The 72,089-nt window shown below is 41.1% G+C and overlaps 1 protein-coding gene across 4 annotated transcripts; it reads right to left on the reverse strand.

Annotated features, from left to right (window-relative positions):
- Positions 1 to 879: 879 nt before the first annotated feature.
- Hs3st1 (heparan sulfate-glucosamine 3-sulfotransferase 1) lies at positions 880 to 30,945 on the reverse strand. Of its 4 annotated transcripts, XM_076938429.1 has the most exons (3): positions 30,592 to 30,945; positions 8,781 to 8,874; positions 880 to 2,223 (listed from the first exon to the last, which is right to left on the reverse strand). In XM_076938429.1, exon 3 carries the CDS (start codon positions 2,115 to 2,117, stop codon positions 1,182 to 1,184), a length of 936 nt encoding a protein of 311 aa, XP_076794544.1. In that variant the 5' UTR covers positions 2,118 to 2,223; positions 8,781 to 8,874; positions 30,592 to 30,945; the 3' UTR covers positions 880 to 1,181. The 4 variants fall into 4 exon arrangements, with proteins under 4 accessions (XP_076794544.1, XP_076794545.1, XP_034364750.1 ...); XM_076938430.1 differs by lacking the exon at positions 8,781 to 8,874 and having other exon boundaries at positions 30,605 to 30,945; XM_034508859.2 differs by lacking the exon at positions 8,781 to 8,874 and having other exon boundaries at positions 30,592 to 30,941.
- Between the last annotated feature and the right edge of the window lie 41,144 nt (positions 30,946 to 72,089).

Here is a 72,089-nt window from a genome sequence, read left to right on the forward strand (position 1 = left end):
TGCACAGGTGCACAGAATTAGGTTGTGGGTTTTTTTTTTTTTTTTTTTTTTTTTCACATCTTAACTTCAGTCCTTGGGAGTTTTAATTTTCTTTCCTATTCAAGACTGTAAAGTTGGATTTTGAAGTTATATCTCTGTGGATATGAAATAGAAGATCACAAGTGCATGTCGATCTTTCAAGATCAAATTCTAGAGTGAGCAAAGGCTACTCCTTACTCTGTTCCTCATGAGAGATTCAGGATTGACAGACACACACAAAGAGAACTTGCATATTTCTTGCTCTCTCTTAAGTAGCTTTGCAGAGGCCTGTTACCCCAAAAGGCGAAGTTTACAGCCCCAAGATCATTCTGAAATCCAAGGGTGTAAGCTTGTTTATTATGGGTTTTGCCCATCTCCTCTGAGACTAATTTGGATCAACTCTTGCCAGTTGTCATCTGTTTTTCAGTCTCAGTACCATTTTCTTCATTTAAAACTCCTATGAGTTAAATCTACACGCAAGCTGGCAGAGGTTAAACCCACATGAAGACTGGCAGAGGTTAAGCCCATATGCAAGCTGGCAGTGGTTAAACTCATATTCAGGTTTCAGGGGTTAAACCCACATGTGGGCTAACTTGAACATGGATAAAACTGACAATTCCAAAAATAATACTCTCTCGTTGAGGAGGAAATCCAAAGTGAAAGTAAAAACTAAATTTGATGACCACCATGAGACCGTAAAATCTAAAAGAACAAATTCAGAAAAGAGAGGAGAGAGGATCATAATACCAATATTTTTTTTTAAGCAGAAAAAGATTATAGATTTGACAACGAGGGTGCAAATAAAGACCTATTTTGAATTGGAGGCAAGAAAATTATATTTAAAAAAAAAAAAAAGACGTCTCCAGGAAAAAAAAAAATCTCTTATTTTTTTTCAGTGCAATAGTTAGGTTCCTTCATATTATAGAGACATATACACAATGTTAACAACCATGAAAAACAATACAAAACGCCCTCCATTTAACAAGTAGAAAAATATAACTACTATATATGGCAACTGTGAATCTAATACTGTACAGAAGTCATTTGTGGGTTTTACAAATAAATTATAGCTTAAATGCCTTCTTAAAATTTTTTTTCCTCCCCCCTTCAGATGTACACCAGAAGTTACAACAGGAAAAGTCCCGAGCCTAACAGAAGGCAAATTAGTGCCAGTCGAATGTTCTGCCCACGAGCTTGAAAAATTTCTTATTTGGCTCATGAAAATATTCGTGCAGTTTATCAAGTAGTTTGGGATCCACTTGGGGATGTGCCCGGCCTTTGGACTCGTGTAAGCAGCGGTCCTTGCCACTGTCTCGCAGGCAGTAGAAGCCCTTGGTTTTGTTAAAGTAGAAGTTCGAGGCGTTGATCTGTGGAGACAGTTTCAGGAACCTTTCGACCTTCTGGATCTCAGGGAAAGGGTCTCTGATGAGGCGGTCACCATCTACAATGTGGATGTGGCCCAGCGGGAAAAAACGCAGCCAGTTCAGCATATGTGCATGGTACAGGCTGCGGTTGAGAGCCTTGTAGTCCACATTGAGCCGTCCACCCCGCATCAGGAGGTCCTCGATGGGTGGGTAGGGCTTGTGTTTCTGAAGGTGGTTGTACAACACCTGGGTGTAGTCGGACAGCACACGCTCGGATGGGTCCCTCAGGATGAGCAACAGGCGGATGGTGGGGTTCATGCTGTGGATTCTCTCAGGCACTTTGGGCGAAGTGAAGTAGGCAGGTGTCTTCTCCACCGTAAGCTGGTGCGGAGAGGAGAAGGGCATCTGGGTGAGGTACCAGCCCAGGCCTTGGCTGTAATGTTCCTCCCAATCGAAGAAATGGACCTCGTTTTCAGCTGCGGCAACATCAGGATGCAGGCTAAGCATCTCCAGCAGGGCTCGGGTACCACCCTTGCGCACCCCAATGATGATGGTCTGTGGCAGCTGCTGTGTGGAACCATTGGATGCTGGACCTTCTCCAGTGTCCTCTGGGCGAATAATCACCTTCCTCAGAAGCTCTTGCTGTTTGAGCCCCGGGCCAGGAGCAGCCGGGTGGGAAGGCACAAGCTGGGGCTGGGCCACCAGCAGCACTGCACCCAGAAGCAGCAAGGTCATGCTGTACAGCTCAGGAACTTCACTGGGCCACACGCCCCTGGATCAGGAAGCGGCAGGAAGAATCCCTCTTAATTACTGGAACATGAGTGTCTCCAGTTTCCGATTACTAGGAAGGAAAAGAAGAAACTTTTAATCTCAAGCAGGCATGGAAATAATCCAACAAACATCTATAGTCGTGCACGCCGTCCTCACCTCCCTCAAACTCTCTATTCTATAAAGGAAGGATAACAGACAAGGACTAGAGAGCAAATATTTTTGGGTTTTGGGACAATATAGTTTCCATGGCAACTCCAATTTCAACTGTACTTTTCTGGATCTGAAGCAGCCACAGACAATAGATAGAGGCACGGGTATGGCTGTGTTTCCATAAAACTTTTGTTTGTGGACACCAAAATTTGAATGTCAATTAATTCTCATGTGGTATTAAATATTACACGTGATTTTAAGATTTAGTTCGATGGTGTGTGTATGTGTGTGTGTTTGCAAATATCTGCTCATGAGTGCGGGTGGCATCAGAGGCAGGAAGCCTGGGATTCCCTCCATGTTGGAGTTATAGGCTTTTGTGAGCCCTCCTGTAGTAGGTGTGTAGAAGTGAATTCTGGTCCTCTGCAAGAACATTATGTGCTCTTAACTTCTGGGCCATCTTTCTAAGTCTTTTCCATATTGATTGCTGTTTTTAAAATAATCTATGTACTTAGCTGTGCAGTTGTATAAAAGGGGGCTTTCCCAGTTAACCATAGTTTGCCAATCCCTGGTATAAAGAAAAGGACTAGAAACAGCCTTTCAATCATAGAAAGCATCTAAGAAATATCTCTCTCCTATCAGCCTCTAGCAGAGGCTCAGGTAATATGGAAGCAGGCTTGTTTCTCTATCCCATTTCTCCCACCAGGGGTTTCTATTCCAGTGGGGCGAATAAGCCCATATGGAGGAATGAATGAATAGTCCATTGCTTCCCCCAGCATCAGACTCTGGTTGCTGCCTCATCATAGACACTGTGTTTCTCAGTTTTGGGTCTGGTTAATGTATACAGACAGATGTGACAGTATGCTGAAGCCATCTCTGTCGCATGTACTTTACAACTGCAGCTATAGCCTTGCAATAAGAACAGCTCTGGTCAGCCACAGGTATGGGTAGGAGGACAATGACCCTAGCTCATGAGTAAGAACCAACGGCTACAGTTCAATCACTGGGTTTGGGGATAGTTTGTTGAATTTGGCCAAGGGAAATGTGTATGCACTGACTGCAGGCAACAGGCAGCAGCATGATTGACACAGACTGGAGCTGTATGTTAGGTTGATACTATATGAAGAGATGTTGACTCATTTGCCTAAAACCACTGAAAAGTCTTCATAACAGAAGACACTGAAGTGCATCTAATGGGATTAAAAAGGCAATATTATCAGAAGAGCACAAAGCTTCCTCGAGCACAAAGTTTTACTATTTATAAAGTGGCTCACAACTGGCAGAGTTCCGTGTCATCACAACCACACAGTGTGGCATAGCAAATCAAGGTTAAGATCCTCACGAATTTATAGGTGATAGTCCTAAAATGTAAGGACACAAAAATGTCATAATTCATTTTGAAACTCAGGGCCCAAATTAAAAGCTGTAAATGGAGAGTTTTCGTGCTCACAAACTTCCTCCCTTCTTTCCTCCACTATTTTGAACTGTATCACCTGTTGTGATAAAGTCCTTGCAGGACATCGACTGTTGGCCTAGATTTAGGAATTCACATAGATAACAAGCCATAGTTGCCACTTTGAAAAATGGAACTACGTTTTACCATTCTCACACAAAGAAGTAGAGACACTGGCTTGCTTTGGTCATTCACAAAGGGTTGGGAAGGTCCCAGCCAGGGGACTGTAGGATTTCTCCAGTCAGTGAAATGTTTGCTTTTTTCTTCATATAAGCTTATCATTTACTTGGCCATAGTGCATTGATAAAGAGAAAATTCAATTCGGGGCTCCCAAATTTGGGGTCCTCAGACACAAGGTTATGTTATTTTAAAAGTGGTTAAAAACATGAGCCCTAGGCTGGAGGGTGGCCCAGCTGTTAAAAATGCTCGCTGCTCTTCCAGAGGACCTGATTTTAATTCTAGCTCAACGTGGTGGCTCATAGTTGTAATTCCACTTTCAGGGGATCTGACCTCAGCAGTCACCAGACACACATGTGGTCACCAGACACACAGACATACATACATGAAGACAATCAAATAAAATAATACGAAAGCTAAAATCTTGAGCACTGAACCAGACAGAAGCTTTTGGAGAGTGGCGAGCACAAAGAAAAATGGACAGATGAGCTAAGAAACTTGAGGTCAGTGAGGACACCCTTGGGGGAAGGTGTTTATGGAGGGTGTGGCTAAGCAATGTGGGTTGGGTTGGTTTGGCAAAGGGTGTGGTCAGTGTGATAAGATTGCTTTCCTCAAAGAAAGGATTCAGGAAGATTTACCAAAAATTTTTTCCCTCTGCACTGTTCAAGTGGGTGGAGCCAATGAGCCAGTTGTGCCTGCTTCGTACACATTTGAGGGTGGTTTGTCCAGAAAGGTCAAGGGGAAAGAATGAACCACAAGTGAGACATGGGTAGCCCTACCTCTGACATGCTAGAGTGCCTCACAGTGTGTGGTGGCCACAGCTGTCACTTTCTTAGAATTCTGCCTTTGGACTCAGGACCCAAGAACCACTAACAATTCACAGAATTCAACACTCATATGGCCAACATACAGGTACAACTGAAATCTGTATTATCTGGCTGCTCATGATTTCTCTGCTTTATTCTGAAGCAAATTGGTCACCACAGAATACACCTGAGACTCTTCCTAACAGAGAATTACCAGCAAACAGCAAAGAAGATACTAATATTGTTTGTCTGGAATGTTGAGAGAGAAAAATAGTCCAATTGTTTTTTTCAGTAACAAATGCTCAGTCTTGCAAACATACAAGCAACATACATACTGAACAGGTTATATTTATAGATACATAAATATAGATAAGTATATAAATATTAGATATCATTATATATGTCTGCATATGCATATACACATATGCATGCAACAACAATTAATAGAAAAAGAGACCATGAACTTGAAAAACAGTAAGGTGGGGGATATGGAGGGTTTTGGAGGGAGGAAATGCAATGGAAAAAGATGTAATTATATAATAATATCAAAAATAAGATAAAAGTTTAAAACTGGACAGTTGAGCATTCAAAAAACTGTTTATTTCTGCTTTCTAATACATTTATTTATGTCTAGATCTTTTTCATTATAAAGATATTGGTGTTATACAGGTAATGCTTACTAGCCCTGCACACACACACACACACACACACACACACACACACACACGCACGTGTGTGTATGACAAAATACAAACTATAATTACACATAAGAAGAATGAAAAGCATTTTAAACAAGAAACTATAAATAATAGATGTACTGCGTAGGATTTTTATCTCATTTCTTTTTGGGAACTATTTTAAGCAAGAAAAATAAAACATTGTAGCATGGACGTTATCATTTGTGTGTGTGTGTGTGTGTGTGTGTGTGTATACATACACACATATATATGTATGTATATACATATATGTATATATATACACACATATATATTTGTATCTTATTTTTGATATATATGTACACACATATATATTTGTATATATATATATGTGTATATATATATATACACAAAATCATGTATGTATATGCACACATAAAATCATGTAGTATATGCATACATACACATGTGGACACATATAGAGAGTCCATATATTTATAGTTAGATATGCTATACAAATGTCATGCATATCTAAAATGTATACATATGTATATGTGTGCATATCACATGTGTAAATGTATAGAATATATATGATAACATAGTAACTCATTTATGTGAAGAACATATATGCATACAATAACTGTATGTTTCAGTGCTTTGATAACTCAAGCTCCTATTGACACAATCAGAATTATTTGGTCTTTTACTCACAGGAAAGAATAACATCTGTAAGTTCACATGAACCCAAAAAACAGTCTCTGGGTTTCCTGACCTTGACAATGAGTTTTCAAACAACAAGGAAGAGAGTCCTTTTATCTTTGCCTTTCATTTCACACATGAGGAAACCCTCGGGTGACTTGGCTATAGCCACATTAAAACTCTGGGCCCGTAACTTTTGGCCAGTGAGTTCCAGACTAGTGAGCTGAGTGCAATTATTATACTTCCAAGCATATGATCTGGATATAGAGCAATGATAGTGAGGGGTGGGTGTTATCCAAAAAAAAAAAAAAAAAAAAAAAAAAAAAAAGACCCATGTAATACACTCAGCTACAATTCCTCAGTTTCCCATTCTAGAAGTCAAATATACACAGAGGACATTGGGCACAGTATTAAACTCATTTATTGCTTTTAAGCAGTAGATGGGAAAGAAGATCTATACAGCCTGTGGGGTCAGACAAGGTGTCCTGCCTCTGGTTTTGAGTTTAGATGAACTGACTTTGATTCTTGGCCTCAGTCGGATCATCTGTGAAATAAGAGTCTACCCCAAATGATACCTTTGAACCTTCAATGAAGAAGTATGTGCCAGAAAGAGAAATGAGTCACATTTGCACTTTAAATTTTCTTAGAAGCCATATGAGAGAAATCCAATTTTATATGACTCAACGTATGCAAAATGTCATTGTTCCAGAAAAAAATCATAATATATAATTAATAAGCAATTTTTTAGTATTTTACAGTAAGTCTTGATTAGCCTGTGTGTGTCTTTTTAACAATAGCAGTTCACTTCCTGGCTCTGTGAAGCCTGGGGCAACGGTAGTGGGTAAAGACAGAGGGCTCAGGAAGCTGTAATTCTTCACTTGACACCTTCATAGAGAGGTCCCCTCCCAACTCACAGAGAGTCCCTGTGCAGGAAAAGGACAAGGAAGGCAAGCCTGAACTTGCAGGTGACATAAATACATTCATATTCTTTCTGTTGATAACTTCATTATTCTCTCACAGGAAATAAACCAGGTGACCTTGAACACAGAAGGCTATCTGAAAGCTTGGAGCTGTCAAGGGCACAGACACAGATTATTCCAAGCACCTGGAGCTGAGGCCAAGCACCCTGGCAAGAACATAGACAGCAGCTCCAGCTTCTGTTGGCACCAGGCTCTGGGCTGGCAGCTTCACACATAGCATGCCCCGCAGTCTTGACAAGGAGTCCTCAGGACAGCTACCATTACTATGGAAAAGAGGGACTCAAAGGAATCAGAGATTTATCAGGAAGGAGTGAGCAGAGCAAGCACTCAAGTGGAGTCTGAGCAGGTAGACCCAGAGCCTGGATGTGCCTCTCATATCTTCTCCTCCCCACCTCCCTGCACCCACCCCATGACAATACTGAATACCAAGTATGGAAAATCATGTGTCTGCAGGCTCTCCCAGAAGATGGTCTCCATTGTCCTTTGAATGCAGTCTAAATAGCTCAGGCTGGGAACCCTTATTGTGAGACCTGCATGCCTCTTGGGCTTCAGTTTCTTTCTTTGCCAAGCTCTGGCCATACTAGCTTCTCTATGCCTCATACTTCAGCAAGTTCATCCCAGGTTTGGACTCGGCATTTATAGATCCTTGTTTCCAGAATTCTGTATGCCAGGCTTTGTGAAGCTGTCTCTTTCCTGCTATTTAGATTTTATTTCACCTATGAGCTTTTTCTCAATGGTTTTTACATTGTCCAGTTTTAAAGGCCCCATCCATTGTACCAAATCACATCTGTGCTCCACCTCTCCACCCAGTCCTGCACACCACTGAGTCTCTTGGCAGTGACCAGTCTTCCTCAGATGTTCACTCCAGAGAATGGCATTATACCTGGCTCACTGTAGGGGGCAAAGACTTATTTTCTCTATGAACTTGTCAATGCAGGGGCCAGTAAGGCCAACGGCTATAAGTTACAGGGAACAGATTTTAATTTAGCAAAAAGCAAAACATAACAGCCTATTCATTGGAAAGACTGCCAAATCATAATGTTTCTCCTATTCCTAGAGAGTCAAGAAGAAGCCAGATGTTGAAGAGTGTGTGTGGGGGGTATGGGGGGCTTCATATTGCTCAATGATTGGACAAGCTCACCCAGGAGTCTAGAAAATATCTTAATTAAAAAGGAGGGGTAGCTATGAAATAACCCTTCAAAAATATTTTAATTTTCTCCTTAAGTCTTTTTGTTACATAATTCACATTATGACTCAGACTCCAAATGTAATTAACTCTAATATACCCTTATAGTCTCACCAGTAGAATGTATTCACTATCAGGGAACATAAGCAGAATATTTCATGAGACAGTGGCGTTCATGTTAATCTGTCTTCAAGATACCTTCACCATCCTGGCATCCAACAGGAGCACACAACTGACTCAAGCATGCATCTCCTCTAGAGTAAAAGGCTTTGCGATTTAAGAGATGGAAAGAAAGAGGTTATTTGATGAGCGGTCACTGTGTCAGAGAGTAACTATGAGAGCAAATGGCTTCTCTAGAACCTCTAACATGACTACCAATGAGAGGCATTGTTCTCTTTCTTTATTTCGTATTTTTAAGCACTGAAAGGGTGTTAGAGAATAGTGAAGATGCAAGAGAGCTCTGGTAATTGGACAGACCCAAATGGGAACTCTTGTTGGAAATAATCTCAGATAAGTATATTACCTCTTAGGTAGTCAATGTATCACACCCTTGTCGTCCAGGAAGATATATGAGACCACAGGTGTCAGGGGTAGATATTATGGCAGGAGAGTGGGACCTGGAGACAGCAACACTAAGATTAACATGTGAACAAAAAAACACGTGGCAGAGAAGGGCTGGAAATACTTCTTGACTGGTGGCAGAGGCAATAAGCAGAACACATCTAAGAGAAGCCAGACACACACACACACACACACACACACACGACAGAGGTGGGTACAACATAGAAGAACTGATGAAAAGCCACGATCCTCATGTCCCATGTTCAATTCTTTATTCTTCAACACAGGACCTGGAAAGCTTCAGGGAGTGGCCTAAGCCTCGGAGCCATTTTTATACAAATTCTATAAAAATAGGCCTAAGTCCACCACATATGTGGGCAATCAGTTTTAGGTCATTATCTTCGCTAAGTATGCAACACAGTGAGTGTCTAGCACACAGTAGGTTCTCAACAAATGTCACTGTCCTAGTGGTTTTGCCCATGAGAGTTAAGGAAGTAACTTATTAAGGTTAAGTAGCCACCTCAAGGTCACAGGATCAGGAAGCATCAAAACTATACTGCAGGGTCCCTCTCCAAAGCTCTTGCTTTGCCTTCTCCCATCTTGGAAGGGAAACTTCTCTGTGGACAGTACAAATATACTCTGGGCAAAGGCAGACATTCCTGAAGAAGCCAGAGAAGATGGCAGAAGGCACCAGCTCTAATAAACTGCTGTGCAAAAACTGCTTCTTTTAAGTCTCCCATGGTGATGAGTGATTTAATTTTCTGGAATGTACTGAAACCTGAGTAGAGACAGTTTGAACAACAGTACTGTCTTTTTTCTTTTTTTTTTTTTTTTTTTTTTTTTAATGCAACTAAACTGGGCAATTGAAAGCATCAGGTTATTTGTTCATCCTGAAAAGTCAAAAATGTCTTCACTTTGATCCTCTCACAGTGATTTAAGAGTGTTGCCACGGTGTCAGATTTCCATCCTTGGCAGGGCATCTTGGAAGGCAAGGAATAGGAAACAGATTCAGTCTGTGCCTGTCAGTCTGTGAAAGGACACGGATATTTCAAGACCTCCATAAATATTTATTGTCTTGAAATTGCCTCTACATGACACTCCTCAGCCAACGCTGACATTCAGTTTTGTTTGGAGATATGATAATTGCTGGGAGGTAGGATGAGGTAGAAAGAGTTCAGGGTAGGAAAGACTGAAGGACAGCTCACATAACATTAATAAGTGTTCTTAAAGTACATTTGCTGTCTGAGCTAAACAAGTCAAATTGGACCCAAGTTCCCTTCGGAGTGATTCATACTCTTGGAATGCGGATCCTCCAAGCTCTCTGAGTTCCCTGGAGTCCTCCATAATAAGGGAAGGTTCCAAATCTATGAAAGATTACCTGGATAATGAACACTGCCCGACAGGATCGAGATGAGGGTGGGAGTGGGGGAGCATATCTTGGCAAGGACTGGAAGGGCACCATGTTGCCCTTGCAACATGAATCAGAGAATCCCATCTCCTGCCACAGGGTAGCTGGAGGTCAAGCAACACAACAGCATCCTTCCCTCCAGGTACAAGATTAGACCCAAGGACCCTGAGGAGGAGTTAGAAGGAAGTGGCTCCAGCTTTGCCTCCAGCAGTCCAGGATGTTCACCACATTCCATCAGAAGTACTGCAGCTATTCAAGTGGGAGAGGAAATGCCAGTCTTACAGGGTCTAGTTAAAGAGGAAAACGGTACTCTAAAAGTTCGGGGAAAGGTGTGAATCTTTGTGTCTGTAAGTTCGCAGGGACACTGAGGAGTCCATGGAACAGGCCTGGAATCTTGATGCCCACTACGATTCTCAGGGCTGTGGCCTGCGGAGGGGCTGTCCTTTGATTCCCTGTTTGGTTTTCACTGGGGTGGACATGGCTTGTTTTTAAACCCAGGATTAACAACAATCCGACACACAACAAAGAGAGAGATCAGTCTGGCCACAGAGGTGGAGTTCTTCCAGGAAGATGATAGATAACAAGAATTTGGAATTAACAAGAGGGTTTCCAGCCAAAGCTTAGGGTCCTCCCTCTACTCTGTAATTCAAAACCTTCAGGAAAGCTCTGAAACTCTCAAGAGCACTGGCTCTATATTTTTTTATTGTAAGGATTAAATAAAATAGTATGTATGGGGCGTTTAGGACACTGTTCATATGGCATGCCTTCAAATCATGGTATCTAATTTTATCCCTAAAAATGCTTCGCAGTATAAATAGGATCTAGGGGGTGATAATTAGTCAAATGCATTTGTTAGGGAGCCAAACTGCTGCGGTGACTCAACCAGACAGAAGCTGAAGAAAGAAAGGACAGTGGCACAAAGACAGGATTAGGCTCTCTGTTTGAGGACAGCACAGAACAGGGTCTTGCTAAGACACCCCCACCCCCACCCCCACCCCCAACAAAAGTAGAACAGCAGATGCTAGTTGCTGCAACTCTGGAGAAGGGAGGGAGACAGAATTCCTTCTCAGTGTGCTTCATGTTGGGCACAGAAGGCAGCAATGACCTAAATAAATCCGTCATTAGACACAGAAACACAGCGGCAGAGGCAGCACACGGCAAAGCCATGTGACAGGAGAGCGGACAGGACCTCTCGTATTACCATGTAGCTGAGTGGAAATAGAGCCTGCCAGCAGATTGGAGGCTGGAGCTGGGTGCTGCAGCAAGAGTGCTCCAGCCGCAACTCAACCGTTGGCAGATGTTTTCTTAGCTGCAGGAAAGTTCCTTCCTAGGGCAGAGGGTCATCCTTCATGCCACATGTGGTGAACACTGATGGGTTCTGTATATTTTCCCAGAAATGCCTAGACACAAGTGGTGTGATAGGCACAAAATCCATGTACCGACATCTTTACCTGTCATGGTACCTACTCAAAGAGAGAGAAACTGAGATAGACAAAGAGCAAGAACCCCAAAGTCATGCGCAGAGATGCTACACAGAGTAGGGTAACATGATGCCCTAAACCAATGCTTCTGAACACAAACCCCTATAAATACAAACAAATGCCCATGAACACAAATCCCTTTGGATCTGTGTTGGGCAAGGGAGTATAGAACAGTTTACAGATATAAAAAACTATGTGTAATACAAAGCAAATATTTTGTCCACTTAGACAAAGCTCAAGAGAGGTCAGCTTTAAAGGGATGTCTTGTCAGTATTTATACAGTGAAGCACTGTTACCCAATATGATTGCAGTTGAAGTTCAGCATCTTTGAGAAGCAATCTGGTTTAGGTGAGGGCCTGCAGTCAGGGTCCGAATCTGAAAGGACAGGTGTCTTTCTAAAGGAAAGGAAATGAAGAACCTTCTTTTTGTGTCCAACATGTGTGAAGACAAGGAAGAAGGAAGCTGTCCAAAGACCAGGAACCAAACTGTATAAATAGCTGAGTCCTCACCACTTAATTTTGAGATCTCATCCTCCAGGAGCGTGAGCAATGAGTAAGCACCCATCTCTAGCATCTGCTTAGAGCAGCCTCACTAGCACACAGTCCTCAGGGACACAGCGGCGGAACTAAGCATCTTGCTGGAAGCCCTTCCACTGCATAAGCACCGGACTATCTGCTGGATGGAGGCAGATGATATCACACAGGAAGTCAGTTGACTGTTAGGGACTGTGGCAAGCAGGCTGTGCACATGGTCTGTCTAAAGAGGTAGCTGCTGACGCCTCTGGCAGATGTCCTTCAAGTCCAGGAACTGAAATGATCTAATACTCAGGGTTTTCCAGACCCGACTATGAATATTTACGTCAGCAGTATTGGGTTTTATTAATTAGTGCATGGATATATGTTGCCAGATAAGGACAAGGTAAGAAAAAAATGAGCCGGAGAACATATCAAACCTGTAAGTTCTGATGCCTAAGATATGCACTTTGCCTACAGGTGAGCACTCACTGTTACAGTGACTTCTGTAAGGTTTCTGAACTGCATAGAATTCTAGAGATATGTAAACAGTCCACTCACTGTCGTTAAAGAGTTCCCTCTAAAGTAGAAGTCACTGATAAAGGAGCTAATGACCGAATTTCTGAGTAACCGTGAAGAGAGCCGTGCAATTAAGAGGCTCAGACGGAAGAGAATTGGAAAGAAGCAGGGCGTGCCTAGAAGGAGACCACAGAACAATTATGGAAGAGACATAGGCCTTGCTCTACAGAACCCTCAGCAGGGCATTCATTCTCAGTTGTTTGTAGCAGAAAACAGGGGTAGGTGTGTGTAGCCTCTAATGTAGAATTTGCTGTGGGGATCACAAGCTGTTAGTGAGAGTTGGCAGAGATGAACTTTGAGGGTCTTGGGTGTTCCATGGTGTCCCCAGCAGGAGAACAAACACAGCAGTGCTCTGACTTTGAATTCCTGCAAGGCCATGTCATCAAATAGATTCCCACTTGGGGAAAACTATTGAAAATTCTTGGAAATTTCTACTCAGAGATTTGGTATACATGGGCGCTTGATTTATCACACACACACATAAAAACAAGTGTTTTGGCCAGGGATAGTGATACGTCCTAGATCCTATGCTTAGAAAGCAAAGGCAGAAGTGAGTTGCGTTGTGAGATTCTGTCTCAAAACCGTAAAATAAACTGAAAGCAGCTTTTTGTACACATGCTTCATCACTGATGGTGGAGGTGTCCTGACATATCCCTGTAAATCAAAAATGCAGTTAACTCGTAGAGCCTATGGAACATCTCTGCTGAGCAGCTAGGTACACCGGTGTGTTTGGTGGTTTCCCTGGTGAACTCGCCTGACTTGGAGGTGTGGCAAGGGCATCACCCCAAGAGAGAATGATACCAAGCATTGTTGGATCAGGAGCTACTCCAAATTTAAAATTAAAATGCATTTTCTGCTGAATGCACATCGCTTTCTTGCCATAGAAAAGCTGAAAAGTCCTATGTTCACAGCACAAGTTATCTGTACTGCCAAGCACTGTGAATAAACCAGAGAAAGAACAATGCCAAAGACACAACCCAATCACAGGCTGGAGACATTGCTTTGTGCACGAAACACTTGGCATGCAAGTGGCCCTGAGTTTGACTCTCCAGAACCCATGGAAAGTTTAGTATGTTAACATGCATACTAGTGCTCCAACAGTGAGGTAGATGGAAGAGATAGGAGACGTCTAAACTCAGAGGCCAGCTGACAAGACATGCACAACTAAAAACCAAAAAACCAAAACAAACAAACAAACAAAACAACAAAAAAAGCCCTAAAAACCAGAGATACCCTGTCTCAAATAAGGTGCAAGGTGAGGTTCTGTACCTTTGGTGACACCCTGACCTCAACATTCACATGATGGTGTAAAACTTCACACACACACACACACACACAAACATACACACATATGTAGAATCATGTACGTACATATCATAGACATAGATTCAGACACAGAGAGATATCATATACATACATACCCTAGACATAGATGCATATTCAGAGAAGGAGAGAGACACAGACAGACAGACAGACAGACAGACAGACAGACGGACGGAGAGGGAGAGGAACAGGGAGAGGGAGAGGGAGAGGGAGAGGGAGAGGGAGAGGGAGAAGGAGAGGGAGAGGGAGAGGGAGAGGGATGGAGAGAGGGAAAGATTTTAAGATACATCCCCTATGAAGAACACAGGAGCAAAGCTGGAATGAAAATAAGCAAGGCCTGGCATCCTAGCAGGTGCTGAATTCATAGTGAACATATCTTTTTTCTGAATAAATCTGTGATACTTAATGGAACAAAATCTTTGCCCTCTGCTGCCACACACACATACACACACACACACACACACACACACACACACACAGAAACCATGAGGACAAACTTGAAAACAAAGAACAAACAAACCAAAACAGCATTTAAATGCTATTTTAGTTCAACATGCCTTTGTTATAATTATCAGCCTGGGTGCTACAAAATTAATTAGTACTTCAATTTTCTCTGACTTGAACTTCAATTTATCTATAATGATTCTACTATAAACAAGGGACACCTGCTTTGTTATCTTGCTCATCTAAAAGCTATGTCATCTATCCGTATACTCTGCCCTTGACGTAACTCTGTTGGAGGTCTTTTATTATTTCTTACTATAATTTCACTATCTTCAGATCAAATCTGATGGCACCTGTCAAGAAAGATTATTAGGATTCTCATCTTGCCTTCTTTCAGAATGTGAATACAAAATGATTGACTTGTGCTTTGTACCTTCAAAGTATTATTTATTTTTACTTAGATAAAGCATTTGAATCTCTTGGCATCACAGGAAACTTTCTAGCATCAGCTAGATGAATCCAGGCACTCACAATGGGAAGGTTTGTGGAGTTAAGAGTTTGGCTTTGAACCCTAGCTCCACAGACCTTCTCCTGGGTAGCCCAGATCAAATCCTGTGATCTGTATGCCTCGTTGTCTTATCTGAGATGTGAAGATTGCAACAGTACAGACTTTGTATGATTGTCTGAAAACCAAAGGAAGTGTTAGTATAGAAAGGGCTAAAGAGGCGTAGAGAAAACCCTCACGAAATGTCAGCCATTGTCACTGTCTGACTTCTGCCTTCTATTGTAGCAGATAAAGGCTCTATTCAGGCGGTCTAAGTAACTAACCTAGATAATCTCAGGCACATACAACAGGTCCCTACAAAGTCTCCTTTGCTTGAAAGGACTGGCGCACAGAAATGGATCCATGTCAAACTACTATAAGAAGCTGCGGCCCAGTTCAGTTTTGTGTTCTGCGTTCTTTGTGACCTTGGTCAAGACTTGGGAATATTCTAGACCTCGTTTGAATAGGGAAGTAATTAGGACAGAGATTCTAACTATTTAACACACATCTTAAAAGAGAAACATTCAGAAAATGAAGACACATCCTCTTGTGTCATAGCAATTACCTCTGATTCCAAACAGGACGATTCCTGTTGAGTTAGCCATAAACCCTTAGCACTCACCATCAGCCTAACACACACAAATTAAATGCAGCAACACATAGCACATTTCCAACCTGCTAAGGTGTTCTCAATAAAGAGAGGTGGAGGGATAGAGCTTTTTTAAAATAGGGAAATCACAATAGGGAAATCTACCGTTTTCAGATCACAGCTAACACTTATTCAATGAATATTAATTGAACTAAAGACCTGGTGTGGAGTAGATGAAATAGGATAAAGAGCAGTCTTTAAAAAGATGTTTAGTCATTACAAGAATGAAATAAGTTAAGACTGCAGTACGCTGTTATGGACATGTTACATTTGAATGTCTCTCCCCATGGGCCCACTGTGCAAGGAAACTGTGGGCAGAGAAACAGTCACTTCCACAATGAAAGGCAAAAGTCTGGAGCTGATATGAACTGAGCAACTGACAGAAGTTTTCAGTGTGCTGCTTGGAGAAGACACTGAAGATGACTTGGAGGCCTAGAAGAACAAGAACAAAGGTCAACAGCACGTTTGAGTGAACTCCAGGCTACAGCACAGGGATAAGGAAACGGGTAAAGAAAATAAGTGCTGCCTCAGGTCTGTCTCCTTGGAGGCTATAATTTTCCTTCAGGGTCTCAGTTTTCCACTTAGCAAAAAAAAAAAAAAAGGGCACTCCACTGTCCTATTTGACTGACTATAGGAATTAAATGCACTATTATAAAAGTCATCCTAACTTTCCTGATACAAGGAAGACTTTCTATATACAGGAAATTGGTGACATATACTCTGTCATAACCTGGACAAAAATGATAATAATAATTTGGGCTTTAAAAGAACTATATTTGTCTCCTTTAAATAACTGTCCTAAGAATGATAGGAAATTGCAACATTCCAAACATTAACACTTGAGGAAAAAGGTTCCCCCCAATACAAAAATGTTGCATATTTTTTCTTACAGAGGAAACAATAACAGAAAGCAAAAAAGGCAGACTACAGGACACAAAGTTTCCTAGCCTGGTCTTTATGAAGGACAGCTATTTGGAGACAATTTGTCATTTTCATAGAACCTTAAAAACTACCCAGGAAAGAGAGCAGGTGACAATAATCTCACACACTGGTCTGTCTAAGCCATGCAGGCCCAATCATAATGGGCCATGCAATCAGATTCTTACCATGTGGCCTGATGTCAACCCAAGGCCCTTCCACAACTTCGTTTGGGATGTGTGTGATAAACTTGAGACTGACAATGGGGATCAGTGTGAGCGGCCTCAATCTGCAAGACTCAAAAATAATTGTGTCCTAGAAGCAGGAGCCTTGAGCCCTGGGAGAGCTCTTTCACAGAAAGGCTCTGGTGAGAGTGCTCTGCCAAAAACAGAGAACTGGGAGCAACGACCTTGACAACAGAAGGAACATCTGCACAAGTTTCCTTAACTTCTTTAGGCAACAAAGGGCAGCTGTGCATGTGCACTCAAGAAGTATGAACATGAGCCCGCCCTCAAAGCTGATGTTTCCATTTATAAAAAATGAACTTTGAATTCATAATAATAGTACTTTCACTTCCCAACTACAAGGACCACCTCCTTCCCTTGAACCTTGCTCAGCAAATCCATCTACAAGCATTTCATCCTCTGTTACACTGTTGCACCTGAACTTAAGGCAAAACATCAAGCAACACGTAGAATTAGTTGTCCTGTTGTCTGGGACCCAAGTCCTCAGGGACATAGTCAAGTCAACAGTGGTCATAAGCACATCCCCTGGAAGAGTAGTGCTCTCCCAGTACAGGGGATGCTTCTTGCTTATTCAAGCTGCTTAAGCTTGAAGTGAAGGCCTACTTCTCACAATCTCCTCCTCACATTGCTTGCTTCATGGAGGCTGACGACAGGCCCCTGCACACTCAAGTCTTTCAGGGAATCTGAAAGAGAGCAGCAGCCACTGTTTCAAGCAGAACATATCACCAGCCTGAAGGGAAAGCAAACATACCCCAAAGTAGCAAACAGGAGATAGCTCCTAAATTCACAGAAACAAAACATAGGACCATCATGTACCTGGAAAAGAAATCTGTGTTGGTCTCCACACAGGACGTGATTTGCCATGGGATAAGGATGAATCAGGAGATCATCCAGAAAGAACGTAAGAATGACCCAGTGTGAAGCTGAAGACAAAAAGGCACAGAGGCTCTAGAACAGGAGGTAGTGTGCCCCAGATGTGGGGATACCCATGTCCCAGATCTGTGTGGGGGAAATCACAGGGCTCTCTTTATTAAATTACAGAGAATAAAGTGGGGAGGGATTTCAGTGAGCACACCAGCTGCCCAACTTGGAAGCTCATTAATACTTTCACTTTTTAAAGGCAAAGCAGAACAAGAAGAGAGAGCATTTACACACCTACTATATGCATTAAGTGCTTCAGCTAATTAAATGGACTGTCATTAAAATCACCATTAAATGCATCATTGCACTTAATCTTCAAGATTGAAAAGGAGGGTGTCAGGGTCTCTGGTGTTTTCATTCAACAGTTATTATGTACCAACAATAGTCTATTGGGTTTTGGAGGTGTCTTTCTGCAAATTCCCCACACTCTATAACTTCAGCTCCTGAAATAGATTTAATATTAAATAAATGAGCAAAGAGAATTGGATAAATTGAAATTATGAGTGATACCTAAGGAAGAGAGAAAGGATTTACTTTCCCAAGGTGACATCTGCACCGAAACCTTGTTGTGGTATGAGATTTCACCTATGTCTAAGTATATAATACCGCAATCTCTGGGATTCCACCTTACACTGGGGGACAGGGGAGTTTGTTTATCTCTGAGTTTTGTAAAGATTGCCCAGGACATCAGGAAAGACTAACAAGGAGAAATATTGCAGCCTGCAAACGGTTGCAAATGTTATAGAGCCAGCTGAGGGAAAGAGAGAAAAGCAGACAGATAAAAGATCTGTATTTTAGCTGAAGATAGCAATAAAAAAGAATTATGAAGTTCAGCCTGATCAATCACTGCCTGCCCTGTACAAACACAGCTATAATAGTTGCTCAAAGTAAGAGAGATCGATTTGAGCTCTCTGTTGACAATTAATTTTCTGCTTTCATTATTTCAAATGCCTCTGTGCCTCAGTTTCCTACTATATTTGTACACACACACACACACACACACACACACACACACACAAACACCTATTTACTTTTGGGCTAATTTTTGATGGCTAGAAACTATTGGGGAAATTTAAAGGGTTTTGAGATTTCTCTTCCTGCTTAAAGGATAAGGGAGATGGTCCCCAGGTCAATGTCTTCCTACTTTAGAGCAAAGTAATGAGAACACTTAATGAGGGACACTGGGTGGTTTTATTACACTAGTGTGGGGCATCAACCCATAAAACAAACAATGAGCTATACTCAAGATGGTATTCTTGATCTGGTTTTCAAAGAAAATCTGCTTTTCCAACCGGAGACACTAACAGTGAGTATTAGGCGCCACCACGTTGATACTATCTATGTGCCAGGCCCCTAATGGATGTTCTACCTATATTAAAAAAAAAAAAAAGATTGTCCATCAGTTAGCAAAACACACTCTACAGATAAGATAATGAAAGTTTTTAAAGACAAAATTACTTGCTAAATTCACTTGTGAAATAAAACAGAAAAACACCTTTTTTTCCCTTTCAGGGATATTTTCATCCCTGTGTGTAGCAGTCATGCTGAACTCTAAACTACTCTCAGAACAGTGCTCTACCTCTTTGTGTGGTCTTATATTTCTGGAGGATGGATAGAAGAGGAATCTAGCATCCTCTTAAAGGGATCCTGCACACAAGGTGTTCAGATGGAGCTCAGAGTAGTGGGGCGTGGGGGAGAGAATTCTCCCTGGATACTTGTTCCCAGGAAGGACAGGGCATACAGGATGCCACACTGAAAGGGTTCTCCAAGAGTGGGTTTAAACAATGAAAATCTAAAACCCAATCAAACAGGAGATCTACCTCACCAGAGGACCAGCAAGGACACAGTGGCTGGTGCCTCCACAAGGTGGCACTTGGTGCCCTTGTCTTTCATCTGCAACTTTACACTGCACCAGGACCTTCCAGCTTCTCTCTGGCTTGACAATTACAGATATTTTTTTATAGCTTTCCTTCCATATCAAGGGCCTTACTTTGGGATCCAGAGCAGTGGGATACAGGATGCAGGAGTCATTATCCTAAGTGCCTAGATGAGAATGGTCCTGACACGTTACTAGACTCCCGGTCCTTGGATTTCGTTTGTCTGCCTCTACTGGTTTTTCTGTTGTGTTGTCCTCTCTTTTCTCCCTATCCCCTCTACTCCTTCCTGTCTCCATTCTTGTCTCCCACAACATGCACTCTTGGTCTTCTGTCCTCATTCTATAGAAGTTCTTCATTGGTGTTTCACATGGGTAAGATAAATCAAGGTTGCTAAATCTAATGACTGATGCATTCCCCTATTAATATAATATATGAGTTCTTGGCCTCTGAGATAAATTATTCAATTTCCTATTCAGGACAATGGCCACTTTCTGTTGTCAGTTTCATGGGGCACCATCTGCCAGGCATCGTCTATCTCTTGACGTAGTTTATTTGGTTAACTGAGCATTAAACAACCATGTGTTATAAATTTGAACATTCCCATTTCCTGGATGTGAAGACTGAGGTTTATCCAGGTGCAACAACTTACCTTCTATGGTATAGTTAATACATAGTAAAGTAAATTCCATGGATAACTGAAAGTAATTCTGCTCATATTTTCCCAGACGACAGTCCATAGAAACACACTACTATTATGCTGCTCATGTTACACAAGGAGCTAATACTGTAGCAACAGAAATGGATTATTTTATCTTGGACAATATCTTACCATTGAGGAAACTATTAAAAACGGCCTCGGCAACTATACATGCAACAAACTCCTTGCTAGTTTGATACTTTATCTAGTGGCTGCCAGATCAGACATCTCAAATCCATCCACACAGCATGTTCTAACAATCTTTGGGACATCTCCATTCAAGTTCCTAGTCCCAGTCCAGCCAACCAGGCGAGGTGCATGTGAAAGGCCCTCTACTGGGCTGGCAGTCATCTGACGGAAGAGCAGTTATAGGGGTGAGCTTGCAAAGCATTTGACATCCAGAGCGGAGCCCTGCGGGTAGCCAACCTTCCTTCCATTGCTAATTTTGTTATTTGACGATAGCACACGTGTGTATAAAATCCTGGAATTGCTCACTGCCCCTTATCTCCTTCCCATCTCTATAGAACACTGGCCACCACCCCTATTAGTACATTTCCCAGGTTAGTGACTATTGGGTGACTTACGTGGTTTAACCAGAGCCATCACTGTGGCCACTGGATTGGAACCATGCAGTGGAGCCTGGTGGGGTCACCAGTGGGAGAGTAACTACAAAGAATGATGTCTTCCTCTCCCTAAATCTATCCATATCAAATATCTCAGCAGTGAGGGACAGGGCCCTCTGAGTCCCTCCTCCAGGCATGCTTGACTTGTGCAGACCCTGCGCTCCGCTCCTATCTTCAGCAACTTTTAGGGCATAACTCAACGTCTATGTCTTGGTGGAAAATAACATCTCCCGGCTCTGTTCCCTATGGTGTGGTATGGATTTTCTCCTCCCTTTCTTCCATGCTGTTTCCTTTGCCTCTGAGGCGTTGATATAAATTTGAGAGCTGAGTATTCATCTAACACTTCTTCTCGGCACCTGATGCAGCTATACGCCTCTGAATTCACTGCTGTTCACTAGACAGCGTCCACTGGTTAACACCTGTGTTTATTAACACCAGTATTTAGAAGGCAACTTGACAGTGTCAATTTAGCTAAGCAACAGTATTCAGTACCCACCAAGGCCCATTATATTTTGTGCCAGGGGTTTTTGAGCAGGTTTGCAGTACCAGGCATGGATTCTCTGTGTGGGGCAAGTCTCAAATCCAACCAAAGAACAGTTGATTACTTTACAGTAGTGCCACGGTCACAATGAGCTGATACATCTTGCCCAGCAGGCTGGTTTCATAGTAGAATGCATGGCTGCATGAGACCATGGGTTCACACCTTCTCTTCATGCTTCCCCAGAAATGAAAGCCAGCATGCAGAGGGGATGCTTCCACTTCCAGCTTGATTCCTCTGTGTTATGCATCCAAGGGGGTACGGTGTCTTTAGCAACATTGTCTTACCATCTGACTGGCAACCAAGAAAATGATAAGAGCTTATACTGTTTTGGAGATCCCTGACCAACAACTCATAAGGGCCCAGGCATGGGGTTGTTGTTTTAATAACCCATTGCCTTTAGTGGAAGCTTTCTCCAGCCATGCTGGGCATCTCCCTTCAAACAGTTTATTAAAAAATAAATGATATATTTTAATTCGGTTACAAGATAGTAGGTTTCCACTATGTTTCTTTTTTTTTTTTAATATCCCTACATCTGGTTAACTCTCCTCCCTACTGTCTTTTGTCTCCTGTCCCCCCTAACCCCTTCTTGCTTATCTGCCATGTATCCCCTGTCTCTAATCTCACATTGCTTATGTTCTATGATCTTTTTCTCCTTTATGCCATAATCCTCCCAATGGCCTCTTCTTAGGTTCCTGGCTTCTCAATGTACTGCAAGTTAAACACACAGAATTCGAGATTCTAATACTAGGTCTACAGAGATGAGCTTGGAGTGATATTTGCATTTAATAAGGCCCTGCCAGTACGACCCAGTACTCCTCTGGTGGCCTCATGGTGGCCTCAAAATTCCTTCTTCCCACAGATGGCTGAGAAAGACCGGGCTCATGATATCATGGTTTTAAAGGGATAATGTGAGTCTCTCGGTTACTAAATACATATCAGGTTCTGTTTCCCTCTTTTCATCGGGCAAATAAGACCTCTTAGACTAGATTGCTCCTTGCTTAGCTCATTGGGGAAAACAACATTTCTTTTGCGTCTTGGACCATTCCCACAGGCTAAACCATTTCACCTTTGAGATTACAGTGTAACCCTTTCCTTAACCTTCACATGGTTTGGAGTTTTCGAAAAAAGTAACTTCTCTGAAGGTGTAGAAAATGAGTGGAACTTTGGAAGTATAGAATAGCAGATGAACATGACCACACGTGGACCCTAGTACTCAGGAATATTAAGGATACATCCCCCCACACACCTATATTCTCAGCCCAGTGACTTATATTCTCGGTCCATGGTGAATGAATTTTTAAGTATCTGGGATGCACCTAAGCTGTTGCTTATTGTTTTTCTAAAATTCAAATCTAATTGACAGTCTTGTATTTGCATCTGTGACACCTATCAACTTTACACAAGGCAACGTTCGGAGCATAGCACCAGGCACTTTTATGTCTTCGGAATAATGTTGAGAAAATTAAAGCCCTGAAAAGTCACCCCTTACCGAAAGCCAACACAGACACATAATATCAGCAAAGCAAAAACACTTTGAAAATAGAATCTTAGATATCTGTCCCTGGCATGGAGTCCCTCCTTCCTCCCTCTGCTAGAAAGGGTCTGTTTGGAGAAGGGGTGGGAGTCAAGGGCAAACTAGTTTTCTCTAGGAGCCTTTCAGCTTGCTCTGGTCCATTTCTGGAGCAGTTATTTTTCCGAGCACAGCCAGGCGAGCACATGCCTTTTCATTTCGGCTTCATCTGCAATCACCTTTCTCTGTATTCTAACTGCTGATATAGGACTTTGATTGACTCTCCTAAATGAAAGAATGAAGACATTTACATAAAACAACCTACTGCAGGGCTTACAAGCCCTGAATCTGCAGGAATTCTAGGGGAGAGGCGACAAGATGTAAAATGCTGAAGTGGAAGTTCTTGACGGATAAAAGAAGACGTGAACAGTTTTCAGTCTAACACTTACCAGCAGAGTGTGGGTTACTCATTCAGTCCTCCGGGTGGATTGAATAATCACAAGCTATCTGCTCAGCGCAGGTAGAGGGTTTTTGTAGCAGGTTCAGCATTTACCAGCTTCACACAGGGAATGGAAAAAAAGTGACTTATTTCAAGGCCTTAGTTTCCTTAAACACAAAGCCAAGAAGCTAAGCTTTCCCACCCTTGTAGGGCTGAGGAGGGTGGATGGGTGGGTGGGTGGGGGGACAGCTGGTGTTATCACCAGCTGCCAAAGCAAGACCTTATCATTACTACATTCTTTCTGGGTCAGAGGGTTTGTGTGGCTAAGTTAGTCTCAACAATGGGCTCCTGCCAAAGGATCAGCTACTCAGCTGAATTGATACTTTGTAGACCCCCATATAATTTATTGAGTTCTCAATAATTGGATCTACACCAACTCTGACTATGCTTTATTCTTACTTTTTTCTTTTCTCTCTAACACCTCCCTCTCTTTTTAAATATTTCTCCCCTCCCCATGAAGACACCCCTCGTCTCCCCCTGACGAAGACTCTCAGGGTTTCTCTTTTGAGCTAGTACTTGAGAGCAGACATGGTGTTCTAGAAACTGGAGCAAACATACACCTCCAGGTCTTCGCTCTCATGGAGCGTATCTCCTTGTGGGGGAGTTCGGCATAGTAAGCAAGTGAGTCAGTCAAGTAGCAGGATGACTACAGCTAAGCACACTCAGGGACCACACAATTGTCTTAAGAAAAAAGGAAAGATTTGAACAAAGGGAACAGTGACGAACGAGGCCCATCTCGTTAGATAAACCCACTGAAGATGGCTGCACATTCCCACCTTTGACAGACAAACTTGCTAGTTTATCTGACTGACTGTAAGTTCGTTAGAAACCTAAACCATTTCCTTGTCTCCTGGACAATTGTCTATCAAGAAAAGCTGGGCGGATTTGGTAGATGGCCTCTAAGGGCACAATCACCCTTCATACTTTGAAAAATAGCTAAATACTTTTCTCTCAAGAGACAAAGTAATAGTAATAATTTTTTAAAAAGAAAAGTCAGTATCAGTCAATGAAATTGTCACTAAAGAGGGAATCCAGGCCTGGAAAACAAGTTGGAAAGTACACAGGTAAGCTATTTCTGGTACATAAATATGTACATTCACTGTTCAATTAAAAAGGCCCTGAACACCAGCATTCTGAGCAGGGATTGTCTACAAGGACATCATCCCTTGTGATGCTGTATTGATGTCTTCCATGTTGGTCTGTAACCTCATTGATTGGTTTGGTGGTCCATCACTACTTAACACGATGTCTGGTGTGAGGCTTGTGTTCAACATGCCCGATCAACACTGCAAACAAGCTAGGCATACAGAGAAATATCAGAGATTAATCTGAAATTTCAGAATCCCATAAAGACTCTGAGACATCCCCACGCTGAAAACGATTTTGTCAGGTCATGAAACGTTACATTGCTCACCCTGAGCTAGAGCCTAGGCTAACTGCCTAAGGCCTCACAACTCACCCGCTTACCCTGACTTTTCAGATCACACTTCCCTGATTTTCGTTTCAGTCCTTAGACCAGTCTAAGTAGGAGGGGTTTTCATTAGCTCTCCCTCTTTGTGTCCTTCACTAGAAGATGTGCACAGTGGTGAGGGCTTCCATCTGTTTTATTCCCTGCTGTGTTACTGGCAGGGAGAACAGTAAACAGAGCAGGGTTGGAACTCAGCAAGTGAGTTAAAGGTGTAAATGGATTCTAAAACTGCTTACGGAGATAAGAACCAGTGGCATCTCAAACTGGCTGAAGCCGATCATGTGGAAGGAAGTGACTGTAACTGTCTATAACCCTTTCCCTACATTCCTGTCATGAGCCTCCAGGTTAAGATCTTCCGTGAGCGAGTGTCACATTCCAACCTAAGCTTCCTTCTATCCCAAGCACGCAGAAGCCACATACTCTGCGGGCCGGGCCGGTGTGAGAGCTCCGAGGCCTCTTTTTAGGAAAACGCGCTCTGTACACTCACATGTATTATTTAGACATTGTCGGATTAGCTGCTAGAAATCCATGTCAGTACGTTTTACATAAAACTGCTAACCTGTAATTTATGTTAAACAGTAAATAAATCCTGGCAAGGTTAGGCCATAGGTTCCACTGGCAACAGAGTGTCGGATCTGAGCTCTAGGCTTGTGTTTGTGCCCTATGCAGGCTGCTTCTTGTCTGGCAGCTGAAGGCATTGGCATTTGCGACCCCTGCTGGAAAGTTACCAAAAAGCAGGCATTATGCAGGCAAAAAAAAAAAATTTAGAAAAGATGTCCTTTGGGATGTATTTCTGTTATGTTTAAGCCTTTCCTTAGAAGAATAATGTATTCATTTTTCTAGTCCTCTCCTGGTAGCACATAACTATTGACAAACTATGGCCTGGTAAATATTACTCTAATGGCCTGCAAAAGCTATGGACTTAATTCCCTGTGGGTGGAGGGAGCTGAGAAGGCTTCATGCCAGAGGCAGTCCTGAAGATGGACTGTGGAGGCTGGGTGCATCAGCTGCTTAAGGTGCTGCTAAACTCAGACACAAAAAGGATTCTGTCTGAAGACTATGTGATGCCTCTAGGAACTAGTGAGATGCTGAAAAATCCAGGCTTGGAAAATGAGAAGGAATGAAGGGGACCAGACTCCAGGGATGCTGTCAAGATGGTGCCCAAGGAACGGCTCCACTGGGAGCACATCCTGAGACTTGGATGCTGCTGCTGATGCCAGCCACTTGATCCATGACCCAGGTTGGTGATAAACACTCTACAGTTTCTGTGTCCGTAAGCTGCAAGCTGCTCCCTCCAGATTCCAATCCCCTGGTGGGATCATTTAACTGAGTTCAGGGCTACAAGATACAAACTAGGAAAAGAAACTCTGTCTCCAACTAGGAGCATCTCTCTGACCAAGACAGTGAGATGCTATATAGAAGAATGATATTTGGTTGCTGGGTACCATCCAGACACTTAGTGGGACTTCAAGTGGTGATGGAGGGAGAGGCCCCCAAAGCAGTACTGAAGTCCGTAACAAGAACACATAGATCTGAATTTCAATCTGGAATCCTCTGTACCTTCAGAAAACTGACAACGTTTCCTAATCTGCAGATTCTCAATTGTTAAAATAGAAAGGATGCCATCTGCTCTCTTGAATAGCTGTGAAGATCCCGTCCAACCATTCATTCACTTTTCCAATCCCATTTAGGAAAACACATGAAGTGTTTGGTACTGAACTAGGATCTGGGGACAAACTCTGAAAAACAGAGAAAAGGAAAGACAGAAAGAGGCAAGCGCTTTGTGCAGATGACCAAGTTAGACAAGAGAGACCCACAAAACTGGTCATGCTTCACTCTCCCCCGGCTGAGTCATTGTCCTTTAACTTCTCTGTGGCTTTGATTAAGCAATATTAAGTCCCTCCCTCCAAATATATCTTGTTAAGATGTATGTACATATTGAGCTTAAAAGTAAAACTACAGCAAAAACCTTTAAAAGAGTACTTGCTTAACACACTGGTTTAAACCACAGAACCTAAATAACTGGGTGCTATAGTTCATGTCTATAACCCCAGCACTTGTAACTATGAGCAGGAGGGCCAGTTGATTTCCAAGGTCATCTTTAGCTACATAGCAAGTTGGAGGTCAGTCCAGGACATATGACCCTGTCCTGTTTTTTTTTTTTTTTTCTCCAAGACAGGGTTTCTCTGTAGCCCTGGCTGTCCTGGAACTCACTTGTAGACCAGGCTGGCTTTGAACTCAGAAATCCGCCAGCCTCTGCCTCCCAAGTGCTGGGATTAAAGGTGTGCGCCACCACTGCCTACGACCCTGTCTGTAAACAAACAAAGAAGAAAATAACTCTACAACTTAATGCTGATCCTGAAAATTATAATTCTTAGAAGGAGTGGAGCTCAGTGCTGATGAGATTTATGTAGCATGCACCTAAAGATGAAACTTTTATGTTTAGGGCATGTGATGAACTCAGACTCAGGCACACCCCAATTGCATTTAACATGGACATTACGTTAACATGGACATTACGTAGATATAAAATAAAAATAATTAATAAGAAATAATAAGAAAGACAAATTAAATTTTCACGAGCATTTTGTAGTCAGCAACATGTCTTTTCTGTGTATTTTATCATTTTCTCTTAATCATTCTCCAGTCACGAATCTACAGGAAAGACTATGAGACGTGGAGAGACAAAACAGTGGGCCTAAGGTCATGAGGACAGAGGTTGGCCTCAAACCAGCCTGCGGTCTCTTGCTTTCTTGTTCCAGAAAGGAAGCATGGATAGAAAGCAGAAGGCTCCATGGCTAATGGAGAATGGGAAATGGGGAACTACAGTGTTTGTATTTTCAAACCTCAGCTGTAAAGTCCTGTCTGTCCTTCTGTAACGTCTAGGAAGACAGTACACTTGCCACAGAGCAGCCAGGAAAGTGCTATACTTCTCAGCTCAGTCTCCGAAACTGGCGTCTAGATACTCACGACAGACACAGGTCATTAAAGCATCCACAGGTTTGACCTTCTTTGCCTCCAAATCTAACCACCCAGGAGAGAACATGGCTTAGTCCTGCTGGTAGCTCTGTGCTACCCAGAGTGAGTGTTGGGTCTCAAAGAGGCAGAGTACAAAGTTGAGGAGCACATACTAGCCAGCTGGCCACCATCCCCACCCCCAACTGCTTTGGAATCACCACCGAATTGAATTTTAACTTAAGACAAGAGAAGCTCCCATGAATTGTTTTCCTTCAGAGAATCCCTGGGATTTTTCAAGGCTGAGAATTTCTTCTTTTGAGGATGAAAACACAAGTCCCAGCTATATGGAGTTTGAGTAAGGAAAAGCTCATTCTGCTTAACGAGGTGTAGGAAGGTGATAGTCTGCTCGAGGGATGAAGCTTATGCTCCCCCACTAGCAGCAAGTGCCCTCCACACATCGAAAATTCCCTTTGTAAGACCAAGGCACCACTTTCTCACCAGATCCCCTGTCCAAAACTTTCCGTCTCAAGACGTGGTGTATTGCATGCACAGCAGCTTTGGTGGAGAGTGTGAAGCTCAGAAGCATAGCTCAGTCTTGCTCACTAAGACATCTCTGGCTGCTGGCTAATTAACTGTAGAGACTTAAGAGTGCTTAGTCAGGAAGTTGTCCATCCCTGTCGAACAAGACTTAGATGGGTCTGACGCCAAAGAGGCTCTTTTAAAAGTTCACCTTCTCATACATGGCTGTGGAGGTGTGTGTGTGTGTGTGTGTGTGTGTGTGTTGGGGGCTACCTTGCATAATACAACAGTCCATATCAATGTTAGCTTTCCAATCCAGGGAATGTGAAAACCTAAGCACGTTGAAAATAAGGAAGGGCAACGCAATGCATCGTAGCTTAAGCATTAATCTGGAATTTTAGAAGGTTGGGCTAATTCTAACTGTACACATCATCCTTGCTGGGAAAGTAGAAAGCAAGACTAATTCCTGGTGTCAAAAGGAATTGGTACTTCAGAAATGCGGGGGGTTGGGGTGCAGAAGTTGAGCTACCTCTATCCCTTTTATTAAAAACTAAAGTTAAATATAGAATTCCTGGAATAAACTCCTGGGTGGAAGCTGGTAATTGAATTTCAACAAATACAGTGAGATTTGGAGCAAAGCTGAGACCACAGGACCTCGTTTTCTCTCTAGCAGCTGGTCAAATACCCAAGGCTGGGGACTCACCAGGTTTGAGGGAATGGCTGGGAGGTCACAGCCTGAGTGCTGGTGGCACTTTCCTGAGAATGCTGAGCTCAGACTGAAGCAAGGGCAAACTCTCTCTCCTCTTCCTTATCCTCTCTACTCATGCCAGCTCCTGGCTAACAAGAGACCTCTTCTGGGGGAGCGGCTTCAAGACTGTAGATCCAGAGTTGCCTCCTCGGAATTCCCCCCCCCCCCAAAAGCATCTTAGCATAGTTAAGGATAAAAATAGCCCCCCAGGATAACGCGGAGGGAAGAGGAGGAGTAAGTCTCGCGCAAGGCAAAGCAAGAATAATACCACAGCTTCTGCGTTGTGTTGTGGGGGTTGGCGAGGAAGGGTGCTACTCCTGGTCCAGAGGAGAACCCCGTGTGTGCAAATAAAACAAGACACCTCCTTAGCATAGGTTGTGCCCTAAAGAATCGGAGGCACCCACAAATAATTGCCATGTCTGGCATAGCCCACCAATCCCTGGTAGGCATCTGGCTCCAGCACTAGTTTCTCCATCCTACTGCTGGCTTGAGCCCCAGGTTCGGAGAGCTGGCTCTCCAGTTCCAGGAAAAGCAGGGTCCAGAGGGAAAACAGGGGAGTCCACTGCTACAAAGGCGAGTGCCTATGGCGCACCTGAAGAGGTCAGGCTCCGAGTAAGCTGTGCTCGGTCTAAACACAGGCTTCCCAGGTCGGACATCCCTTATCCACCCTCCCCCATCCGCCTCTATCGGTGGTACTCAAAATAGAAGCTGAGGTAGGAAAAAGTAAAAGTAACATGAAAAAATAACAGCCGTATGTAACTGGATGTAACTGGCTTTCTCAATACTTACGGTCCTGCCTGTCACCTTCTTCTTTGAGTACCCCAGGAGATGCTCTGTCTCACCATTATTGCTACTGAATGCAAAGGCAAACTAGACTAAGGCTTCTGCACCCCAGTTGCCCCATGCCAGAGTGACTCCCGTCAGCTGTCCCCTGGAACATTTCTCTACTCCAGGTGGTACCCGGGCTCGGCCAGCGCTTCGCTCAAGCTGCAGTTGCCCAAGGTCCTAGAGAGAAGCTGTGGCGCCGAGCAACGGACAGCGACGACCCTCTCGAGTCAGCTAGAAACATAAATCCAGTCTTTTAAGAGTCACAAAGTCTGGTACCTTATAGTCCATCTCGCAAATTCTAGAGGTGAAGTTCCGGGGCAGAAGACAGGAGGGTCAGAAAACCCCCGAGTCTTCCCTCCGGTGGAGTGTACTCTACCTGCTTCAGCCTCGTCTCACCTTGGGCTCGGCACTTGCCGAGTCAGAATCGAAACACCAGAAGAAGGTGCCTAGGCAGCCCTCACCCCTCACGCGCAGCGCTCACCTGAGTCCCGTACCCGTCCAGCCGGTCCGGCGCCCTCAATCCTCTCTTCGGCCGGGCCATGGGCAGCACCGCCGCCAAGCACTTGCGTCCCGTGGAGCAAATTCCCAGTCACCCCGGGACGGGCGAGCCGTGGAGGGACACAGGCACTCAGCGAGAGAGACCCGGCGGTGTCCGCAGCTCTGGGCTGCAGCGCTCTGAGGACCTTGCAGACAGGCGTTTTGGTGCCGGTTCCGAGGATGGGAGGAGCAGGAGGAGGAGCAGGAGCCGGAGGAGGGGACAGTGGAGGCCGGAGCTCCGGGAGAGCGCGGAGGGCAGAAGAGGATCTCGAGCGCCCACTGCTGCCGTGTTGGCTCCGGTGCTGCCCCGAGTTCCGCCTCCCAAGGAGTCCCTGAGCGCCTACTTCCAGCAAGCCAGCTAAGCACCCGATTTCTGCGCTTCTGGGTCCCGAAGGAGCCGGCTCCGCTCACCCAGTACCTCGGCTCCTCGGATTTTAGTTTAAGGAGAGAGACCAGTGAAGTCTAGAGGGTGGGGCGTGTGGCTTGGGTGACTTAATTCACCTTGCAAACCCTGGACTACTAGTCCACTCCCTGACCCCTCTGGGTCCGAACCTTGGGCCCATATGTGTGTTATTATCTCTTTCGTAAATTCCGTGTGATCCTCAAGACCTTCGCAGTACCCACGTGTGTTTGCACTCAGCGTTCCTTACCAGCAGGTGACTAGCTTTAGGCGCCTGTGCTCGGTGCGCAGCCCCAGAGGTTTCCGGAGCCGGTAGCTCCATCTTGCGCTGCAGCAGGGACAGGAGCTACTTGAAGAGCTGCTTTCAGAGTGTGCAGTGTCGCCATGAAACACCCTCTCTCCTTCGGTTTCGCCTCAAAAAGACCGACTTAAGGCGAGCCCGAAGAATTCAGATTTCCTTTAGCAAAAGTAACTAGGCTGGCAATTTTCACCTCTAAAACTAATCAAGTTTTTCCTGCGTTCCAAAGCGGAGAGATTTTGTGTGAAAGCCAACCTGCATATTGTGGCTCAGTTTAAGATTTGGAGGGCGGAGGAGCTGGAATCTCCTTGGAGACGCTGGACTGCTTCAGCCAGAGCAAGTTGCCTTCCAAAGCAGGTTACCAAAAGAAAAGAGAAGCAGGTGGGGGGGGGGAGTGTAAAAAAGGAAAGAGAAACAAGTAGCCAAATTCAAATAAACCTTCTTTAGCTATTTTAATATCTTCCACATCTTAAAAATCAGAATATAAATATTTATCATTTGCATTTCTAGAATCAATATTCTCCCGTCTAAGGGGGGGGGGGGTCCTTTGGGAAATTGACCTTAGATTTAGATACACACTTTTTCTCCCATTCTATGAAGTTGGGTAAAATCCTACAAATGTCTGTTGTTGTCAAAAGGACAGTTAAGATCAAACGACTGCCAACTATCAGTTATGGCCACCTTAATCGTCTACCAGAAGAAAAGCAGAGTGCAGATCAGAAATTCTTCAACACAGGGAGGGTTGTTGACTCCTTAAGTTGGTTGAAGTTATTTTCCCTTCTTTAAAGAGTCCAATGTGGTTCAATGCCCAACACATGGTATGAATTCCACAAGCCATCCCTGAGACACAAAGGAAGATTAGCAAGCATTTTGTTCACACCCTGGAAGTCAGAGGCCAATTAACCAGCTTTCTTAATTACATGCCACAAAACCTCCAAAGAAACTAAAATCCCAGTCCCAGTTCAGAGTCTCTCTTAGTCACTTCCTTTGGCAGAAGCTACTCCAGGCAAGTCCAGCAAGTGCAAGGAATTGGACCCCTGGCCTTATAGTTGCCCACTCTCCCCAATGTCATCAAATATTTATTGATCAGTAATCAATGTTCTTAGGTTTAGGTAAATAAAAATACCACAGGCTTTGTGGCTGCTCTTTGACTGTATGTGTGTATGTCTGTTTAGACACACTGGCCTCTCTCCTAGATGTCTTCTGGGCCTACCTTCTGCTCACTCCTGGATATCTGGTCTGCTGTATCAGCCCTAATACTGTGTTAAACAGCTATTTTTGCATCTGTCTTCCCCAGTACATTAGAAGAGCCTTGGATTTGAGCAACCATACAACTGAACTGTAAGTTCTACAACAATACAACTTAAGAAAGAAGAACAACAAAAATTTTAACAAACATATAACCCAAATAATATCAACAAAACTCACAACAAGCACACAAGCAAAAACATAAAAACAATCTGTGGGGGCTATAGAGAAGGTTTACCAGCGAAGTGCCAGCATTGCTCCAACAGAGGACCAAAGTTCTATTCCTAGAAAAGGCTTATATCACCTGTCAGTTCAGCTGGGTGCATGTAATAATACCCTCTTCTCTCCTGGGAGGTACAAGTCAAATATACAAGTGTACATGTGAGTGTGTGTGTGTGTGTGTGTGTGTGTGTGCATGCACGTGCCTAACATAAAATATTTTTAATACGTTTACACATTTGATATTTTAAGGGTGGTTATCTGGTTCAGGGTGAGAATTGAGCCTCACAAGAGACATGCTAGCAGTCTATCAGAAAACAGCTGCCGCTCAGTTCTATGACCCAAGCCAGTGTCATCAACTAGAAAACAGTATTACAGAAAAGTGTATTAGAGATGTTTTCTGTAGCACTAGTATGTAACCTATTAGCGCCATTGCTGGATACTTGATATGAGAGATAAATGAAACATTAAGATGTCACTGCTGCCGGCAGAAACTTGCCTCAAGGAGCAGTAAGCCTTATATGCACAAGCCACTTTTACGGAGACTCATTCACTCTAGCTAGACTGTAAATTCTGTTCACAGAAGATCAAAACTGAAGCCATGTAAAGGAAACAAGCTGCTGACCTATGACTTTTTTGGTCAATAATCTGCAATAACAACATTTAAGATAGAGCCAAGACTTGAGTCAGGTGTTGGGCCAAACCAATTTTATACTCTGTATCTGCTCAGTGTGTGTGTGTGTGTGTGTGTGTGTGTGTGTGTGTGATATACATATGTATTTTCAGTATATGTGGAGGTCAAATGTTGATTGGATTGGATGTCTTTTATGTTTTGCCACCTTATTTTTTGAGACAAGATCTCACACCAAAGCTGGAAATTACTGTTTCCCTAGACTGACTGGCCAGTCTACCCTCCCACAATACACAAAAGATCTGCCTTTCTTTACCTGCCTCAGCACTGAAGTCACAGATGCACTGGGGATCCAAGCTTAGCTCCCTATACTTGGAAGGCAAGCACTTTACTTTCCAAGTCATCTTCCCAGCAAACATCTTCTGCTTTCATAGCAACCTTATTAGAAACACACACACACACACACACACACACACACACACACACACACACCAGTTTACAAGTAAGATAACTTGTTTAAGATGACTTTCTATTTTGAAATGAAGTGAGTTCATTGACGCACCAGGTAAAGGGTTCATCTAGATGATTCCCCTTCCAGTTACAACTGGGCTCCTAGTCCAGTGCTCTCCATAACTGAATGGTTTGTTTATGTTTCTTGTTGTTGGTTTGCTTGTCTTTCAGCTGAGTAAGGAGGAGTAGGTCAGAAGGAGAGGAGGCAGGGAGTGAGGAACAGAGCAAGCCTAGTGAACCCACTTCTTTTGAGGACGCAGAGGGTTCACATTCACTACCTGACCTGACTCAGAGGAATCATACCTACAATCCCTGCCTAAAGGGTTGCCCTATATCCTCTCTCCTCGTAATGGATGTTTGAGTCTTTCAGGTTAATAGCATGAATTTTAAGGAGTCCAGTGGGATTCTTTACAAGCAGTGGAAATTGGGATCAGGTTAAAAATCCAATTTTAATAAACTTTCCAGGTCCTGATTTAGATGGTGTGCTAATGGCTCTCTGTGCTGAATCACCTTAAAAGTCAAATGTATTTTTAAAAGGTTCTCCTTGTATGGGAGGCTTGATGGATATTGCTTAATTGTGCATTGTGCATTCCTGTCTTCATCAAAAACGATCATCTAAAATTGAAGAGAGCTGATAGGAAACGCAGCCATCCTTTGAGCTCCTCGGTTACAAGGAAGGCTTTGGGGTTGTAAGATAATTTTCCTTCCTTTTGACCACAAACAAAGGAGCATGATTACACTGTGTGAAATGGCATTCTCAAATTTCTTCACTAATTTGATTGTGCTGGGGTCTAAGGCTGTTTCTGTTTCTTTTGATTTGCTAATTAGCCAGAGTTTTCTGCTTGGGTAAAAAGAAGCCAGGGTCATATCCACAAACATGAAATCTGGGGAGTCCTTCCAATTCAGCAGGACATCACATTCCAACCCTGCAGCCCATCCCAAATCCCAAACTGCCTACACTCATGTGCAAACAACCCAGCCTTTTATGATTAAGAAGTTATGTGATGATTTTCTTTCCTCTGAAAGTATAACCTGATTTCTTCTTGTCTTGTGTGATCACAGGGCTAAGTTTGGACTTTGGACTTACGATTTCCTTTGTTCTCATCTGCTAGGATTTAAAAATGGTTGCAATTACCACCATCAACTCCACCACCACCACCACCACTACCATCTATGCCAGTGGCCCATTGTTAATGGCTTAGTCCCAAAGGTGCCTTCATGTGGGGAAAGGGGAAGTTGTTTTTAATAAGTGAGGCCTAGGAGGAAGAAGGTCTTTGAGTCTCTGAGATTGAGTCCAGGGGCTAAGGTGGTGCTCTAAAGACACCTTAGTAATTCTCCTGAGAGTGGTTATAAAGGCAGTAAGCCCACACAAGCTTGAGGAACTCAGGGAAAATGGCAGAGATAGACTCACCAATCAGCCAGTCTAGCAGAAATGGCAAGCTCAAAGTTCAGAGTTTGTCCTTGTCTCAAAACATAAGGTGGAGAGCAGTGGAGTAGGACACCTGATGTCTTTTTCTGGCTTCCAAATGAGCATACACAGGCATAGGCAAGCAGATCTGCACACACACACACACACACACACACACACACACACACACGCATGCACATACCACACCCATACACAGGTCCACATGTGCAGCGTGCCCCACCCTTGCTGCCACCCAATACAGTTGCTATAGTCTATGGGGAGTCCTTGTAAGATGATATTGTATTAGGATAACTATATTATTTTTGTTTATTTGTCTTTTAAAACTTTACACTTGTTTTTCTTCTAACTTTAAATTGTAAAATCCTTAGAGACTCTGAAATCACTCTGGACTATAGACACTGAGCCAATGACTGCTAAGGACCAGATTGGTTCCATGCAGAAGGGGGTACCACAGAGCCTGGGAGGTTAGGCGATGAGGATAAGGGTGACTGCTGAAGGGGATTTCACACAAGTGCCTGAGAGTCCCTTTGCTGGATTGGATAAACAGCTATAAACAACATACTGCTTTGATTTGCCATCTCCTGTCAATCTTTGCCCCAGACCACACGTATTTATGCCACAGAAATTGCCACATGGCAGGATCTAAGTGGTTGCCTTGCTCACACTGTTCGATTCTGCTTTCACTGCAATCATCTCATTACATTAGAAAAATCATGGCACTTCTTTTGGTTTTAAATTCTCTGGGACCAAAGTTAGCTGCCCTTCTGAGGGTCTTGATGCTGTTTCTACTTTGAACTTTATTCAAAGGCTCTGGAAACTTCCTTGTATTCAAAAAATAAAATAAAATAATAATAATAATAAAAATAAAAAGCTTTCCCTTTCCCTCTAAGCCCATTCATTCAGCCAAACCAACTTATACAGGCTCCCTCCTCTGCAGCAGCTTACATGTGCTCGGCATGTGCACAGAGATTTATGGAGAAGATGAAATCCAATTCCATTTCTAAAGGAACTCATAGATGTGCATGGCATGAACAGAAAATTATAGTTTATTCAGATGAGCATCCCAAGCTCCTGACCCTTTGGGTACCAGGATGGTAGAAAGAACACTGAGCCCTCTGCTCTCCCATCTCATGTTCACTTCCTAGCACCCAGTAGCAACAACTCTCTTCTCTTGGGTTTCACTGTAAAGTTCTCTCTCTCCATGTGGTCCTTGGGTACCTCAAACTGATAAAGCTTCTATTTGCTTTCTTTGGAAACAAATTTATTACGGAATAATTTGTAGTGACACATCTCTCTAGAATTCATACATCTGTCTACCGATCTATCATCTGTCTATCATAGACAGATCTAGCATCAATCTATGCATCTGTGTGCTACTCATTCATCTAGATCCCTATTTATCATCTCTCTTTCATCAGTCTACCTGCCCATCATCTATATATCTTCTATCTAACTCTCTACCTATTATCAATCTCTCTATTGATGTGCCTATCATCTATCTATCTATCTATCTATCTATCTATCTATCTATCTATCTATCATCTATCTATCTGTCTATCTACCTCTTATTTATCTATTTTCTACTTATCTTTCTATTATTCACCCACTGATCTAACATCTGTATATCCCTTTATTTAACTCTATCCATTCTCAATCCATTTTCTTGTCTATAATTTATCTATATGTTTATCCATTTGTCTATCATCTATCCTTTCATGATAGTAATAAATATTTCACATAATGAAGTTTAGACAGTTAATCCCTAAATTAATATATATATGTCATTTTATATTTAAAATAATAACTTATTTCAATATATGTCATAACATCATAAAGTAAGCTTTTTAATTAAAAATAAATATTTCATATGAAATTTAAATAATCAATTAGACAATATAAAACAAAGCAAAGAAAACATGTAAGTAAAATATAAATCATTTATGTAACTCCATGTTAGGAGATTTGAATATATTTTGTATATGTCTCATTTTCACACAGAGATACTGAGAAGTTAGTGTTGAATGTTGAGTGTCCCAGCTGCAAACAGCCATGCTAGCTAGAGAAGCCAGTCCAAGTCAAATCTACCATTCTGTCTCCCTTGTGTGAGTACCTCATGAACCCAGAGAGGACGGTAGTATATTCTACCCTATTTCCTCAAATGAAGAGACTTGAGTTCTTCATGCCGTCAAAATGTACTTACATTCCAGGAATGTAACTATCCATAAAGTATTTAAATGCAATATTCATGATATTGTTGTAATTGCATTGCATAAACTAATTGACAAAAGAAAATGCTAGGCTTAAGAGCTCAGTTCTCTGTGTAATTGGGCTCCTCTTCCCACATATAATCAGCCTTTAACTAGAAAAGCTTTATTGGTCTTAAAGTTCCCAGGCATATACTAGCTCTCTTTGAGGCCCTTGATTTCATGTGATGCTCTATGAACATCTGTGTCAAGGCCATTCTTTCTTAGTTAGGAATGGAGAGTGATAGCGCATGAGGTACATAGTGCAGGTCTTCATTAGTACCCTGTCCCCATGGAGATACATAGTAGAGAGGGAGTTGGCCCACTGTTTGCAGGATTTAATCTCCTTCTCCAGCTCCTGTTCATTCTCTGAATGGGGCCTGCCTCAGGGTTCACCTTTTTCTTGGAGTTGGCATGGGTACTGCCTGCTAGAGAGGAGAAAGGAATGCATTTATTGACAGATGTGGAATGAATCATTACAGAGCTCTCATCAGCTCAATCCTTCCTCCTTTTGGGAGCAAACTGTCTTCAGGGAGTGGCCAGCTGGCAAGGGTTCCTGGCTACTCAGGGACATTTTCCTGTAGAAAGAAGGTTGGCCTGGTATAGCCTAGCTCTTTCTTCCTGCATAAATAAGGCTGGTGGGCATGGTGTCACCTAGCAGGCTTCTCACCTCTCCTGTGGTGACCTCCAACTTAATTTCCATCAATGGAAAGGATTGTGCTTAGCTCTCAAATGGTTTAGTCTTTGCTGCATCAGCACAGGAGAGTGGCACTATGGCTGAGGTTGTTTATAGCCTCCTCTGCTCTTCTAAAACCCTCACGTAACTCCTTGAATCTGGTTATTTCTGGATCCCAATGCCATTCTCTACCACCTACAATTTGCAGCCTTTAAACACTATCTGGTTCTCTAATTGTTTTCATCACTCATGACTTTGCTGAAGTTACTATAATTTGAGTGTGTTCACAGTCCATGTCTTTTAGTATCTGTTTTTATTTAGAAAAAGGGTGGGAAGTGAACTTCCCCAAAATGTATTTTAAGAAGATGTCATGAGCCCCACCAGAGACGCCAAGTTCCATTTTCTGCACCCTGCAGTCATGGCCCCTATGCAATATAAAATGGCAACCTTGCAAAGAGTAAATATAAGTTAGAAGTAGAAGAGACTTTAAATGACACAGGCAGATCTGAAATATCTGCAAGACAAAGACAGAGACATGGAGCCTTCTCCTCAGTTCTCAGAAGGAGCCAACCTGCTCAGACCTCGCTTGCCTTAGAAGCCCTTGCTATGATCTAGAGTTGTAAGAAAACAAATGTCTCTTGTGTGGATCATATTGTCTATGGCCCTGTGCTAGGGCAGGCAACCTTTGCAGTCTAGTCACATAAAGCATTTGGTTTTGGCTTGGCAAAATAACACAGAATTCATGGTCACTCTCATATCTGAGAACATGGAGACATAAAGCACTTCATTTTTTATCTCTGCTTTTCTTTTTATTTCTGCATACAGGCTGCCTTTTTTTTTTTGTTCTTTAGTCAGATGTTAGCATGTATTTTTAAAGATATTCTAGTGATTATATTCCACAATTATACTTCAAACCATGCCAGTTTCTCAAGTGAGTTGATGTTATTACACTCATCCTGGTTTGATATTGCTACATGACAACTTACCTCCAATGACCTTATCATAAAACTAGAAATGTTTATTATCTTATGGCTTCTGTGGGTCCGCAGTCTTGGTTGGCATAGCTGGGTCTTTTGGTATGAGATATGACCGTGGCTACAGAGGCTCTGTGTGTGAGGTCTTATGTCCAAGCTCATTCACTTGGCTGCTAAGAGGACTCAAGTTCTAACAGGTTGTCAGTGTGAGAGCTGAGTTCTTTGACGACTGTTAAAGAGGCGCCATTCAGTTTCTTGCTATGTGTTCTCTTCATAGTGCAGTTGATAGAAGGTAGTTAGCTTCCTATGACTGAGTAGCTGACACTAAAGAGCACATGGAAGGTAGATGCCATAGTGTCTTTGTAACTGAATCTGTCGAGTGTCATCTTTTGACATTTGCCATTTTCAGGTTTGGAAATAAATCACCAGATCCAGCCAGTTCTCACACTAAAGATCTTACTTAGCAGCACAATTACTGAGAGTTGAGATCGCTGGAAGGCAATGCAGAGGCTGCTTTTCACAAGGTAGCATTGATCTACATGGGAGCATCCTTTCATGGGGGAGTATCCATCCATGAGCGAGAATCCTTCTGGGGGTGGGGGAGCATCCTCCCACAAGGGTTTATCCTTCCACATTCTTCTATGGGAGAGCATTCTTCCACAGGGGAACATTCTTCCACTGGAGAGTACATCTTTCCACAGAAGAGTAGCTATAGCCCAGCAGCAATGGTGGCATCAGTACCAGTGACCACTCAGACAGCATCCGGAATAAGTTGCTATGAGTCATTAGGCATTTCAATTTCCTCAAGTATTACAATGTTAAAAAGCCAAACCCTAAGGTCAATAAATTCCAATGTATTATTTCTTGAAGTCTTTGAAGTCATATTTTAGACCATTGTCTCATGACTTTCACATTGCATAATAGATAATAATATTATAATGGAATGTAAAATAAGGAACACACTGCATCAAAAACTGAGTATTAGTAAATAAGCTAATTACTCAAGATATGAGTATCCTAAGAATGTGTATCAGTACTGTAAATGCTGGTCATAGCTTGAAAATTATAGGACTTCTTTTGAAACTGAGTTGCATGCAGGCTAGTCTACCTGAAATTTCTCTGTATAGCTAATGATGGCCATTAACCCCTGATCGTTTATAGGGTACTGCTTCCCTCTGTGTGGTCAGAGAATGTAGTTCTCATAATAAAAATGAGAGAAAGGTACCCATTCAGTATGGTCTTACTGTCCTGGGAGGATGTTCAAATGGCACCATTCTCTACTGAATATACCGCAAGCTAACATGGGGACAGAAGCGGGAGTAATGCCCAGCACTTTGCCTTCCTATTAACCCCAAATCTTTGCTTTTGAGACTTAATTAAACACAATGGTTGGTTTGTTTCTGTATTTGGTTCATTATAATGCACTCCTGTTAAAACATTAAAGATGATTGGGAGAATTAGAAATAATAAGAAAGAAAGCAGTAGTAATTCCACTACCCAAAGGCAACTCACCTTTGAAGACCAGGATGCAGCAAGACTCAGCTGAGAGGGAATTTCAGTCTTTGGTCTGTCTACCTCGGGGCATTGTTAAGTCTTTAACACTTAAAAAAGTCCACACCTAGCTTTAGTAAACAGAATGTTAATTGTTTATTTAGTTTCCTGATTTCTTAGACACAGGTACAATTAGAGTAGAAATTTTCATTTAAAAAGCAATTATTTCAACACTTACTATAGAAGACAATAAATTCAAAACCCCTCATGCTTGCACAAGGAGATCTAATGAAGTGCAAGCAGTAGATCAACTTTCAGTCATTATTGTTCCTATATTATTGTTTCTTATTTTGCTTTTGACAATTGAACTCAGGCCCTCATATATGCTCGGCTATTGGTCTACCATTGAGCTAAATCCCCAGTACTCATTTCTGTTCATAAAGCAGAATGAAGTAAAAACATTTCAGATGTATAGACAGATTTTCTGTTCTTATTCAGGTGAAGTGTGGATTACTGTTGTCAGGCCAAGAGGCCTGGAAGGCCTCATCCTCACCAACATCCGCTCCCTGTTCCCCTAAAGTCTTCAGTTAGCCTGAGCTTTGCAAACTTCTTTCTTTTTAAATACCACCATATATTTACTTTCTGTCTCTCAGTCCTGTTCACCATGTTTTACAGAATTCACCTGTTTTCGCACATGGCTAGTGTTTCTTTTGAGTGCTGAGTGCCGTGGGCAGAATGTGAGTGGTATTCTTAGCTGCCCTTCTGTGGATGGCATTTCTGTGGTTTCTGGCTAGTTAGCACGTTGACAAACCCTGTGTCTTGGAACACTTTTATGTAATCTTTGGTGTATAGTGGCAAACATTTATGTTGGTGAAACCTTCAAGTGAGGCTTCTTTATCCCAGGATAAACCCCAACCTGGTGGATAAGACTGATCAGTCTTCAAAACAAGCAGGATCTACTCATGCCTCATAAATTATGTTGTCTTGTTTCTTCTTCAGGACTGGCAACAACAATCCATTCAGTTTTGGATACTCTGTTGACTGTTTTTTCTAGACCAGGGTGTCCTTGATCTCATAGAGGCCCCCCTGCTTCTTGAGTGCTAGGGTTTAATGTCCATGCACGCCTAGCATGCTGATTGTTTTTTATAAAAATAATTAATTTCTAAAATTTTTTATATGTATGAGCCTACCAATCTGGCTCTGTTTTCTTTCTTTCTTTCTTTCTTTCTTTTTTTTTTTTTTTTTTTTTTTAAGATTCATTTATTTCATGTATATGAGTACACTGTAGCTGTCTTCAGACACACCAGAAGAGGGCATCCATTACAGATGGCTGTGAGTCACTATGTGGTTTCTGGGAATCGAACTCAGGACCTCTGGAAGAGCAGTCAGTGCCTTTAACCACTGAGCCATCTCTTCAGCCCTGGCTTTGTTTTCATATCTGTGAGCTGGACATAGAAATAACACATATACATGTGATACTGTTATGAAACAGTACAGGCAAAATCTGAGAGTCACATTACTATAAATTAAGTACTTAGTGCTTTTTACCATTAACCAAAATCGGAGGGCTCCCACTAGGGCACCTATTCAGGCTGTCCAATTTCCATTGGCCTGATTAAGACTGGACCTTCAGCAGTTTGGTTCGTTTACAATCTTCATATGAAACTGGGCCTTAAGGCTAGTTTTAGAGGAGAATGCTGCTGAGCTGGCTATCACACTACACTTTTTAAAAACATATTTTCTTTATAGAATATGAAGTTGGTTTTGAAACACGGCCTCTTGGTAGTCTATAATTAGTTTATAATGTGCAGTATGGTTAGTTTTGGACTTGCTTATTCCAAGAGTTTTTGTTTGTTTTATTTGAGACAAGGTCTTATGTAGTCCATGATGCTTTTGAAATCACTGTGTAGCTGAGGATGGCTTTGAACTTCTGACCCTTCTGGCCTGAAGTGTGTTGGGATTACAAGTATGCAGTACAGTCCTTGATTTTTATGGTTCTGGAAATTGAACCCAGAGCTTCACGTATGTTAGACAAATGTTCCACTAACTGAGTTAAATCCTTATCCTTTATTACAGAAGATGAAAAAGAGGGACAACAGAAGAAAACAAAACTAAAAAATAAACAATGAAACAAGACTAAGTTCTGAACACCAAAATTAAATCCTTTAAAAATTAAAGGACGTTCTGAAGAGTAGTGGAGCACTTTTGATCCAAGTGTTTCTTTTGTCCCACTCAGCTTTCTCTGTTACTGTGGCCACATAGAAGAAAAAGTAGTTTTTCTTCTCCATACCACTGGGGATTCTTTTACTTCTGGTGGCCAGACAATAAGAATTTCTTAAAAGCAGATAAATAAGCTTTAATCAGCCTGATTTTTTCTTCTACCAGCTATGGAATTTTTCACAGATAAATAAATTCAATTTGGTAGAAAGAAACATAAGAGGTACCACAATTTATGCCCGTGCTGCCCAATTTGGCTGTTTTCATTTATTATTCTTTATGGAGACTAGCTACTAATACTTTCTTTTAAGGTCCCTTAATTAAATTCAGCTTCTCCTATTTTTCTTTTTCATCCATTCCCTCCCCCCACTCCCAGATTAATTTTGCTCTCCAGAGTGGTATTTTCTCAGCTGTTGAATTTCATTTACAAGATTTGAATTTCTGTAGATTTCCCTTCCTAAGTAGTTTATAACCTCCATCGCTCTCCCAGGCAAGGAAACTGTTCCACCCAGACCAGAGCTACCCAATTTATAGATGTTCACAGTGAAGCATATTGTTACTCTTTGTGTATAGAAATGAAGGATTCCAAAACTGGGTGATTAGCCCAAGACCGGAAACATGACATTGTTGGACAATTATTTGAAAGAGCAATTGCTCCCATCGAAACTTCTGACTTGTGAGGGAGAGGAGTGATTTGTCCTCCCAAGGACACTTCTTGGTAGAGTTGGACTCACGTGTCCACTGCTGGGTGATCTGTGAGATCTGTGTGATGTTTCCTTTCCACCTATGGCAAGAGTATGCTCCTCTGTCCTTCATGCTATCCTTGGCCATGTGAACATCTTCAGCCAGTGGAGTGATCTGATTAACAACTTCCCCAAGGAAAAGTCCAAAGGCATAAACTCCCAGCTCCCTTTCTTTTCTTGTGTCTTCAGTTCATTCAGTTCAATCCCACGAATGAGAAGGCTCTTGAAGCTACAGGTGTTGATTCTTAGCCCCCTGCATTTGACATGGACATGAAATAAGCAACTGAGATTTGAGGTGTGCTGGTTACTTCAACACTTAACACTGTCAGTATTTTTTTCAATTCCAAGTGTTTATTTGCTTGTCTTATTTAAGAGACACACCTAGTGACAGGGAATGTGTCCTTTCGTCAAGCATATCTTATGCTTGACAGTCAGTGGCATATGCCCATAGTTCACTGAGATCTTCCGGTGAGAAGCATAGATTTCTTGTTAGAACATCAGTGTCTACTGGAAGGGATTCCACCCTGAGCAAAAGCAGACCCTGCAGGACTTATTTTGATCTATGCCTTTGGGTTTCATTGTCTAGATAAAATTATCTGTGATGGTTAGTCCTCATTGCCAACTTCATAGGATCTGGAATCACCACAAAAAACATACCTGTGGGTTTATTTATGGGGTTATTTACAGAAAGACATAACTCAGCAGGGAAGAGTTACCCTGAAAGTGGCACCATCCCATGAGATGAGGCCCTGAATGAATAAAAAGGGAAAAACAAGCTGAGTACCAACATTCATCTCTCTCTGCTTCCTAACTATGGGCCCAATGCATGAATGCAACCACCTCCACCTCCACTCCTGCTGCTATGTCTTTTGTGCCATGATACCCTTTATTCTTTCTTAAAACACGAGCCAAAATAAACATCTCCTTTCTTCAATCGCTTGTTAGGTATCTGGCCATGGCAAGCAGAGAAATTGCTAGTGTGCTATCTAATTGTTTGCCTTGAGCAAAGTTCTCCAGGGCTGGACAAGAGTATGGATAGCTACTGTAGGATTTTTTTTTTTTTCTTTGCAGATTGACTGTGCTCAGTCTGTAGCCATGCTGGTATCCTAGTTTGTTGAGTTTTCTGGTCCTTTGCAGGTGATCGAATTGACCCATGCTGCTCTTAGAATGGAGAACCTATGATGTGAGCCATCTTCCATGTGTCCTCACAGAAGCACAGTGAGGAAGGGGCATCTCCAACCCTCTGGATGAATGAGTTATACTTGTCGAACACTGCCCACAATTGCTTTGCTATTCTTGGCAACCACCTCATGCTGCTAACTCACCGAGTCAGCCAAATCCCTTAAGCCTTATTCACAAGCCCTTATTACCTAGCCTTGCCTCAACTTGTGAAGTCAATTTACAGACCAAAATCTTGATCCTTACACTTGTCCCTGCTAGATTACTCACCTCATTTCATCTTGTTTGTGGTTTCTATCTATTTGGGAAAAGAAAGGCTTTGATTTCTGGGAAAGAAATTCACCTAGGGGTAAAAGAAAAGAGAAATAACTCTGTCCCATTAATTTGGTGTCCTTTGAGCACCCCGTTGTCTCATCTTGATGCTTGTAGTTAATTTTGTGATGTTCTTTGCCATTGCTGTGGAATCTTCATTTATTTTTCAAAGAGGATTCCTGATATCATGCACCAATATAAACTCTGTGTGTGTGTATGTGACAGACTCTAACAGACTCTAACCCTTATGTCAGTGTCTGGGCATGCAAATGCATGTTCTGTTATTTGGGTCTAACCAATAAGAATATGGTAGACAAGGTGCTGGAGTGCATGTGATTGGACACACACAACTAATTGCAGACGATGATAATGTTGTATTGTTAAGCAGCTCACCTTCTTAGGTCGGAAGAAGTGAGTTCCTATGTTGTTGGGAGCTGCTTTTTTTGGGATAAGACCATATCCCCAAAACTCAAAAGCTGAGAGCTGAGGATAGTTACTCTTTGGCAGATAGCAAGAAACTGGGGCCTTCACCCTGGTAGCTTGTAAGAAACTGCATGCAGCAAAAAAAACAAAACAAAACAAACAAACAATAACAACAACAAATTACAGGCCCTGGAAGAGAATGATTCTCTAGTCATACCTTGATGGGAGGCTGCAGCCCTAGCTCACCTTAGACTGAAGCTTTCAGAAGATTTTGGAAGCAGAGGATGAAACACAGACAGGCCTCAGCACCTGATCCACAGAAACTGTGACATACTAAATATCTGCTATTATTCCCCATCAATGTGTAGCTACTGCGAATGCAACCAAATAGCAGAAACCAAGTTAATTGAAAAGCCTATGCCATTGTGAGGCCAAGTGAACACATTATTGTATCTTTGCAGAGGGTTGAATTGACTCAGAGAAGCTGTGATGATTCCTATACCCTGCACTTCAAATGTTAAAATGCTACTGGATATTATTAACTAGTGGAACAACTTAGAAGCTCTATGGTCTTTCCACAGACTAATTGTCTGGCACCCATCTGCTTCAGTGGTCCCAGCTCTCTCATCCTTTCCCATCCCTTGGATCTTTCCATTCTCACCCAGATCTAAATATCGGCTTCCCTTTCCTTCTGACTTCTTAATTTTGACTCTCTGTTGATGAAAGTTTTCCCAGTAGGATGTCCCCTGGGCACTCACGAGCAAATATTTCCATCTTGCTTCTAATCTATATCTTTCAGGTTTGATTCTCCCAGACTTTGCCCAAGGAGAAACACTTCACGTCCTAAGCTCTTCAAATGGTGAAAGCCTGCAGTCAATATTGTGCACTTTAACAGATGCCAGTGGGAGTGGAGGAATCTTTGCAACCTACATGGCCAGCAGAGTAATGATGTACAGGAGACAAGAAGGCAGCTCAGTTCAACCTAAGTAGCTGGTGTTGGTTCAAACTTTGGGAATCCAGACCCCAAGTAGTTTATTTTAGGCATATTTAGGCACAGGACAATTTGGTGAAAACTCTCCTAGTGATAATTAACTCAATCCCACATGAAATAAATTTCAAAGTAAGCTAAGTAAAGATTGGATGTGACTTTTTGAAATTCTTTGTAAAGTACTTATGACGCCTTTCATAAAGATAGATCATGTAGACTGACTGAGCAAAACAAGCTTATGATAAGTGTCTAGGGGAGGGTCCAGTGTGGTCTCTGGCCATACAGATAGTACAGAGGTCACCAGGCTATTTAAACACATCTGACTTCAGCTTTCTGGTGGATTAACAGATTATGCATCTCTTCTTTTAAAGAACAATCCTATGTAGTTAACATTCTAGCTTCCCTAATGCTTTTCTGTGAATACACAGGCCTCCATTCCTCCCAGTACTCCCATTCTTAGTTTTTTAAACATGGAATTGTGCTTGTAGTGGAGGTCAACATTGAATTTATTGCCCAAATGGCTGATCTAGCTAATATACACAAGCATAACAGAATTATAAGAAAAGCTAACAGAGAACCAAAGAAAAAAAATAGACATCTTAATCATGATTCCTATTCAAAGGTCCCTTGAGAGATTTTGTCGATCTCATTATGAAGATCCTTAATTTGACCACTGATACTATGAGAGAAATCTGACACATTAAGTAAGCCAAGATTATACTTGAGCAATAAATAATCTATAATATCTCTATTTTGTAAAATAGTTGTTCTCAATTTGCCCATCTCCTAGCTAATTTCTCCTCACATTTTTTGCTGTAATATTAGTGGGTTTACTAATCATTCAGGCTGTTTTTGAAACCTGTCTTGCTATTCCAGTAATCATTCCTCTGAGTAGTAGTCAAAAAGAAAAAAAAAAAAGCAAACAAAACAAAACAGAAAACAAAAACCAATTCTTAGCATGTCAAAGTAACAACTATATAGTTTCTCCTATTATAGCTATGCCTTTTATTCCCATGACAGAAGTCATTTGGAATCTGCATTGACAAGCTGAGACTTAACATGTAATATAGTCAGTAAGCATAACATCATCATTTGGGGGGCAGTAATACTGTGTCCTTATTGTCTCCCTCGAGTCTAGGCTTGACAAGTTAAAGCCTTGATGTCTCCCCTTTATTGGTGTGTCATCCATTGTCAGACATTTCATCTGTCTGGTGGGCTCTAGGATGTTGTCCTGGTCAGATACACTCGAATGAGAAAAAAATGCAAGCATATCCTCATGTCAGAAGAACATCAGGCCCTTTACATCGGTTAATTTCTACATCTTTTCATTTAACGTATGCTTTTAGTTGTGTCTAACTTTAGGGCAAAATGCCTTTAGGCAGTAGAAAAAGCAGAAAAAGTGAAAAAATGTAAAGCTTGCAGGGCTAAATGTATCATACTATGTGGATAATTAGGTGGGCGAATCACAAGACCCCTTGCAAGTGGTATTGGTAGATTGACCTAAAGCATTTTGCGATGTACACTGCAATTCTTTCCCCTTTCAGTGTTAGGGTTATCAATGCTGTTATACTAAATCCTCTGTATATGCACAAGATGGGACTCTAAACACAGGGATTGGATGAGAGTCGCTTTCATGTCTAATCTATTAGTACTATGACACATGACTCAGGTCATAGTTTGAAGGTTCTGGAAGAGTGCTTGATGTTATGAGCTAGTTTGAGTCCTGCTTATCGTTTCTGTTGCTGCAATGACTAGATATTGGGGCCTGAGGAAACTCTAGGTCTTGGCCTTTGTTTTCATACCAGTGCTTTCCCACACAGCTGAGATTGCCCAAAATGGTCTTATACATCTCTTTATTCCTAATGTGGTAAAACTCAATGCATCATGGGCTAGAAAATACAAACCCCATACACTTGGGCTCCTTTAAAAGCAAAGACTTTGGGCTTAGGAAGATGAGAGTGGTCCTCCTATACTAGACTTTCAGGTTCAGGTAGTCCCTTAATGAATTATGCCACAGAGGCAAAGCATATGCTGTGAACAGCTTGAGTCATGTGAATGGATGGCCCTAGACCCCCTGGGAAGGCAGAAGCAAGCTGAGTTAGCGCTGATACAAACCCTTAATTGTGCTGACAGTGAAATGGAAACTCGGAGAGGTTTAGTGCTTGAACGAAATTTATGCCATTAATTAATGGTAACATCCAGATCTGGTTTCAGAGAAGGTAGTCATGACATTCTCTGAAAGATCATAAAGAAATTGTAGCCCATAGGGGAGCGTCAGTCACTTCCAATTACTTGGAGAAAGGGTGAGTTCTAACACAGGAGGCTGTACCTTGGAGGGCAGGCACCAGATCCAAAGAGAATCATTGCCCATCAGCTTGTCTAGACTTGGGGGCGTCCAGATAATAGACATGGATAAAAATAGCAACTGCCAAGTTAAGGGAGACAAGGGCCTAGAGGACAAGAAATCAGGCATGGCCTCCTTTTATGTATGTCTCATGGGGATAGGGAAAACCTCTTAGATGAAGTTTTGATATTATAGGACTGTTTATTTCCCTGTTTCTGCTCTTCAGCATTTAGTAAAAGGCCTATTGATTTTCATTATTTTTAATTCCAGCCTCCCCTCAGCTGTACAGTGGGGAGTTAAGTGAAAAGTCTTTTCTGTCTGACTGGAGAAGTTGAAGATTATTAGGCTCTGAGACCAGCAGGATGACAGGTGGCTAAAATGGAGTCAACAAAGGACACTGAGTAAACAGGAATTTTAAAAATTAGGCTAGGGGTCCAGAATCTGGTGTTTTTCTTACTGACTAATTTTTGTTTACAATTCGCTCAAGGCCATAGGCAAAAACTCCTTTTATCAGATTTCTATGGCTTACCACTGTGCTCATTCCTCATCATAGTAACAATGACATAAAGAGGGAAAGAAAAAAAAAACAAGATGGTTGATGGACTTAACTGTGTTTTATCCCAAGGTCAGCTATTTCTATTGTTGCTGAAGTAAGGCTAGGACTAATGGCTGTGGAAGGACGAGACAGAGACCCTCTCCTCATAAAATCTAGGAAGAAAAAGAAAGAATAAAAAGAGGAAAATGAGAAAGCAGCAGAGGAGGAGGAGAATGGGAAGGAGAAAGACAAAGATGACAGGCAGGAGGTAGGGTAAGGAGGAGTTACATCTTCTCAGGACCCAACTTCCTCCTAGTGAGTAACTGTCATGAAATTATGAGTCTACCACTGCATAAATTCATTAATAAAATCAGAACGCTCATGATTCAAGCATTTTCATCAAACCCCACCTCTAAAGATGACATTTGGGACCAAGCCTTCAATGCATTGGCTTCTCTGAGAACCCTTCATCCTTAATGCATGGCCAGTAGCCCATCACTGCTCTTTCCTGTAGCCTTTACCATGACTCATCAATGCTTAGAGTTCTCCTGGCCTTTGAGTTATCTGTGAAAAGGCTGCCCTCCCATCAGAATGGGATCTATCTCAGTGAAGGACAAAAAGTGGTTCTATTTTTATACAGTCTCTCTTTTAATCACCATTCCACATGTTTGAAATACTGATTTTTCACCAGTGGCTTTTCAGGAGTTAGATACACTGACAAGAGAGAAGCTGCAACACGTCCAAGTGACACGATGGTCTCTGATGTCAGCCTGACTTTGAGATGTGGCTCACAGGGAGATTCACTGCGTGACTATTACAAATGACACTTGACATTTTTGTGCCCCTGCTTTTAAGGAATAATGGTAACAATGTGGAGGTATTAGCACAGTGTAATAAGAGAGATGATTCATGAAAAAGCATTCCACTTCGGGTATTGAGAGTCTACCTGAGGTTAGCTCCCATGTCCATGGCTCCTCAAACTTGTTCTGACAATCAGTATTCTCCTACCTTTATGTATTCCATTCACCTCCAGTACCGTCTCCCAAGCAGCCCATCTGTTCTCTTTCTCACATGCAAGCCTGGACTTGCCTTAGTTTCCTTGGCATGATTCTAAAAGGACTCCATCAAGACTGAACTGTAGAAACACCCCCTCTATGTATGGACCCCTCGTTTCTCTTTTTCTCTTTATTCAATATATAAGGGTTAAAATTTGGAAGAAATTGCTGTTTTCATTTGGTAATCACACCAAGGGCTCCATATTTCATGCTCCAGACCTATACATGAGTATAGGTCTCAGGCTCACTGTTGTAAGGCATATAGTTTTTAGTAGAACATTTTCTTTCCATCTTTGTGGGCTGTTGGTAGAGAGTAGCTGTTTCTTTAAAAAGAATTGAGAAGCCATTGTTTCTAAGGCCTGGCATGTAATGTGCTGCACTTCAATGGCCACTTTGCTTCTGTGTCAGTACCTCCTGAAGCATGACCTGTCTCTACATCAACATGCTATGTACTCCACCCACCCCACCCCCCACATGAGAACATCTTGGAAATGCAATTGTCAGACCCCGTCAGACACATATAATTAGAAATTCTGAACCTGGAACCAGCAATCTGCATTTTGATCTACATTTTGAAAGCCATGTAGCACCAGCTGACATGAGCAAAATTAGAAACTGCCTGGGGTTCACACCATAGTTGTTTTTCTAAGATGGTCCCTGAAATGTCTAGGGAAATCTCTACAACATATCTCTTAGATACCTTACATACCTTCAGGTAAGGTGTGTAGTTGTGTTCAAATGCTTATAATTATGGGAACCACATAGTAGAGTTCCAACGCTGACGTTCTGAGTCAGGATCTCCAGGGGCTTGAGATGAGACAATTCTCAACAGACATAAGTGCATCGTACTGGACACATGATCAGAAAGATTTGTCCCAACTAACATGTTGAAGGTAAACACTAAATGGTCATCATAATCATCTGAAAGACATTTTTTTTTTTTGTCTCCATGAAGTAGAGGAGACAAAACTCTGCGAGACTCCAGGGATCCATAACATGTCTCTCTTAGTATCTCCTGCTGTTGCTACTAGACATGTACAGGTACAGTTTCCGTCCTTCTTCTTTATGTTCCTGGGTTTCTTAAATCTCTGTATGTATTTCTTAAATCTACAGTGAGCCAGCTACTCTTGGCAGCATAATTTTTACTCAGATTGTCTATCTGTTTTTCTGTTACTCTTCCCATAGCAAAGCCCATTCATGTTCCATAGCAAAGCCCATTCATGTTCCATGTTCTTTTTTTTTTTTCCCTATGCTAAAAGACTTTTCACTCACAAAGTAGTTTCTCCATGTTTCTAAAGGTGAAGTCTTAAGTTCTGAATGTGGTTTGAATTTTTCAATCTCGTTTAAGCAGAGGCTTTACTGGAGATATGTATATCTGTGTATATAACATATAACCATACTATTTATACTTTTCTACCACCAATGGTTTTGAATATTTTCTAGAAGTCTTAGAACATATCTCTAAGGGTGATGGGGTATACCATACTCTCATTACTCACTTTCTTCTGAAATTCACAGTAAACAATAACCTGAGGTATTGTCTCCCAAGCCACTCACTCCCACACTATTTTTTATGGAGAGAAAAGCTGAAAGAAATCTGACTATAGCCACAGACTCCAACAAAATATTTTAGAAGAAAAATTAGGGTTTCAGTGAAAGACTAGTATAAGCATTTCCTTAATGGAGTAAGTGTAATGAAACATTCCTCTATGCTCTTTGCCAGTAACATAGAACAAGGCAGAATAGTTTTTGACATATATTAGGAACTTTCTGGCACTATATTATATGGAGAGAGAGAGAGAGAGAGAGAGAGAGAGAGAGAGAGAGAGAGAGAGAGAGAGAGAGAGAGAGGCAAATATATATCCTGGTGCATTTGTTAATTTTGTTTATTTTTTTTCTAATAGCAAAGGAGAGAATTATTAAATAATGAATGTTGGTTAGCTTTAGGGTCCTAAATGGAGAATTTGAGCAAAGGTCCTAGGACTGTTTCTACTCAAAATGTAGTGCACAGACAAAGGACTCAAAAAAAGCTCCTGGGAACTTTTTTTTTTTTTTTTTTTTTTTTTTTTTTTGGTTTTTTTGTTTTGTTTTGTTTTTTGTTTTGGTTTTTCGAGACAGGCTTTCTCTGTGTAGCTCTGGCTGTCCTGGAACTCACTCTGTAGACCAGGCTGGCCTCAAACTCAGAAATCTGCCTGCCTCTGCCTCCCAAATGCTGGGATTAAAGGCGTGCGCCACCACCGCCCGGCCTCCTGGGAACTTATTGAAGATAAAGGTTCTCAGGTTGCATTTTGGTCCTGTTCAGTCAGAATCCACATCATACACATGATCTTTCTGTAATTTATTGCATTTCACTGCTGTAGAATTAGAAAGCTTTATATTTCTTAGACTAGACTTGCTCTAAAACTAATTTCTATATGTGTATGGTTGTTAGCCATTCCCCAGTTAGTAAAAAAAAAAAAAAAATCATTGATGGAGCACAGCACAAAGGAGGCAACTCACTTAAAATTGGAGAAATAATTGAAAACAATAATAAATGATAGCAGCCAAAAGATGAAATGATGCAAAATGTCAGTCAGTGGGAAAATGCAAATCAAAACCACAATTAGATGAGAGGAAACATATATTATAATAATAATAAATCAGCACATGGATAAAAGCAGTCAGTATTAAGTATTACTGAGGATGTAGACCAGTGTGTAGTCTTTTTCATTGCAGAGAAAAATGCAAAACAGTGCCTTAGCGTTTAAACATACTTGGGCAATTTCTTATAATGTCAAAACCTTGCCTTCACAAGATTCAACAGTTTTATATAGGTGAGAAAACTTAAGTCACAAAACACATGCATCTAAACGTTCAGAGCTGTTTCATTGCTAATCACCCAAACCTGGAAACATCAAAATGCCCTTTAGCGGAAGAACATACAAACAAGCCCTGGCTTGTTCACATAATAGAGAATACAGTAGTCTTATCAAAAAGAACAAACTACTGATACACATGGCATCTGAATGAATGTAAGGTGCGTTCTGTGTGGTGAATGAAAGTAGACTTACATTTGGTGTTCTGGAAAATGCAAATCTGTAAGGATGGACTGAGAGTCATTCCCTGGATTCAGGGCTGGGAATGGGAATAGTTGAGTATAAATAGTAGCTGTTGTTAACACTTAGTATCCTGGTTGTGCTGGCGATTATGCTAGGTATCTCATAAAACCGTATATTTAAATATATATATAAACAAATATTTTATTTTAGAGATTATAATATGACACTTCTTCTTTATTTTCTTTCCTCCAAACCCTCCCACATGTGCCTCCCTCTCTCCTCCAAATTCATTGTTTCTTATTTCAAAATTGTTACTACATGCAAATTTGTATATATATATATTCATAAATATAACCCATTCAATCTACATAATGTTACTTGTATGTATATTTTCAGGGCTGACTTTAGAAATCATTCAACAGGTCCTCTTTACCCTTCAGCCATACCAAAGAGACATAAACAAACCAAAGCTGAAAGCGTTGTTGTCACATAGCAGTGATTGTGATAATGACTGTGTAGCCCCTTCTCCCTTACCATGCTTCTGGCCTCAGTGGCTGAGAAAGTCCAGACTGCTTGCTTTGTCTTTTCCCACCCAGCCTCTTTGGCCGTGCCAACTTTCCTGAGCTGTTTGCTCCCCTGTAAGTAAGGTGTGCCCTGAAAAGCACAAGAGGCAATAGAAGCATAAAAATTTGCATACAGTAATTAGACTACTGTATCATGAGCTTGCTTTATTTGGTTGTGTTGAAGTGAGAACAAAGGTGTACTTCTGTCCAGACTTTGGAGTGTCAACCTGGGGAACTGGAGTAAATAAAAACAGCCCAGGAAGGCTCTCATGCCTCAGCCTTATTGGAGCCCTGAGCTACACTGTCAAAAGGCTAAATGCCTGACCTCACAGTCCTTGGTGAACAGGCCTTTATCTCCAGTCAGTGAGATCTTCCAGTTGGATGTTTTCCAGACAGGTGTGCAGAGAAAGCTGAGAAGCTGGCACATGGGTGAACGGTTGCTTTTTTGTCCATAGAATTTATTTTCATATCTCAAACGCTGGGCAGCCGCATGGCAGAGCAGTGAACTGGAACTCAAGAAAGCACAGACTTTAAGGGCTTCACGGAATTGGCCAGTTTAGTGGCTTCAGCCCAAATTAACCCATCGTTTGTAATACAATTCTGAAACCATGTACACTGTTTATATTTATAAAATGTTTTCAAACAACTTCAACTTTTCAGGCTTCCAGATTCCTATGGAAGAAGTCTGACTAAAGACTACTGTTATTTTTTGTTGTTGTTGTTGTTTCTGATTACTTGTTTTTGTAGGACCAGAGGGTTTTGGTTTGCTTGTCTCTGCCTCCATGCTAATTCTGAGAAAATCCTGTAAAAATCAAATCTCACTTGATTCTAGACATATTTATTTCCTTATGCATTTATGTTTGTGGAGCAGTGGACCAAACCCAAGGCCTTGTGCATAAGAGGCCAAGTTCTACGGCCGACTTCCACCCTTAACCCTGCTTGTTCAGTTTTGAATCATGGAAGTTTAACCCGGCCTTTTCCTTTTTTGTTCTGGTTTTGTCTACAATGTTTAAAGGTATATTACAAGTGAATTAGATGAAGCTCAGAAGGGGGAAAAGAGAGTCAGTGGTCATTCTGCATGCAAATCTGTAAATTGTGTGGTTGGCAAATTAAGCCTTCTTAGACTTATGGAATTCAGCTTTACTGGATTTTACTATGCTCCAGTTTGCATCCTATATACAGGAGGTCAAGCACCTGTGGACAAACTGACAGTTAAGGAGAAGACACACTAGGAACTTAGTGGTCACGTGTCAAAAATTGTTTAGAAATTTACAATGTTCAATGAGACATAAGAAGAGAAGAAAAGGAGACAATTACAGTTGAAACGGTGAATTCAAAACTACGTTGTAAATATAATGCTAAATTACTAACACACCAAATTAACTTTAAAACTGTATTAGAACACAGTTGAGGGCTTTTCCTGCTTTATAGAAAAAGTTATTTTCAGTTCTGTTTCTGGGGTGATGTGGCATGGGATCCTATACTCTAGCACTTCCAGTCACAGGACAACTGCATGCATTCTTCAGGATTAGTTCTTGGTTCATAGGAAATCAAGATCACATGGAGACTAATTGCTTCAATGTCTTGAGAAGGAGAAAAAAAAAGTATGGATAGAATTTTAGAGCCACTGGCTGAAAGAAGACAAGCAAGGAAGCCTAAAAATATGTCTAGGGATGTCTAAGGATACCTTGAAAAGACACATGAGGGAGTTCTAAAGACTCCCACCAGCCACATTTTTTAAAAAAATTGAGCATCAAAAGATAATGTGCACTATAGCTAATTACGGTGAAACGAGTCTATAAGAAAACCACATATTCAATGAAGAAATTAGTTCATTAAAATGTATAAGATGGAAATTACAATTCAAAAGAAGAGTAAATGTAATTTTTAAATTAACAAAAAATTAGGAGGGATGATTGACATGTATGATGTTCCTTTTTTTCAAGTGCCTGTCCATACCAATGTATGATTTTTACTTTCCTTTGTGTCTGGTAGGGAGGGGTAGGCACAGAGTTCTGAAAAAAGATAGGAAAGCGCCAGTATCAGGAGGGGTCTATCAGTCTAGACAATGGGAGTCGAGGACTTGATTGGGAGCCTGTCAGTGGGTTGTTCTGTGATAGAACACTCAAAATTCAGAAGGAGGAGCTGGAGAGATGGCACAGTCAGTAAAAGTACCTGTCACATGACTGTAAGTACCCCTATTCAAATCCTAGTACCTGTATTAAAAAGAGACATGGCAGCATGCATCTGTAACCTCAGCCCCAGGAAAGCAGAGACAGAAGGATCCCTGGAGTTTTCCAGCCTGCTAACCTGGCAGAATTAATGAGCTCCAGCTAGAAACTGTTTCTAAAAATAAGGTGGAGATTGAAGAAGTGATCAAGTAAGATATCTTGTTAACCTTGGCCCTTACATGCTCATGCTTGTGTGTGTATACTTACGTCTCTGTTTCTCTTACACACACACACACACACACACACACACACACACACACACACACACACACCTTAGAAGAAAAAGCTAAAGCTTAAATTGGTTTCTTCCCTGGTAGAATAGAAAGCCTATGGAAGTCTACCAATTGGATTGAGATGTAGCGATGAGCTAATGAACTGGTTTGTAAATTGAGGCAAAATGTCCCATAGTTTTCTGCTAGGGATGCCATAAAGGCAGTGACTTTACCAATGTGATTATGAACTCACAACTATGAGTGTATGAGCCCCAGAGCAAGGTGTGACAGGCTGGGATCTTGCTTATGTTTGTAGGTGGAACCCTTCATTCAGCTGTGTCCTCCTTATCTTTGTTGTGAGCCTATCCCAGTCTTGTCACAAAAACACTAGTCAGAGTGGATTATCAGCCAATCAAACACTTTACTCTCATTTCCTTTTAAAAGTTAACTCTCAGTTAGAGTTTAACAGTATTTATTGCAAAGTAGTGGCCCATAATGAGGCACAAATTAGTGGAAGACTCGAACACTTGCAATTAGAGGAAGACACAGTTGTGTGAGGCCACATCCCATGGCATAGATGAAATAAAGGTACCAGCTTGTAAAACAAAACTAAATGAAACTTGATCTTGGACAGTTCTGTTCACAAAACAAGTCAGCTTGGATTCTACAAGGAGACAAATAAGGAATACCTTCTATTTCTGAAGAAACATCTTGTCATGATGAATAATCTGATTTGTAATAGCCTTTTGCTTTGATATGTGGTAACTTGTTATACCTGGAAAAGGTATATTATTATATATATATATTACCATAGATAAATAATAGAGAAATTGACTAGGCCAATGAATCAATAATTTCTTTATGGTTTTAATTTAAAAATAACAATATATAATTACTGTTGTGATAATATGTGAATATCTTGTGTGTGTTTAGGCTGTTTGAAGCACTTGAAGAAACAGGACACTCAGCTTATGCTTTCATTGAGATGGATATAGGATTTCCCTAAGGTTTGTAATTATTTGTAAAATTTATATGCTAATATGATAATTGTATAAGTTTATGATAAAATAGATTTTTCTCCTATGATACTTACGTGTATAATACATTTAAACATTAGAAAATATACATAGCTGATTTGATTTCCTTTGTGCATAGAGACCCATTAAAAATTAGACTTTCCAAAGGAGGAGGGCAGAGGCCTGCAAGTCAGAGGGGGCCTGTGGGCTTAATGTGTACTTGGCTTTATCTTTTTCCCTGTCGTATCTTCTAGGACACTTTCTTAAACAATTGAACTCAGCGTTTCTGTAAATTATTTGTCTCATATTGCTTCACTTGATCATTTTTGTCTTATTGTTTTTTAATCTTTTATATTTTATAGATCCTGTGTGTATGTGTGTGTAAGCATGCTGAGTTTTACTAAAATATAAACTCCTTCACTTTTCTCCTGTTCAAGATGAAGATTTCTCATACTAATTCTGTCTTTCTGAAGAATATTCTTGAGGTAGTTATACTTTTGGGGACATGGGATGGTGAATAACAATTTGTCACTACAGTATCTAGCATCAAAAGTATCCTTCTATTAAACCCTCTGTCTAAACACCCACTGGTACTTACTGACTATACTGTGTTCCAGGCTTCTCCAACCCCATGCTTGGCTGTGTATAGGTCCTGTGTCCTAGAATCTCCCCACTCCTACTTTCCCAGAGATGAGTAAAAATATCAGGTGGAGATAGCCAAATCCATGTGTATTAGCTCCTTTTCTTGTTGATGTGATAAAATTTCAGACAAAAGCAACTTAAGGAAGAGAGGTGTAATTTTGTCTCATAGGTCATGGTTATTAGGATCTATCATGTTAGATAAGTCACAGTAGCAGAAACTTGAGCCAGAGGTCACACAGACATTCATTGCCGAGAAGCAGGGGACAATGAAACTTTGTACTTAGCTCAGTTTCTCTTTGATGTATCATACTAGCACACAAGCTAAGGGAATAATACCACCCACAGTGGTTGGATCATCCGATCTCAGTTTAATATAACCGAGATAATTCTCACAGGCATGCACTCCCAGGTGATTCCCCTCTTTGTCAGGGCTGTAGATCTCATCAAGTTGACAATTAGATTACTTATCACACCACCTTTAGTTTAAAATATGAACCTGAAAGAAATACTGAGATATCCAGCCAATTCTAAGCTATGGTATACATATGTTATCTCACTTGATATTTAGTCGATATCATAAACTTACAGTACAATAAACAACAACCATAAAATTGCATATACACTTCACCCTCTGTATCAAAACATTTGTGTGTTCAATTATATATATATATATATATATATATATATATATATATATATATTCCCTTAATGATACAATATAACAATGATTTAGAATTCATTAACATTCTATGAGGCATTATCATTACTCTAGAAATGAATTGGCATAGCCAGAGATTTGTAGGTTGTATGCAAATACTGTATCAACAAATGTAAGACACTATTACTTAGGTATTGTGCTGATCCCCTGAGATCCACAGGTATTGAGGATAACTGTAAAGCCTTTTCCTCAGCAAGAAAGACTAAAAAGGAAACTGAAAATAAATATTATTTTTATTAGAAAAAACTGTGTAAACATTCCTAAATTTCCATTATGACTGTTACAATAAACATTCTATATTTGCAGAAAAGAATCGACCTACAGATATCACAATGAAATGCTGATCAACCACTTGTTTTCCAAAAAAACCATAAAACCAGGAAAGATAACATTTTAGTTTCATGACAGAGGTAGAAAATATCTAACTCTAGACTCTATCAAATTAATATAATTTCTCTGGCATATCAGTACATCAAGCCTTTAGTTTTTAAGCACCTTTTATCACACTTAAAATTTTTCAGTAATTTCTCCATTGCCATTGTCTTTCAAATGAACGAATGTGATGATGTTCTTTGAAGGATGAACAGAAACACTTTTGATAGCAGAGGGGGGCTGTCACAGGGGGGTTGCACAGTGCAGAGTATCAATAAATATGGATGTCACTTCACATGGTCACAGAGGTGAGGGCACCCCAAGACACCATAGGTTTTCCTCACAGGAGAAAGTGAGTTCATAAATGGATTTCATTTGCTGCTTTTCTGTAACTAGTTCTAGAGTTGAATCTCTGTGGCTCTTCTGGAGCTGATAATTTACCTGAGACTATAGTCATTTCTTTTCCACCCATACCTTCTCAACACTCACTAGGTAGCATCAGGTGGCCTTCAGGTGCATGCCAGAAGACATTGAGCTTTCATATAAGAGGCTAACAGACTAGAGACAAGCAAGGATGTCTTTTCAAAGAAACATCCCACCTGTTGGAGCTTTTGCAGGGAGTTACACCACATCCTTCCTGGCCCTCCAGGTTAAGGACTCTGGTCCTGGTTCTCCAAGAAAGGTTACAGATAATGGATGTGAGGTACTATACTGTACTGAGTCTCTGTCCTTTTCTCTCTCTTCCTTGACCTCCTTCCCTACTGATATCACAAGAGATGGGATAAGCCACTGTTGTTAGGTAGTTCTCTGGAGGAAGAAGAAACAGCTCAGGTAGGTAAAGGGAAGCTTCAGCTGCCTTACTGGATACAGAGGCAGGTGCTAGATGTTTATAATCCTTCAGTATTTTGAGACAATGCTTTGGATGAATAGAAAAGGATGGGGACATTCCAGGGACTCCCACTCAGGAATTATTTTCCTTAATTATTGTTCTCTTCTTGGGTCAAATTCTGTGATCTGTGTGGCCAGACAGACCTAGTGGGTGCCTCTTCTAGAGCTTCCTGGATATAAGTAAATAGTGTTCCCTTTGGGAGCTGAAGTATATCCACTGTTTTTTTTCCTAGCAGTGACATGTACTTAAGTGTTGGAATTGGAGCTGTAGCCCATGGATCAAGCTCCAGCAAGCAACTCAGTTTGCCTGGTTGCTTGAACTGAGGCCAGAGGCCTGGGCCTGAAGGATTTCCCACCCATCTAACAAAGGAATCAAGCATCAGGCTCCTGCCCAGATTCCAGAGGGATCCCCAAAGGAACTAGGATCTCCACTTGTTTTATGTCAAAGGCCTCTGCCATAAAAGTAGGGCTACTATATAAATCAAAGGAGGCTGTGTGAGAAAAAACACCCAAGAAAAAGCAAGGACTGTTGTTTTGTTTTATTACCAAGGTTACAGACCTTGGAGAAGGACAAAGGACTACTTCTGGCTTCCAGAATGCTCCAGATGCTAGCTTTGCAAGGCATGTGTGGGAACAGCACCTGAGCCAGAGCTTTGGGATCTGACTGTGTTTACTCTTGAGGCAATAAAGGATTCAAAAGGGAGAGAGAGAGAGAGAGAGAGAGAGAGAGAGAGAGAGAGAGAGAGAGAGAGAGAGGGGGGGGGGAAGGAGCATGTAAAGAGAAAAAGAGATGGGTGGATTTCTTGATAAGAAGCCAGAGACTTTGGTAGTGCCCTTAGCTATGTGGATCATCACCTAATGACACCCTCAAATGCCACTCATAGCCAGATCAGTTAACAAAAAGCCTGCTGGAGCATGCTCATGCATCCTGGTGACCTGAAAAATATGACAGAGGCCAGTGTGTTGGGAGAGCTCATCCTGCATGGTGCCGAGGAATGACAAGGAAAGAGTGCACTCACATTCACCCTCACACTCACTCACTCTCTCACTCATTCACACTCTCAACCAGTCATTCACATGATCACTCAGTGACTCACTCAAGGATAGTGTATAGAACACGAGACATGTATTGTTGATTTTCAAATTTGTAAATTAGTAGATCTCCATATGTCAGATTTTTAAAACCCAGAATAAGTAAAAATTTCTATGTTCTTTAAGAACCATTTAAGGTGGCATCCCCAAATCTGCTGATAAGGATCCTTGCCTCTTGCCCATATAGACTGCCCTAGAATATGTATTATAGCTGAGATGCTCACTGGTGTGTCCCACCCATTTGCAGAGAAAACCCTGAAACACAGGGTTTGTTAACCTCCTTCCAGAAGAGCTGAGTGGGCTATCTGGCACCTTCTAGGTGTACAGTAAAGAAGTCAGTGGTCATCACCAACCCATGCCTAGGTTCCAGTTACCAGTCTACCAAAAATTTCTATCTTGCTATGGGCAATGAATTCTGTTGGAACATCTCCTTCAGCCTGATACCATGTGACCTGATTCTTCCGGTAGTGAACGGAAGTGAGCCTGGTTTGACTTAAAGTCCATTACCTACTTTGCCATGTCCTGCAGACTTTGCCTCCTCTTCTATGTATTCATACCTGATGATGAAAGGGGAAATACAATGTCCATATCATGAGTTACTGTAGTTTGGATAGCTTGTGGAATACTCACCTAGAACAATCAAGTACTCTGGGTAGCACACAGGCATTGGAGCGTCAAGTAAGCTCTAGGACTCTGTGAATTTTGAGGAAAATAGCCTCTTTCTCCTAGAAAACTATTGTGTATAGTTAATTATTTTCTGTGATGATAATGATTTGGGTCCTGCTAAACAGGTGCTCTCTCACTGAGTTACATTATTTGCTATCTAAATTTTTGTCATTTCCTAAAAATTAGTTATTTAAGAATTTCATGCAACATATTTTGATCATATTAGCTCCCTTTTACCAACTCTTCCCAGATCCATCTCCATTAATTTAACATTGTTTCCTCTTCTTCCCTCTTCCCCTCCCCCTCCTCTTTCTCCTTTTCTGCTCCTTCTTCCTCCTCCTCTTTCCTCTACCTCCTTCCCTCCTTGGTTTTGGTTTTTTTTTTTTTTTTTTTTTTTTTAATTCGTGCTGCCCATATGTTGCCTTTTATTGGAGCATGTCTGTTGGGGGCCATGCCCTTAAAGAAAATGTAACTCTTCCTCTTTTATTAATTGGCAAGAACTTCTCAGCTAAGGGTGTGACTTTATGTCTCTCTATTGATTTTGGTATAATTTTGTTTTACTTGAGTTTGTACAGTTCTTTTGCATGCTGTCATAAATGGAGTTACTTCATATGTGCAACTGCCCTGCTTTTCCAGAAACACGACTTCCTTCTAGTCATCCCCCATGCTCTCTATTTAGAGTTTATTTTAGCCATTTGATAGTAAACATTATCCTGTCCTTTTTCTTATTAGTGTTTCCTTGTATACTACACAAGAATAAGAATATTACCCTTAACTCCACTGGACATTTACATTTGAGGTACTTAACATTACACGAATACATTTGTCTACATTCCAATATTTTATATTTTCTTACTCTTCTGATGATGTACAAGCATGACAAACATGTATAAGACCTGATCCATTTGGCTACCAGGTTTGCTGTAACCTTGAAGGTTCTCTAGTCACTCCAATTTCATCACATTGAAAAACTTAAAGAATGCAGCTCCATTATTCAGTGTTATTGTGTGTGTATGTGTGTGTGTGTGTGCTTGTTTGTTTAGAGATAGGTTTTTGCCTTCCAGTAGGAATACTTATGCCAGTGTTCCTTTCTTCATGCTTTATTCCAGATTCCTATACTGTGTGTTGCTATACACTCTATACTCCTTGTTGCTAATGTTAATTTTGATTACATAGTCAAAATGTCATCTGTTTCCATTATTGTATAGTTATAATATTCCTAAAAAGTAAGTAGCAGTCTTGAGGATATCATTTGAGGCCATAAAAGTATACTATAGTTCATCAAATGTCCCTGATTTAATATTGGTTGATGATTTTTTTTCCATCTGGTCCTTACAACACCTACACAACTTTATCTTTATCTTGGTATTCCGGCTTTAAAGAAGAGAAGAAATCTCCCCAAGCATGCAAGAGAAAACATTATAACCTAGAGTGTTGAGAAGTTACAATGGAGACAGAGGTCTGTGTGTTAAACCTATAGCTGCCCCAAGAAAAGTTAGCAACACATCAAGGAAATGAGTCCTCAGCATGAGAGAGATTCAAAGGAAAGTACAGTTTCAGGAAAGGTGGTATATAGAGAGACTGGGCACACGTTTGAATGTACCCGCTCATCTCAGGGTATATTCTGGTTGGATTCAAAAGTCCTCCGAGTTGGCTCATCAATAAAACTGAGACAATCTTGATGGTCTTGTGGCTTTTTCTGTATTCTAGACTGATCCCGGGTGTGAAGTGCCAAGCATGCCGCTTAGCATCATGTAAGTGTTCATTAAATGCTTCGCTTCTCTTTGTGTTGTTGAGACATCACCATGGAAACTCACCTCTTTGCTTTCACTGAGTCCCCTTTAAAATTTTTGCAATTACTCTGAAAGCTCCATTTTACCTCTGAAATGAGAAATTCTAAAGGTAATAATATATTACGTTTTCTACTAAAAGTCAATTAAATGCAGGGTCGAAACTGCTCCCTAACTCAACTGGGAGGCCTCAGTGATGCTTATACTTCAAAATTGCTTTCATTATTCTTGGTAAATTAAATATAACAAAACTAATTAATTATTTTCTGTGATGATAATGATTTATCACCACTTCACCATTAAAATATAACAATAGTAATTGCTACATTTAAAAGCGGATATAGATATGTATTTTGCCAGTTGCATGTTAGTTTACTTGTGACAGCCTCCCTGCCTTGTGATAACAGAGTTCTCCTCAGTTCACAGATGGAGATACTGAGGCTCAGTGCATCTTTGAACCTTGTCAAGGTTGTTATTTCTGGCCATTCTCTGGAAACAAAGGCATTTTGCTGGAGATTTCTGTTGTGCCAAGTTCAGAGTTTTCCTTCTTTACTTGGCTCAGCATAGAACCAAACGTTATCAACCAGGTAAACTGCCAGGGGGTGAGTTTGGCTCTCCATAGAATATTGTGCATCTTTGCTTTCTCTTCCCAGTTGTCTCTGTCACTGTGCTAAGCCCAAGTGTGCCTTCCTTTCTAAAATATGTGAGCAAATTAACTGGGCTTTTTGGGGAGGAGTCTATTGGAAGCTAGATCACTGGGTTTTGTCTTTCCGTATGTGGAAGTTAGTTCTTTGTCGTGCTTGTTACAATGACTGTGGGAGGAAAAGTGATTAGACATCAAGTCATCCTGAGAACATCCTGTGTGGAAGAAATCAACTGTGTCGGGCAGTGACGGGGTTGGGATTATACTTGGTCCATAGAGCAGCCAAGCCCAATCTGCCAATACAAACATAAATTCTTCCCAAAGACCAGCTGTCATAAGAGGTAGAAGGCTTTCATTATTTTTGGTAGTAAGGAGGCTAGGTAACTCCCTTTACTATCAAAGTGAAAACTAATAGCCTCTATAATTACCTTGATCTAGGCCTTTATAATTAATCGTGATCTTGATTTTGTTTGGTTGCTTTAGTTTATTTATTTTATTTTGTTCTTTGAAAATTTTCATACATGTTTATAATCTTTATCACACTGAATTTTTGATCCACTTCTCATTCTTTTTTTCCATTACTGCTAGGACACCCCATCACCTCCACCTCCCATTTTCATGTCTTCCTCTTTGTGATTTTTCATTAATTAAATACATTTTAACCCAATGAATTCAATTAATGCCAACCACACAGATTTTATATATCCCAGGCTGGCTTCAAAGTAGCTGAGAATGATTTTGGATTTCCGATCCTACTGCCTTTACACACAGAGTTCTGGGAATGAAGACATGCACTGCCACATCCAGATTACATATGGTGCCCTGGCTCACACCCAGCATTCATGGATGCTAGGCAACTGATCTACTAACTGAGTTACATTTTTTTAAAAGGGGAAGAAAGGCAAAAATAAAAATAAAACAGAACACTAACCCCCCCCCCCCCCATTTTTGTTTTTACTAAGATTTAGCTCACCCTGGGCAAATTTTCTTCTTCAATAGAAGATGAATAGTTTGTAATATGTGGTAGGTAGCCACAGAAGGATATCTTTTAAATAATAGTCCCCATAAAAGCATCTGCGCACATCAAAATCTTCACAAAAAGAATCACAAATAATGAGATATGGACTGATTAGAGGAAATCATGTTTGAAACACTGTGGGTTTTTCGCTTTTGTCCCAGAAAGCTAAGCTTTGTTTGAGTCTCATTAATAAGGCAGTAATGCTGAGATAACTAAGACCGATAAGGAATAAACACAATCAGACTGGATGCTGCTACACATATCACATGCTTTGAAAGATTACTACAAGCGACTTCCAAATCTGTGTAGTTCTTTTATAAAATAATTTTTTTTTTTTACTGCAAAAAATATTTTTCAATTTCCCTTGAAGAGAAATGGCAGAAGAGGTTAATTAGAAGTCAACTGAAGACTACTTAGGAGCTTGCATACATAATTTCTTGAGCATCATACTTAAATAGCTCAAGCTATAAAAAAAATAGCAGCCCATAGTGATTCATGACTTTTTTTCTTTAAACATTTTCTTTTGTTTCCTCTGTTTGCTTTATGATCCAAATGTTTGTACAACCCTCAGTACTGCATAGTGAATGCTTCCATTTGAATTCATGAAAGCAACTAAATGCACAGAGTGAGTGAGTCTCTTCTGATGCCCTCATCGGGAGCTGTAGGACATTGCTGTCTGCTGTTGTTTTTATGTCTCTTGCTCCATATTCCCATCTGACCAGATGGCTCTCTGTTGTATTATATAGCTTTTACTCATCTACCAGAATCTTGCTAATTCTTCATGACCTGACCCATCTCCCTGAGATGCTTCCCTTAGTCTGACCTCTCCCCGTCTCAATTTCTGACTGCATTCTTCACATTTTCTTCACTTTATAGAATCTGCATTTTATGTTGCAGTGTTAGTTTCCTTTCATATTTATGTACTGCTATGTATTCCATGCTATATCCCTTTAATCCATAGGCTGAAATGCAAATATTCACCAAGATGGGGTTTGGAAGTAGCCTCTCAGGATAACTAGGAAGCATTTCTATTCTTCTTGAATGAGAATAGTTCCTGTCAGAGAATAAAGAGACTGAAAAATCCTTCATGAGAGAGCCCTTTATGTGCTCACAACCATTTATAAGTCAGGAAGAACTCACATCAGAAGCTGGAAGCTGTTGGTGCCGTGGTCATGTAACTCTGGTCTCATGAATTGTGAACACTGAACATTTAATTTTTAAGTTGTTTTATGTATGGCATTCTGTGACAGCAGCCAGAAATAAGATGTATGTATTTTTCTTCTTTTATAGGTTTTCTGGGATAAGGAAGCTACCAGTGTCCTGTGAATGTCCTTTGATTGGCCTTGGAAGGGTAAAAAGTATCAATATTTTTTTATTTAATATTTACCTGAAGGTCTCACTTCAACTACAGTAGCAGGTCGCTCTCCCAATGAAAAAAGGGATAGATGAGTTTATACTCTCAAATTGTTTGGGCTTCAAAAACAACTATCAGAACTTCTAAACTGCTGAGACCTTATGCAGTGTCCAAAATACAAGTGTTTTACATAGTTTTTTTTCTTTACCAGAATGAATAGTGTAGAAATGGTTTTTTTTTTTTTTTGAAAAAAAAAAGTCTTTTCATGTTTATCTTATATTATGTAAAATGCTTTGAAACAAAGAAATGTCTTCTCTTTCTTATTTTCTACTCAAGTGCTTTTCTTTGATGGTCCCTGTTCTCTCAGTATTCAGAAACCTGCCTAACATAGTTTCTGGTTGGTTATCTGTCTCCCAGGATGAAGTGTGGGCTCTCTGAATGCATGAACCTGACTCTCTGCTAGCGGTTGTGTCTTCCTTGCATAGTACATTGCTGTGTCATAGTAGGCAACCCTGACACAGTTGTTCAAAAGAGAAAGAAAAATAACAATAAACCAACACCTGCTCTCAGGTCATAAGCAACAAAGAAGAAAAACTCCACATACACTAAATGAAATCTTATCTTTCAACTATCTCTGCTACTTTCAATATTACCAAGGAAGCAACTGAAATTTATACTAAAAATCAACTGTGCAGAATTTAAAGTACAATATAAGAGGAGTAGGTGAGTTGTTCATATCTCTACTTTTTGTAGACAGGTTGCACCGTTGTACATTCCATGTAAAAGTATATTAACAAGTTATTTCATAGTGGGGTTCTACATGGTATAACCCTCACTGTTCCTATTGCTAATAAACTCTGTGCTTAGAATGGATATTAAAATGTTCATGCCTACTTAACATAGCATAGCCATGCCTCACAACTGATATAAGCTTACAATTGTTCACCACTGCTGTGTGCCAGACATTGTGTTAAGCACCTTGCATTAATTATTGAAAAATCAGCAATTATATGTGTCAGCACCATTAATAACAGTCTAATTCATTAATTTATACATTAGACAGTTGTTATACATGGTTTATGCCATGTGAAAGACATTGAATTCAGAGGTAGGGATAAGATTTTAAAACAAATTCAAAATTATAGATTTTCTTAGAAAACACATTCCAGCACCTAAAAGATAAAATTGGGCAAAGTACTGAAAATATCAATTATGTTAAATGTTAAAAATGTTGGAAAGTGTAGCAGGGAAGAGAGAAGTCACAGGCAATGCGATTTTGCATGAAGATCCCGGGGAATGAAAAGACTGGAAATCTAATCTGTTTGGGCTGTCATAGCAAAGTATTATGGGTAGACTGATTTATAAGAACAGAGATTTATTTGACAAAGTTCTTGAATATGAAGAGGCCCAAATCTTGGTGATATTAGATTACTTGTCTGGTGAGTGCCCATTTACTTTTTATAGGCAGTACTTCCCAGCTGTGGCCTCCAAGATGGAAACAAGGCATCTCCCTGTGTCATCTTTTATCAAGACACTAATCTGATTCATGAAGACTCTCTTATCATCACCTCATCACCTTCTATAAGGTTCAGTCCTCTACTCCCACCATCTTCTAGGGTAGGATTTAAACACGTGAACTTCAAGGTGACACAGACATTCAGACCATACCAAAGGCTTCATTAATAACAAGCATGTGAGCAGAACATTAAGAAAGAAAACTATTTAGCCACGTGGGAAAAGAACATTGCAGGCAACGTATGGAGGGCAGTCTGATGGTAAAAACACCAGTTGGGCAAAAAGAATAAATTGCTCATAGTTAGAATAAAACAAGTATTGAGTAACCAAATGGAAATGGTGATACAGTTTCCCATCATAGCTTTGTGGACTGTATGGGGGATTATAGATTGATTTATTCTGATCACAAGATGTTGTAGGGGAATTCTTTTGCAGAAAATGATCCTGTTTACATTTAAGCAGTTATTCCAAGTGTTGAGAATAGAATTTTCTAAGTGTTGAGAATAGAGTGAACCCAAAATAGGGGTTTTAAATAGGAAGTGTCTGAAGCACTCTAGAGAAAAGGACATGGTGGCTTAAAGAGAGATGACTGTTGCAAAGTGGTTGAATGCAGTGTGTTTCTTGGTAGAACTCACAGGATTTGCTGGATTGAATGTGAGTTTTATAAGAAAATGAGAGAAATCAAAGAGGGTTCCAAGGTGTTTTCCCAGAGCAAGCAGATATATTTACTGAGCAGGCACAATTGAAGAAGAGACGAATTTGGAATCAAGGATCAGAAGTTTATATTTGGATACAAGAAGTCTGAGATTCATCTCTGATACCCAGGAGGGATGTTTAATGGGTGATGGCTGTCTATATCTGGAGTTGTAAGATTGCTAAAGGATAGAGACATTAATCTGGGAGTATTCAAAAAGAAAAACACAAAACTTTAAAAATCATCTAGGAAATGAGTCCAGAGTAAATAAAAGTTCAAGGACACATGTGGTGCAAACACCTTTCAGGTACTGTTTCTGTTCTGCCAAGCAGGGGCTGAGAGTACATGGGGAGTATATTGGTTTTTGGATGGGAATTTTGCCTATCAAAAACTAGTAAGAAGGAACAAGGATTGGCCAAAGAAATCAACTTCAAACTACAAATTAGACATGGTGCTTCTGGATATGAAAGCTCTAGAAAAAATGAGATTAAACAGAGGTAGCTTCTGTCTATGATACAGCATTGCAGACTCTTGGCTAGTCCAAAGGAAGAGCTTCATAGTAGAAGCACATGTGTATAATACCGTACAGCCCTGGTATTCATGCCATTGATTAAGTGATAAGGCCTCAACTTTAACACAACGATGAGTTCTGAAGATGCTATTCCTGATTGCTTATGGCTAAAGGCACTAATTTTAGCTGAAAGCTTCATGGGGCAAAGACCTCAAAGGACTACGTGACCAAACAAGGCTCTGAATTAAGCCATCAGGCAACTACCTGGAGAGAAAAGGTTCTCAAAGAGTAGCCCCTACAGGAGGCCTTTAAAGGCAGAAACCATTCCTGGTTATCAGAAAAGCAAACAAGCAGTTTAACAGAAGCTAATAACAGGAGTTAGCTTGGAGCTCCTTGTAGTTAGTCCTTGATCTCAAGTCCTAGGACTGGGTAGGATAATTTTCTAAGAGATCTTTCCAAAGGAGGGGAATGTAAGTAGAGGTCAGCTCTGAGTCAGGGCTTAGAGGATCCAATTGATATGATATTGTAGCAATAAAACTTGAACCCTTCTTGCCTGACTGTGGACCTCAGGCTTGTGCATGTTTGACACAAGAAAATAATTGTAAATTTAGACTTTATGTGGCATTGTACCTAGATGCCCCTTATAAAACCCTATGATCAGTTTGGGGAGGTATATGCCTGGTTGATTCATATCTCTTTTTCTTTGGTCTATTACTTTCTATTTTTAAATTTTTTATTGGTTATTTATTTGTTTGTATTTCAAATGTTATCTCCTTCTCCATTTCCCCTCCACTAACCGCCTATGCCACCCCTCCCCCCACTTCTATGAGGGTGCTCCCCCACCCACTCACCCACTCCTGCTTCACTGCCCTGCTATTCCCCTATGATAGGGCATCAAGCCTTCACAGGACCAAAGGCCTCCCTCTTACTGATGCCAGATAAGGCCATCCTCTGCTACATATGCAGCTGGAGCCATGGGTCCCTCCACGTATAATTTTGTTTGGTGGTTTAGTCCCTGGGTGCTCTGGGGGGTCTGGTTGGTTGATATTGTTTTTCTTCCTATGGGGCTGCAAACTTTCTTAAGAAGCCTTATGTCTTCTTATCCACACTTCCACACTGAACCACATAAACACCAAACAGCCCCTCTCTGAATTGACTCTAGACAGTATTCATGAATGATGCAAAAATGTTCCCAGGTTTATAACTCTGTTCACAAAGAAAAATGGATCTTTGATGTATTTAAAATATTGTGGCTTTGTCATCTTGACACTTTTTATCTCATTTTAAAATATTCCTTCTCTCTCCCCCATTATAGACTCAGTTCTTATAATTGGGATGGTAGCTTCAGTACTCAGGCCCTATTGTCTAGACTATCACAAGCTCCTTCCACTGTTTCTGGTCCCATGGCTTCAGGGATTTGTATTGATTTCTCAGTCATTTTTGGTTGTTGTTTTGGTTTGTAAGCTTTGTTTTTGTTTCTTGTAGGAGTAATGGTTTTCCTGCAAGAGTCTTCTTGAGAGACCCCTTCTTCAGAAACCCTTTCCTATGCTCTGTACCTTCTACTAATCATGTCTAGACAGTTTTCATATGGACTCCCATTTGTACTGTAGTGGTGACTTTCATGGACTTTTCATGATGTCCTAAAGTAAGAAATACATTTTACAACATAACCTTAGAGCTATGCATACACAGCACACAGGGAATCTAAACACTTATTTCTCTAAGCTTGCCCTCTTTACCCTGGATGTCAGAAACACTGATATATCCTAGCCTGTTTCATTGCTTTTAAAATAAATGCTGTCTCTAGCCCAGCAAATTGATTTAATGACCTGTCAATGGGTTTCAACATGCAGCATGGAAAACACTGCCCTCTATAGACTTTCATTAATGTCCTTCACTCATGGCTCTGTCATCATTAGTATCCACATCTGCTTTCCCTGGCAGATAGTAAATGCCAAGGGTAGAGATCGTATCTCTTTCTCGTTTTTTCCCTTCTATTTTTGCACCTGTATATGCTGAGGATTGACTAAATGAGAATATGAGTGTTCTGTGGTCTTGACAACTACCTACTTTAAGTTTGAAAATGTAATGGAGTTCTAGGACGCTTAGAAAAATTACACTGTTGACCAGATGCTGAGCTGTTCCTTGCCTCACAGTTGTACTGTATCATAGTCAGTGATGCAGCAGCTCTCCTGTTCAGGGATGTTCTGTAAGATTTTTCACTTCCTTTGTGATGCGCACTCTGGATATACTGACAGCACTGATTCTTGAACCTTAGGTGTTAATATACAAGTGACTCTATGTGAGGGGATCAATTTCTAAATGTGTGAGTATAATAATATGCATTAGTCTCTTTATGTCCAGGGATTGAAGACTGGATTTTGTTGTGTGGTGCAAACCATTCTTCAATAAAGGAATATGGGTATTCACACACCATGGAATCAAGAAGGGGTTGGTAGAAGGTGTACATCCTTGGAACGCTCTTGCAATATTAGGTCCAGAGTCCTTATATTCAGGGAATCTCATTTTTTCTCACATTGTATTAGTCAACTGTCACATGGCCC

This window comes from Arvicanthis niloticus, chromosome 7, assembly GCF_011762505.2.
Source record: "Arvicanthis niloticus isolate mArvNil1 chromosome 7, mArvNil1.pat.X, whole genome shotgun sequence".
NCBI lineage: Eukaryota > Metazoa > Chordata > Mammalia > Rodentia > Muridae > Arvicanthis > Arvicanthis niloticus.

Bases quoted from the DNA above. Each gene is read 5' to 3' on its own strand.
- Hs3st1 (XM_076938430.1), bottom strand. From the start codon at position 2,117: ATGACCTTGCTGCTTCTGGGTGCAGTGCTGCTGGTGGCCCAGCCCCAG.